We start from the raw sequence: 70165 nt of genomic DNA on the forward strand, positions 1-70165 counted from the left end.
CTATTGAGTTAGGGGATAATGATAAGATTGTTGAGATTCATTCGAGAGAGGTTTATACCATGCTTGAATCTTTTCAAACACCAGAAGTCATAGTAGAGACGAGATATAAAACGGCAGATAAGAAGGTAAAGCCTGTTGCCGGACCATTACCAGAGGATTCTAAAGAACAAATGGGAGAAGCATCAAAAGAAGCAAGTTTAAGAGATCCAATGAGTATTGGACATCAATTTACTGAAGAGACTTTTGAAGAATTGAAGATTGGTTCTGATGGTTCTTTATTGCCGGAGGAAATTACTTGCTTCAAAAAGATGTTGGCTAAACAAGGTAGATCGTTTGCCTTCGAATCTCATGAAATTGGGTGTGTGGATCCAAATATTATAACACCTATGGTTATCTTCACTGTACCGCATGTACCTTGGAATCTAAGACCGATTCCAATACCGAGGGCACATTTACCTAAATTGGTGGAACTATTGAAAGAAAAGATAAAGATGAAAATATTAGAACCTTCATTTGCGCCGTATTCTAGTCGATGGTTTACGGTACCTAAGAAGAATGGGTCACTACGGTTTATTCAAGATATGCAGCCGGTGAATGCTGTAACTGTCAGGAATGCAGGAACTGGACCTATTGTGGATGAATTTGCTGAAGCGTTTGCTGGAAGGGCGATCTATTCAATGGGTGATTTGTATTCAGGTTATGATCAATTTCAACTTGCCGAAGGAAGTAGAGATATGACAACGATGAGGACACCGCTTGGATTGGTTAGAATGTGTACTCTTCCTCAAGGCGCGACCAACTCAGTTGCGCATATGATGAATGGGATGAATAAGGTATTGAGGGATTTTATTCCGGAAAAGACTATGCCTTTTCTGGATGATGTTCCTATAAAAGGATGCAGAGAAGGAGACAAGGATGAAACTTTAGATACGAGGGGGTGTCGCAGATATGTTGTTGATCATATACAAGATTGTGAAAAGATTTTAAATCGGCTTGGAGAAGTTCATCTTACATTATCGGGTATGAAGTCCGTATTTGGAGTGCGAGAGGTTGTAATTGTTGGACATTTATGCGGATCTTACGGAAGAAAACCAGATCCGACTAAAGTTGATGCAATTGGAAGGATGAAAGAGGATTGTGGTTCTTTAACAGAGGTTCGCAGGTTTTTGGATGCATGTGTATTTTATCGAATCTGGATCCCTCATTTTGCTCACATAGCGGATCCATTATATGAACTGTTACGCAAGGGTTACCGATTTGAATGGGAAGAAAGGCATATTCAAGCAATGCAAAGATTGAAGAAATTATTGATGTCACCTCCAATATTGAGGAAGGTTGATTATAAGTGCAATAGACCAGTGATTCTTACTGTAGACGCTAGTCCAATTGCCGTTGGATGGGCTGTGGGTCAAGATGATTCGAATGGGAGTAGATTTGCAGTTCAATTTGGGGCTAAAGTTTTAAGTATTCGTCAGCGTGCATATTCGCAAGTCAAAAGAGAACTTTGGGGAGTCGTTTCGGCTATGAAAGCTGAAAAGGACTATTTGATTGGGACAGTAGTAGTAATTGAAACAGATTGCTTGCCATTGCTTGAAATGATTATTAACTGTTCAACGCCAGATATTGCAATGTTGAGATGGATTGCTTATATTAAGTCACTAAATCCAGAATTTAAGCATATCACTAGAAAGGGCAATTTAGTAGCAGACATGCTATCTTGAGCAAGATACGAGAGGGAGGACGAAATGGTTGAAGACACTGATGATGTCGGATTGAAATTCTATTCAATATCAAATCTCAACAGAGAAGACAAGCTATTTCTTGAAGAATCTTATGAAGGAAAATTATTGGATATTGGTCATTATTTGAATACCTTGTCTAAGCAGGGGAATTGGTCTACAGAAAAATTCAAACAAATAAGAAAAAAAGCATATGGATTTTTACTTCGAGATGGATTCTTATGGAAGAGACCGAAGAAAGGAATTGGGATGCCACAACGAGTGATAGGAAAAAGGGAAGAAAAACTAAAATTATTAAAGGAGTTTCATGATAGTTTATGGGCAGGGCATAGAGGAATCTGGGCTACTTTTGCTAAACTCAAGGAACGATATTGGTAGAAAAATATGTATCGAGATGTGCTCTCATTTGTAGAGTCATGTGAAATCTGTCAATCGTATTCTAATATCCGACATCGAGATGGTCTTCATCCTACGTATCCTCTGGCTATTCATTTTAAATGGGTTGTTGATTTGGTTATTATGCCGGTTGGGTTATGGCAGATGAGATATTTGGTTTTAGCTCGTGAAGATTTATCAAATCAAGTAGAAGGAAGAGCATTGAGGACAAAATCTACAGAGGGGATTTGTAGGTTTTTGCTTGAAGATGTCATTTGCCGTTACGGGTGCGTAGGAAAAATCACTGCAGATCGTGGAGAATTAAATGCATAAGAAGCTTGTAAGTTCTTTGAAAAATGTGGAGTTAAACTATCACTGACTACTGCTTATAATCCGGAAGGGAATGCGAAAAGCGAACGCGGTCACCCGCCGATTGTGAAAGCATTGGTTAAAGCTTGTAATGGAAAGGTTAGAGAGTGGCCACGGCTTTTGTCATTTGCATTATGGGCTGATCGAACAACACATAGTTTGGTGACAGGATATATGCCAGTAGAACTTATGACAGGTCAATAATCAATTATGCCGATTGAAGAAAAGGTACTTACTTGGAGTATGCTACTATGGGAAGATGGATTGACAAGAGAAGAACTTCTGGCTATTAGGATTCGACAATTGGAGCAAAGAACGGAAGATGTCCAGATAGCATTGGAAAGGTTAAAAAGAGCAAGGTTACAAAATAAGGCGCGATTCGATAAGCAACATCGATTGAGACCAAAAGCAATCGAGGAAGGTGAATGGGTACTTATTTATGACAATAGTCTGGATAATCAACATAGTACTTTGCGAAAATTTTCAAAACGTTGGTTTGGACCATATGTTGTAACAACTGTTCATGATAATGCGACTTACTCATTACGGGAGTTAGATGGTACAAAATTGAAAATACCAATTGCAGGGAAGCGAGTAAAAATATTTAAATGAAGACACGCAGAGATGAATATGGAAGACCTTAATGAAGGTACAGAGATTCCGCAGCAAGAAGATGAAAGTGATATGGATAATGAAGGTGACGAAGACGAACTGGACAAAGACGTAGGGGATATATTCTGAATCAAACAGCGATTGGGTAAATTGGTGCATATCGAAGGATGCACAGGTTCAGAGGGGGTGGATGTCATGTTGTAACACGAGTATACAGTGAAAATAAAAAGAAAGAGGAATTTTATTAATATTCAGTTACCTCGAATATTGGGAGCATCAAACAACTCCAGTACAAATACTGAGTGGTCAGGTTCAGTCACTCCGTTACAGTCAGCCGAGGCATACTGAAATGCTCCGTTCGATTCCAATAACGAGAGTGAGCAAGAAGAGAAGGACCAATTCACACGACGGGTTCGAGGAACCAATTGGATCCAATTTCGATAATCCAATCCGGGTCCTCTTATCCAATATGAGACCTGAATTGGTTGGTCAATCCAATGCAGTCTAATTACGGGAAATCCAGGTCTTACTACGGGTCTTAGCCAATCTGACGCGAGGACCAATTTGACCCAATTACGGGAACATCCAGGTTACTACGGGCATCTTTCCCAATATAGGACCTGAATTGGTCGGGCGACTCAATGTGGTCCCGATTACGGGGTTCGATTCTGTTTCAGGCTATCCTGTTCTCTGTGCCGTTTCAGGGAACGTTGTTTTCGGTAAATGGATTTCTTAAAGGTAAAAACGGAGGAGAAAGCTTGACGGCGAGAGCCAATTTCGGATCCAAGCTTGAGGTGGGAGCCAATTCCGGATCTAAGACGGAAGATTGAAGAAATTCAGAGGATAAGGTTAGGGGGAGATTGGGGGGGGAGTTTTTTTTTCAAGCTTTTGCAAGGTTACCAGTTCGGTTTCATGGGAGTTTTTTGAAGACCAAGGGAATTAGAGAGAGGAGCTTCATGCTTCGGGTCGGAGAAGGAAAGACATAGAATTTGGATTTTTCTTCTTCGTAGAGTTTTGGGAAGACTGAGGCAATCGCTGCTGAAGTCAGTGTTGTAATGGTGAATCGGGATTTTTAAATGAAGTGGGTTTGAATACTCTTGACTGTTTTGTAAAATCGAGTTACGTCTATGATTGAAGGATTAAAGGGGTGTCTATAGGATTGAGTATGCGGAGTGAATGAAATTTATTGGGTTAATCTAACAGGACAGTCAGTGGATACAAGATCGTAAGTACAAAGGAGTATTGAAGATTAACAGTTTGGGTTGTTCGGGGTTTTCTGTAACGTCTAGAGATCTATCGGCTGGGGCAAAAAAAAAGACTTCGACAAGCAGTCGAAGAGCATCTGTATAGATTTACGGTACATTGTTGCAGTCGTTTATATTCTAGCAGTCAAAAACTGATAGACTGCTTGACTATCGGCGAATCTCCATACTACCTTCTACAGCCAGACGCCCGGCGCGTTCTCGAGCAGGAAAGCACGTAATACGATACCGGAACACCGACCATATGATTGTGCCATAGACTTGCAAGAAGGAGCACAACCACCTTTTGGCCCAATCTATAATCTATCGCAAACGGAGTTGGCAGAGTTACGAAAGTACATCGACGAGAATCTATTCAAGAACTTCATTCGTCATTCAAAATCATCAGCTGGAGTACCCATCTTATTTGTGAAGAAGAAAGATGGATCATTACGGATGTGTGTGGACTATCGAGGCCTCAACAAGGTAACAAAGAAAAATCGTTACCCATTACCCTTGATTTCTAGTCTCTTAGAACAACTTGGACGTGCGAAGATCTTTACAAAAATTGATCTAAGGGGAGCTTATAATCTCGTACGAATCAAGTAAGGAGATGAGTGGAAGACAGCATTCCGTACAAGGTATGGTCATTTTGAATATAATGTCATGCCTTTTGGTCTTACCAATGCTCCAGCGATTTTCCAACATATGATGAATGACATCTTTCGAGAACACCTCGATGATTTTGTTGTCATCTACTTGGACGATATTCTAATATCCTCTAAAAACGTGGAAGAGCATGAGGAGCATGTTTGTTTGGTCTTGGAGAAACTACGCAAGCGAGGACTATATGCCAAATTAGAAAAGTGTTTATTTCACCAGACGGAGATGGAATTTTTGGGGTTCATTGCGACTACAGAAGGTTTGAAGATGGACCCCAAGAAAATAGAAGCAATCATTTCTTGGGAGGTTCCGAAGACGATTAGAGACGTACAATGCTTTCTTGGTTTTGCTAACTTCTATCGGATCTTCATCAAGAATTATTCTCAAATTGCTGCTCCTCTCACTCGATTAACATGCAAAGATAAGTTGGAATGGGGACCTTTGGCGGAGAAGGCGTTTCAAGATTTGAAGACAACATTTACTACAGCTCCAATTTTGGTACATCCAGACTTTACAAAGGCCTTCTGTTTAGAAACTGATGCTTCAGATTTTGCTTTGAAGCTGTGCTTTCACAAATGAGTGAAGATAAAAAGCTCCATCCAGTTGCATTCTATTTTTGGAAGTTCTCTGCTGCTGAAATCAATTATGAGATCCACGATAAGGAACTTCTTGCTATAGTGGATTCTTTCGAAGAATGGCGTCACTTTCTTGAAGGAGCTGTACATCCAGTAACCGTATATACGGATCACAAGAATTTGGAGTATTTCATGACGGCTCAAGTTTTAAATCGGCGTCAAGCTCGATGGAATATGTCGCTATCTAGATTCGATTTTGTTATCACTTATCGATCTGGAAGGCAGCAAGGACTATCTGATGCTTTATCAAGGAGATCGTATCTTGCACCAAAGGCTGGAGAAGTAGCGTTTGATCAACAATGTACAACGTTATTGAAGCCAAAGAGATTTCAACTTTGTGCTACTATTGTATCATTTGATGCTGACTTCCTAAACCAGATACGTGCTATGACCATTAAAGATTCAGTAGCCATTGATATCAAGCAACGTACCAATGACGACAAGTTCAAGGTGGAGGGAGATCTTTTATACTTTGAAGAGTGATTGTACATTCCAAAAGGACTAGCACGACTCCGAGTTCTTCAATCTCGCCATGATTTTCCAGCTGCGGGATATTTTGGATTCAATAAGACCTTGGAGCTTATTTCCCGAGATTTTTGGTGGCCCCAAATGTGGAAGGATGTGAAAGATTTTGTCCTCTCATGTGACATCTGTTCAAGATCTAAGAATCCTCGGCATCGCCCTTTTGGACTTCTACAGCTATTGCCAATTCCACGTCGACCATGGTCTTCAATTTCTATGGACTTCATCACGGACTTGCCATCATCAAACTCATTTCACAGCATCTTTGTCGTGGTAGATCGGCTTACGAAGATGGCATACTTTGTTCCTTGTAAGAAGACATCGTCTAGTGAAGTCACAGCAAGACTCTTTCTCGATAATGTGTATCGATATCATGGACTACCAGATGATATCATATCAGATCGAGGTACCCAATTCGTGTCAAAGTTTTGGAGATCTCTCTTTGGAATATTGAAGGTGGATATCAAGCTTTCTTCAGCTTTTCATCCTCAAATTGATGGCCAAACGGAACGGGTGAACCAAGTCTTGGAGCAGTACTTACGATGCAGCATCAACTATCAGCAAGACGATTGGACTGCATATCTATCACTAGCCGAGTTTGCATATAACAACACCCTCCATGCGTCGATTCAACAAACACCATTCTTTTCCAACTATGGGTATCATCAGAAGCTTGATTTATTGAGTCCGTCAACAAATTTCAATCCAGCAGCTGAAGGATTTGTGAAGCAACTATCAGAGCTTCAAACTATGTTGAAGCTTCAATTACAATCCGCTCAAGAATCCTATAAGATGTCTGCAGATAGATTTCTGAATCCAGCACCTACTTTCAAAGTTGGAGACAAAGCCTGGCTTCTTCGATGAAATATCAAGACCAAGCGACCATATGATAAGTTGGACTATCGAAGATTGGGACCATTTATCATCCAGAAGCAAATTAATCCAGTGGCATACCGGCTGGAGTTACCGGCTTCTATGAAGGTACATCCAGTCTTTCATGTTTCTCTGTTGGAACCTTATCGAGAGTCATCTTTTCCTGGAAGAGTGCAATGTCCGCCACCTAGTATTGAAATCGAGAACCACGAAGAATACGAGGTTGAAAAGGTATTGGATTCACGGCGAAGGTAGGGAAAGTTAGAATATCTTGTTCATTGGTGCGGCTATGACATTAATGAGCGAACGTGGGAGCCAGCTGAAAATCTTACGAATGCGCCACAAAAGATACAGGAGTTTCATCAACGACATCCCGATAAACCTAAATCAATTTGATGATAGCTTCTTTCTGAAGCTTGTTCTCCCAACAATATAAGAAAAGGGGAGAGCACCAGCAAAATTCATAGTTGATGTAGTTATTTTCTCCAAGATAGATCGTAGTTTGGTCTTTTGATATGGATAGCCAAGAGATAGATACTATACCAGTCAGAGTATCGCAACCGAGTAGCTCACAAAGGTGACCCCGAGATGAAGAACTACATGTACCACGACGACGACGGAGGATACCGAGTAACCGATCACTGGTGATCATATTTGAGATCGAGCCTGCTTACGATGGTCAACCAGAAGGCGTGTTTGCAGGACAATTTCACAATGAGGACACGAAAGTTCATGCTTGGTCAGAAGTCGAAGGCGTGGGCCACTACCGTTGGCTTCAAGGGTCGATGAACCACTTGCCTCGTGAACAACAGTTGGAGTTCATAGCAGAAGTTATGCGACAGATCTTCATTTTCTTGCGTTGGTACAGATCAACAACATTGCTTCTCAGAGACCTCGAAGCTAAAGGAGGGGATGATGTTAGGGACATATTCCTTAGAACTTTCTAGAGAGAGGTTTCTAGAACCTTCTAGAAAACAAGCCTCTGGAACCTTCTAGAAGAGAAGCCTCTGGAACCTTTTAGAGAGAAGTTTCTAGAAGCTTCTAGAAAGGAAGTCTCTAGAACCTTCTAGAAGAGAAGTTTCTAGAAGCTTCTAGAAAGGAATCTCCTGGAACTTTCTAGAAGCTTCCTAGTTAATAAAAGTAGCTCGAGAAGTTTCTAGAAGCTTCTAGAAAGGAAGCCTCTAGAACCTTCTAGAAGCTTCCTAGTTAATAGAAGTAGCTCGAGAAGCTTCCTAAGTAGGAGTATATATAGGGATCGAGGCTGAAGAGTTCTTCAATCTCGACAACACATCTCTTGGAGTTCTAGCTCACCTTTCTGGTGTTGTTCTTGTACTCATCTGTTTAATCTAGTTCTGCCACTTCTTCTTGAACTTCTTGTTAGATTTCAAGTCTGTATTTTGTGTCCGTGACAACAGTGCATCTCCACAAGTAGACAATAGAGTGGCAACTCTTGCAGATCTTCATGCTTTTATGAATAGTGTACAAAAGGAGATTGCATTTCTTCGCAATCCAAGTAAAGAACCTCAAATTCATCTAGTGACCGAAGAAGCTAGACGCAAAATTCATAGCCTACAACAAGAGATTATTCGACTGAGAGAAGCAAGACATGTGTCACATACGACCCCTATGGATACTTCAAGGATTAGTACGAAAGAACCAAAAGCGAGTATGCCAGACAAGTTTGACGGAACAAGAGTCAACTTCCGAGGTTTTGTGCAACAAGTACGGCTTTACCTACGCCTATACCCTTCTCGTTATCCGAATGGATTTACCCAGGTTGCTTTCATAGGTACTCTTCTATCAAGAAATGCTCGCTCTTGGTTTGCTCCACTATTGGAGAAGGATTCTCCAATAATCTACGACCTAGACGCTTTCATAGAGAGACTTACTGCTGCGTTTGGAGATAGCGATCGAGAAAGAGTGGCTGAAAGAAAGATACAAAATCTGCGACAAGGATCACGTTCTGCTGCAATCTATGCTACAAAATTTCAACAGCTTACATGTGATCTTGATTGGAATGATAAGGCGTTCATGACACGATTTTGATATGGACTGAGAGATGATGTCAAGAACATATTGATCACCATGCCTAAGGCGGATACTTTAGAAGAACTTATATCTTACGCAATTATTTGTGACAACCGCCTCTTTGAATTACGACAAGAAAGACGATCAGGCTGGAGAAATGATGGAGCATTTGCTACATTTTCAAAAGGTCTAGAGAATCACTCCACAGATCCTGAACCCATGCAAATTGATGCGGTACGTTTCAAACCCCTCACAGTTGAGGAAAGGAAGCGACGGTTTGAAGAAAACTTGTGTTTATATTGTGGAGAAGCGGGCCATAAAGCTGTAGATTATCGGAAGAAATAGAAGCCTCAAACAATAAGACTCAGGAGTACAAGCATGCAGGAAAACAAGGACGCCCAGCCACAATAGGGACCGTGCGGCTGGACATCTCAACATCCAAAATTAATCAAGGTCCCTTTCTCTCAGCTCAACCTTCAGATTGTTTTATGGTACCTTTACATCTGGGTATTCAAGAACTACAAGTCGATGCTTTATTAGACTCGGGTGCATCCGATTGCTTTATAGATGAAGAGTTTGCCAAGCTTCACAATATTTCTCTTGTAAAGAAACTTAAGCCTGTCCATGTAGAAGTCATAGATGGACGACCATTGTCTTCGGGCAATGTTATCCATGAAACTAAACCATTGAAGGTACGTCTTGAAAACCATGAGAGCAATATTGTGTTTAATGTTATCAAGACCCTTTCATGTCCTATCATTTTGGGACTATCTTGGCTTGATAGATATAATCCATTGATAGATTGGAAGTTGCGAAAAGTGACATTTCCAACAAAATCCTTGAAGGTGGAATCTGCCAAGACAATGTCTAGAAACAAATTCTTGTTTATAGGTGCAAGGGTGTCACGGACACAAAATACAGACTTGAAATCTAACAAGAAGTTCAAGAAGAAGTGGCAAAACTAGATTAAACAGATGAGTACAAGAACAACACCAGAAAGGTGAGCTAGAACTCCAAGAGATGTGTTGTCGAGACTGAAGAACCCTTCAGCCTCGACTCCTATATATACTACTGAATAGGAAGCTTCTCGAGCTACTTCCGCTAACTAGGACGCTTCTCCAACAACTTCTACTAATTAAGAAACTTCTCGAGCAACTTCCTAGAATCTATCAGAATATTCTAGAACCTTCTAAGAGAATCTTTAGGGAATATTCTAAGAATCTTCTAGAACCTTCTAAAGGAATCTTTAGGGAATATTCTAGAAGAATATTCGAAGAATCTTCCAATGTATGTCCATGACATCACCTCCTCTTCTAACTTCGAGGTCTCCGAGAAGCAATGTTGTTATCAGTCAATACCAACGCAAGAAAATGAAAATCTGTCGCATCACATCCGCTATGAATTCCAATTGTTGTTCACGAGGCAAATGATTCATCGGCCCTTGGAGCCAACGGTAGTGACCAACACCTTCAACCTCTGACCAAGCATGGACTTCTGTGTCTTCATTGTGAAACTGTCGTCCAAACACACCTTCTGGCTGACCGTCGTAGGCAGGCTCGACCTCAAATACAATTACTAGCGATCTGTTGCTCGGTATCCTCCGACGTCGTCGTGGTGCAGGCGGTTCTTCATCTCGCGGTCGTCTTCGTGAGCTAGTCGCTTGAGATGACATAACAAGTGTAGTATCTTGACTATCCATGTCCAAAGGCTAAAATGATGAGAGCAAACTATAGTTGCTAACAAAGTTCTACACTATCGAACTATGGGTTTTGGAGGTGCCCTCCCCCCTTTTTATGTTACTTGATGAGCAAGCTTCAGCAAGAAGCTATCGTTGAATCGGCTTAGGTTTATGAGGATATCGTTGATGAAATTCTTGTACCTTTTTTGGTGCATTGGCAAGATTTTCGACACGCTCCCACGTTCGTTCATTGATGTCGTATCCACTCCAATGCACTAAATACTCCAATTTTCTCCTATTACGCCGTGAATCTAGTACCTTTTCCACCTCGTATTCCTCATGGTTTTCAATTTCGATACTTGGTGGCGGACTTTGTACTCTTTGGGGAAAAACTGACTCTCGATAAGGTTCCAACAAAGACACATGAAAGACTGGATGTACCTTCATAGTAGCTGGTAACTCCAGACGATATGCCACCGGATTGATCTGCTTCCCGATAACAAATGGCCCTAATCTCCGATAGTCCAATTTGTCACATGGCCGTTTGGTCTTGATATTCCGTCGAAGAAGCCATACTTTACTTCCAACTTTAAAAGTAAGCGCCTCATTTCGATATTTATCTGCAGATGCCTTGTAACTCTCTTGGGCAGATTGCAATTGAAGCTTCAACGTCGCTTGAAGCTCCGATAGTTGCTTCACAAATCCTTCAGCTGCTGGGTTGTTATTTGCTGAAGAACTCAATAAATCGAGCTTGGGGTGGTATCCGTAGTTGGAGAAGAATGGTGTTTGTTGAGTTGACGCATGAAGAGTGTTGTTGTATGCGAACTCAGCAAGCGGTAGATATGCAGTCCAATCATCTTGTTGATAGTTGATGGTGCATCGTAAATATTGCTCCAAAACTTGATTCACCCGCTCCGTTTGACCGTCAGTTTGAGGATGAAAAGCCGAAGAGAGCTTAATATCCACCTTCAATATCTCAAAGAGAGACCTCCAAAACTTGGATACAAACTGAGTACCTCGATCCGACACGATATCATCTGGTAGGCCATGATAACGATATATGTTATGAAGAAAGAGTCTTGCGGTGTCTTCACTTGACGATGTTTTCTTGCAAGGCACGAAATGCGCCATCTTTGTAAATCGATCCACCACAACAAAGATGCTGTCAAATGAATTCGATGGCGGTAGGTCCGTAATGAAGTCCATAGAAACTAAAGACCATGGTCGGTGCGGAATAGGCAATGGCTGGAGAAGTCCATATGGACGATGTCGAGGGATCTTGGATCTTGAACAAACATCACAAGAAAGGAAAAATTCCTTCACATCCTTCCACATTTGGGGCCACCAAAAATCTCGTGAAATGAGCTCCAAAGTCTTGTTGAATCCAAAATGTCCCGCAGCTGGAAAGTCGTGGCGAGATTGAAGTACTCGGAGTCGAGTTGGTCCTTTTGGGATATACAACCGCTCCTCAAAATACAGAAGATCTCCCTCCACCTTAAACTTGTCATTATCGACACGTTATTTGATGTCAAGAGCTATAGAATCCTCAATGGTCGCAGTACGTACCTCGCTGAGGAAGCCGTCATCGATAGTTGCAACAGTAGCAAAAATCCTGAATTTTTCTGGTTTCAACAATGTTGTACATTGTTGATCAAACGCTGCTTCTCCAGCCTTTGGCGCAAGATACGATCTCCTCGATAATGCGTCAGATAATCCTTGCTGTTTTCCAGGGCGGTAGGTGATAATAAAGTCAAATCGTGATAGAGACATATTCCATCGAGCTTGACGACGATTCAAAATTCGAGCTGTCATGAAGTACTCCAAATTCTTGTGGTCCGTATAAACAGTCACTGGATGTGCAGCTCCTTCGAGGAAGTGACGCCACTCTTGGAAGGCATCCACTATAGCAAGCAGCTCTTTGTCGTGGATCTTGTAGTTGATCTCAGCAGCAGAGAACTTTCGTGAATAGAACGCAACTGGGTGAAGCTTCTTGTCTATGCCCATCTGTGAAAGCACAGCTCCCAAAGCAAAATCTGAAGCATCGGTCTCTAAATAGAAAGCCTTTGCAAAGTCAGGGTGTACCAAGATTGGAGCCGTAGTGAATGCCGTCTTGAGATCTTGAAATACTTTTGCTGCTTGTGATCCCCATTCGAGCTTGTCTTTGCTTGTTAGACGCGTGAGTGGTGCAGCAACTTGAGAATAATTCTTGATGAAGATCCGATAGAAGTTAGCAAATCCAAGAAAACACTGAACATCTCTAACCGTCTTCGGAACTTCCCAAGATATAATTGCTTCTACTTTTTTTGGATCCATCTTCAAGCCCTCTGTAGTCGCAATGAAGCCCAAAAATTCCATCTCATTCTGGTGAAATTGACACTTCTCCAACTTGGCGTAGAGTCCTCGTTCGCATAGTTTTTCAAGAACCAAACAAACGTGCTTCTTATGTTCTTCTCTCTTGGAAAATATCAAAATATCATCCAGATAGATGACAACAAAGTCATCGAGGTACTCCCGAAAGATGTCGTTCATCATATGCTGAAAGACCGCTGGAGCATTGGTAAGACCAAAAGGCATGACATTATACTCAAAATGGCCATACCTTGTACGAAAGGCTGTCTTCCATTCATCTCCTTCTTTAATTCGCACAAGGTTGTAGGCTCCTCTTAAATCAATCTTTGTAAAAATTCTTGCACGTCCAAGTTGATCTAAGAGGCCGGAGATCAAAGGTAAGGGATAGCGATTTTTCTTGGTCACCTTGTTGAGTCCTCGGTAGTCCACGCACATCCGCAGTGAGCCATCATTTTTCTTCACGAATAGGATTGGTGCTCCAGCTGGCGACTTTGAATGTCGAATAAAATTCTTGGCTAGATTCTCATCGATGTACTTCCGCAATTCTGCCAACTCCGTCTGCGATAGGTTGTATATTGGACCAAAAGGTGGTTGCGCTCCTTCCTCTAAGTCTATGGCGCAATCATATGGTCGATGTTCCGGCAGTATATCGGCGTTCTTCTTCTGAAACACGTCTTCAAAATCCCTATATTGCTTTGGTATATTCGATGTTGAGATATTCTCGCCGCTAGTTGGAGCTGCATAAATGACAAATGGTGCGCCTTCCTTGGACGATCTTAGGAACGCTCTCGCTCCAATAAACATGGATTTCTTCATGTAGGTTCTACCAACAGGTTTATTATTATTTTTTTCAGGAAATGTTATCCTTCGTAGCCTCCAATCAATGGACGGATTATGATCTTCTAACCAAGAAAGACCAAGGATAACAGGGCTTGATGGGGTTCTAATAATATTAAAAATAACGTGACTACTATGGTCCTTAAACACCACTTCTATAGGTTCTGATTCGTGGGTAACGTTGCCTGACAATAAGGGTCGTCCATCTATCACCTCTACGTGAACAGGTTTGGACTTCTGTACTAAACGGATCTTGTGGCGTTTAGCAAACTCTTCATCTAAAAAACAAGTAGATGCCCCCGAATCCAATAAAGCTAAAGTTTTTTGTTTTTGAGGGCCTAAAAACAAAGGAATTGTAAAACAACGGGCAGGTTGGACAGAGAAGGAGGAACCTGATTGTTGTCGTGATATTAGATTGTCCAGCCGCACGGTTCCTACTGTGGCTGGGCATCGTCGTTTTCCGGAATCATCACACTTCTAGTCTTGATAGGGTGCCAATTTTGCTTCTTTGGGCAATTTCCAACCTTGTGACCTTCTTCTCCACAGTACAAACATAACCCTTCCTCCATATGCCGTTTCTTCTCTGTTGGAGTAAGAGATCGGACACGCGCCGTGTCGATTTGCATGTCTGTTGCCTTCGAATGTGAGTTTAAGCTATTTGCAGACATAGTCACGTCGTAACGAGTCATTTGGTGTCTTGGACGTTGGTCTTGGCGACGCTGGAATAGGCGGTTGTCACACTTTACAGCTTGGCTAATAGCTTCGTTGAGCGTTTGAGGATCAGGAAGAGATAACAGTAAGTCCTTCACATCATCCTTCAAGCCCCAATAAAACTGATTCACCAACGCCTCTTCACCCCAATTAATGTCACTTGCCAATTGTCTGAAATCCGAGGCATAGACTGATGCAGAGCGTGTTCCTTGTCGTAGCGATCGGATCTTTGTTGTAGCCCATCGAACTTTATCATGCTCGCCAAATGCTTCTGCAAACGCCTCCAAGAACGTTTCAAAGTTGCTCAGGATTGGCGATCGCTTCTCAAACAAGGGAGTAAACCAAGACAAAGCTTGTGCTGTAAGCAAGGTTCCAACAAGCCCAACACGCGCTTCCTCCGTCGGATAACGTTCGGGCTGTAAAATTGTTATCAACCTGATTTGGTTGACAAAACCTCGAAACTTGGAACGAGTTCCATCAAACTTATCCGGAAGACTAACTCGAGGCTCCTTTCGTTGTAGGACTACTCGATCTTGTTGAAATGGAGGTAGAACTGCTTCTTCTGGCGCAGAAGTTTGAGGCTGATATGCTTTAGATGGCGCTATCTCAGATGCTCCATTGTTATGGAGTCCTACCATGACTCCTTCGATCTCTGTTGTCCTATGTGACAACGAGGCAAGAGCATTTATGATGGCGTCTAGTTTGGATTCCAAACTTTCAGCCATTTTAACGTCTTAACCTTCGGCTAATCTTCAGAAAGAAGAAAAAAGAGTTTTGATAAGAGGACAATATTGGTTCAGAGGAGAATACTCCGCAACCTCTAAAATGCCTTAAGACTCCAAGATGAGGGGTAATCCACTCTCTCCAAGAAGAATAAGGCTCCAATATTGAGAAAGAAGAGATATCAGTTTAGAGGAGGGTAATCCGCAACCTCTAAAACACTAGCACACCTTCAAGAAGAGGGGTAATCCACTCTCTAACAAGAAGGAACTAGCTCTGATACCAGTGAAAATGCAGTCTCGACAAACTGTCACGGACACAAAATACAGACTTGAAATCTAACAAGAAGTTCAAGAAGAAGTGGCAAAACTAGATTAAACAGATGAGTACAAGAACAACACCAGAAAGGTGAGCTAGAACTCCAAGAGATGTGTTGTCGAGACTGAAGAACCCTTCAGCCTTGACTCCTATATATACTACTGAATAGGAAGCTTCTCGAGCTACTTCCGCTAACTAGGACGCTTCTCCAACAACTTCTACTAATTAAGAAACTTCTCGAGCAACTTCCTAAAATCTATCAGAATATTCTAGAACCTTCTAAGAGAATCTTTAGGGAATATTCTAAGAATCTTCTAGAACCTTCTAAAGGAATCTTTAGAGAATCTTTAGAGAATATTCTAGAAGAATATTCGAAGAATCTTCCAATGTATGTCCATGACAAAGGGCTTTCATGAAGGAAGCCAAGCAAAATACACCTCTTGTCATCTTCGCAACTCCGACTCGAGAAGATGCAACTCCCACTTTGGTTATTCCAAAGCAGTATGAAGAATTCAAAGATGTCTTTGAAAAGAAGAATGCTGATATGCTGCCAGAGCATCGACCCTATGACTGTGCCATTGAATTGCAAGAAGGAGCACAACCACCTTTTGGACCAATCTACAATTTGTCGCAGACGGAGTTGACTGAGTTGCGGAAGTACATTGACGAGAATCTAGCCAAGAACTTCATCCGTCATTCGAAGTCGCCAGCTGGGGCACCAATCTTATTTGTGAAGAAGAAGGATGGCTCACTACGGATGTGCGTGGACTATCGAGGTCTCAACAAGGTGACAAAAAAGAATCGCTACCCACTGCCTTTGATCTCTGGTCTTCTAGAACAACTTGGGCGTGCAAGGATCTTTACAAAGATTGATCTAAGGAGAGCTTACAACCTTGTGCGAATCATGGAAGGAGATGAATGGAAGACAGCTTTCCGAACAAGGTATGGCCATTTTGAATACAATGTCATGCCATTTGGTCTTACTAATGCTCCAGCGGTCTTTCAACACATGATGAATGACATCTTTCGAGAGCATCTAGATGATTTTGTTGTCATCTATTTAGATGATATTTTGATATTTTCTAAGAACGAGGAAGAACATGAGAAGCACGTTCGTATGGTACTCAAAAAACTACGGGAGCGAGGACTCTATGCCAAATTGGAGAAGTGCTTATTTCACCAAACTGAGATGGAGTTTTTGGGATTCATCGCGACTACGGAAGGCTTGAAGATGGATCCAAAGAAGGTGGAAGCAATCATTTCTTGGGAAGTTCTGAAGACGGTTAGGGACGTACAATGTTTTCTTGGATTTACTAACTACTATCGGATCTTCATCAAGAATTATTCTCAAGTTGCTGCCCCCCTCACTCGGTTAATGTGCAAGGACAAGCTCGAATGGGGACCTATCGCAGAAAAAGCATTTCAAGATTTGAAGATGGTATTTACTACAGCTCCAATCTTGGTACATCCGGACTTTACAAAGGCCTTTTATTTGGAGACAGATGCTTCGGATTTTGCTTTAGGAGCTGTACTTTCACAGATGGGCGTAGATGAGAAGCTCCATCCAGTTGCGTTCTATTCTCGAAAATTCTCTACTGCTGAGATCAACTATGAGATCCACGATAAGGAACTCCTTGCTATAGTAGATTCTTTCCAAGAGTGGCGCCACTTTCTCGAAGGAACTGCACATCCAGTGACTGTATATACGGATCACAAGAATTTGGAGTATTTTATGTCGGCTCGGGTTTTGAATCGGCGTCAAGCTCGGTGGAGTATGTCGCTATCTAGGTTCGACTTTGTTATTACTTATAGGCCTGGGAAGCAACAAGGGTTGTCCGATGCATTATCAAGGAGATCATATCTCGCGCCAAAGGCTGGAGATGCAGCATTTGATCAACAGTGCACGACATTGTTGAAGCCAGAGAAATTTCGGCTCAACGCAGCTATTGTACCAATTGATGCTGACTTCCTCGACCAGGTACGGGCCGCAACCATTGAAGATTCTCTAGCCCTTGATATCAAGCAACATGCTAGTGATGATAAATTCAAGATGGAAGGAGATCTAGTATATTTCGAAGAGTGGTTGTATATCCCAAAAGGGCCAACACGACTCTGAGTTCTTCAATCTCGTCATGACTTTCCAGCTGCGGGACATTTTGGATTCAATAAGACCTTGGAACTTATTTCCCACGATTTTTGGTGGCCTCAAATGTGGAAGGATGTGAAAGATTTTATTGTATCTTGTGACATTTGTTCAAGATCCAAAAACCCTCGACATCGGCCTTATGGACTTCTACAGCCATTGCCTATTCCGCACCGACCATGGTCTTCGGTTTCCATGGACTTTATTACGGATCTACCACCATCGAATTCATTTGACAGCATTTTTGTTGTCGTAGACCGGCTTACAAAGATGGCACATTTTGTCCCTTGCAAGAAGACATCGTGAAGCGAAGACACAGCAAGACTCTTTCTTGATAATGTGTATCGATATCATGGTCTACCAGATGATATCGTATCGGATCGAGGAACCCAGTTTGTGTCAAAGTTTTGGAAATCTCTTTTTGAGATATTGAAGGTGGATATCAAGCTTTCTTCGGCATTTCATCCTCAAACGGACGGCCAAACAGAACGGGTGAATCAAGTTTTAGAGCAATATTTACGTTGTACCATCAATTATCAACAAGATGATTGGGCCACATATCTACCGCTAGCCGAGTTCGCATATAACAACATCCTTCATGCGTCAACTCAACAAACGCCATTCTTTTCTAATTATGGATACCATCCGAAGCTTGACTTATGGAGTTCGTCAACGATTAACAATCCGGTAGCTGAAGGATTGGTGAAGGAGCTTTTGCAGCTTCAAACTACATTGAAGCTTCAATTGCAAACTGCCCAAGAATCTTACAAGGCGTCCGCGGACAAATTTCGGAATCAGGCACTTAAGTTCACGATTGGAGACAAAGTTTGGCTGCTTCGACGAAATATTAAGACTAAGCGGTCATGTGACAAATTGGACTATCGGAGATTGGGACCATTTGTTATCGAGAAGCAGATCAATCCTGTAGCGTATCGTCTGGAGTTACCAGCTACTATGAAGGTACATCCTGTCTTTCATGTTTCTTTGTTGGAGCCTTATCGAGAATCGTCTTTTCCTGGAAGAGTACAATGTCCACCACCTAGCATAGAAATAGAGAACCACGAAGAATACGAGGTGGAAAAGGTCCTGGATTCACGGCAAAGACGGGGTAAATTAGAATACTTTGTGCATTGGAGCGGTTACGATATTAATGAACGAACATGAGAGCCGGCCGAAAATCTCGCGAATGCGTCGTAAAAGGTACAGGAGTTTCATCGACGATATCCTAAGAAACCCAAGCCGGTTCGACGATAGCTTCTTACTGAAGCTTGCTCATCCAGAAAACAGAAAAGAGGAGAGAGCACCACCAAAATCCATAGTTGATGTAGTCATTCTCTCCAAGATAGCGTAGAACTTTGTTAGTAGCCCAAGTTTGTTCTTATTGTTTTAGCCTTTGAATATGGATAGCCAAGATACTACACTTGTCATGTCATCTCAAGCAACTAGTTCATGAAGACGACCGCAAGATGAAGAACCGCCTATACCACGACGACGTCGAAGGATTCCGAGCAACAGATCGCTGGTGATTGTATTTGAGGTCGAGCCTGCCTACAATGGTCAGCCAGAAGGAGTGTTTGCAGGACAATTTCACAATGAAGACACGGAGGTTCATGCTTGGTCAGAAGTTGAAGGCGTGGGCCACTACCGTTGGCTTCAAGGACCATTGAATCACTTGCCTCGTGAACAACAATTGGAGTTCATAGCAGAGGTTATGCGACAGATCTTCATTTTCTTGCGTTGGTATTGACTGACGATAACATTGCTTCTCGGAGACCTCGAAGCTAAAGGAGGAGGTGATGTTAGGGACATAGTCCTTAGACCTTTCTAGAGACAAGTTTCTAGAACCTTCTAGAAAGAAGTCTCTAGAAACTTCCAGAAGATTTCTTAAATATTCTCTTAGAATATTCTTCAAAGATTCTCTAAAGATTCTTTGAAGATTCCCTAAAGATTCTCTTAGAAGACTCTAGAAGATTCTTAGAATATTCTAGTAGATTCTAGGAAGTTACTTGAGAAGCTTCCTAGCTCTTGGGTAGTTGCTCGAGAAGCTTCATAGTTCTTGGGAAGCTTCTTGATGCGCTTCCTTAGAACCATAGGCCAGTAGTATATATAGGAGTCGAGGCTGAAGAGTTCTTCAGTCTCGACAACACATCTCTTGAAGCTCTAGCTCAATTCTCTTGGCGTTGCTCTTGTACTCATCTGATAATCTAGTTCTTGTCATTTCTTCTTGAACTTCTTGTTTAGATTTCTTGTTTGTATTTTTGGTCCGTGACAAACATAGATGCCTATCACAAAGAGCAACCATAATTCAACGTAGGTGATAAGGTATGATTATTTCGTCACAATATCAAGACTACTCTTCCTTGTGACAAGTTGGACTATTGTAGGCTTAGACCTTTCCCTATTAGTGAATAAGTCAATCATGTTGCTTATCGATTATATCTACCAAAGTCTATGAAGATCCACCCTCTATTTTACGTATCTCTTTGTGAGCCATATAAGACAATGAATATCTCGGGAAGAAGACAAATGCCACCTCTTCCTATAGAAATGGATAATAATCAAGAATTCGAGGTAGAAGAAGTCTTAGATTCAAGACAGTACCAAAATAGGTTGAAATATCTTATTTATTAGCATGGATATGATATTAGCAAATGCACATGGAAGCGAGCAAAGAATCTTATAAATACAACAAAGAAGGTTGAGGCCTTTCATCCACGACATTCATCAAAATTAAAATGAAGAATTCTAAAGACCCATGAAAGATGATAACCGCTCTTTATGGAACTTGTTCCTAGAAAGGAGGATAATATCATGGACATAAATATTTATCCCAATATATACTTATATGATTAGGTAGAAGTAGGTAAATATAGATTAATTTTATAAAGTCTTCTAGAAAAGCTTCTTAGAAGCTTCATAGATACCGTTTTGACTTTAGATGTGTTTGTAGGTTAAAAAATTGGCCAATAAGTTAACCACATATTGGTAGCTTATAGAACAAGTTAATTCCGTATAATAGCTTGTGAAACAAGCTAACTATGTAGCGCAGATATAGATAACTTGCCTTGTAATTTAAGACGTGTAGCTAGCAAAGTCAACACATGTTGGAGGTCCTAAGAATATTGCCACATAACTCTTAATTAGAGAGTATATATTGAGGTAAGAACAAAGCTTTCTTTACTCTTTTCAATGCCTTTCTAGACCTTAGTCTTATTTCAAGACTTTCTATTCTTCTTATTTTTAGCAATAGTCATTCTAATTCAATATTATATCATTTTTGAGTGACTTTCTAGTTCTTTTTAGTAATACAAGACTAAGTTGAGGATTCTCTTTCTTTGAGATTCATATTGTTCATAACAGGATGTCATCTTGATAGTTTTAATTCTATGATTTAAGATATATAGGATTAGTTACTACAAAAAATAAGCTGCTGATTTTAAGCAAAGACTTTTAAGGCAACAATGATAATGACGTAAATAAGTCCAAGGAATAAAAAGCAATAGACAAAGTAATATTTGCTCATTTTTAAAATAATCTAGACATTGATTTTTTATATGAAGATGTAAATGCAAAGATAGAGTATCTAAAATGTAATTAAGTAATGGAAGAATTGATTTTTGATGTTTATACATATGCATCAAAAACCAAGGATAATTTTTTTGCTTATACCACACCATAGCCAAAGCTATTTTTATACTATATAAAGAAAAATCTCCTCCTTGTTGGATAAAAAATCATTTGATCAAGTTCTAAAAATTTCACTCATAGACTAGAGGATGTCCTTGAAAGTAAGACAAAATAACACCGTAATGCATTTAAGAAGAAAATGTGAGCTTGATAATTTAGTAAGAAGATAGAATAGAAATCCAATTTATTGTAGCACCATTGAACGTTAGAATTGAAACAATAATTAGAAAATATTTTATACATTATAAAAACCACTAAAAGGATACTTTTGGCTTTTTTTTTTATTTCTTCAAGAATTGGACATTCAATTGTGAATAAAAATAAGATTATTTGTCACATTTTTGAAAGTTGTAGCTAAGTAGAACATTGTAATGTGTTATACTTCGGTAAATAAAAAAAAAGCATGGATTCACTATCTTTGAGGTATTTATAATTTGATCATGTAGCAAAAAAAATTATGTCAAAAGAAGTGCTTATATCTTGGATACATCATTATAATGCAATTATTATTCTACAATGTGCCATTGACTAATAAAACCTCGAGCTAACGATATAAATTGTAATTTTTTTTTTGTTGAGGTAATAGTGGCAATATAGTGGTTGGTTTTGTATTAATAGTTAAAGTTGATACATTAGCTTCCAAAAGTACAGCAAGAAATTTCAATGTATGCAAATTATTCATTAGTGCAAAATTACAAAAAATGCTAGAAGCTCAAAACTGATGGATTAATTTGGCTAATTGTGAGAGATTATGAGAATCTAATTTTGCTAAAAAAAATATCCTTGGAGATAGGGCATATTAAGTGATTGTATCATCTAAAAGCTTCCAAATGTAGATTTGAGCTCAAAGATATATATATATATATATATATATATATATTTAATCATGGATTGAATTTATCAATGGATAAAGTTATATCATCAATAAGAACAAAAATACTAAAGACTCTAAGTTTAAAGATATTTGATTTTATTTCTATAAATATCTTATAAGATATCTTATTTAATTATTATTTTAAAGATTTGAAGTTGAAGAAAAGACAAGCTACTTGAATTGCTTCTACTTTTAAGAAGCTTAGAAAGGCTTGATTAAAAGTAGGCAACAAGTAATTGTTTGGAGGTTGCAATTCTATTATTCTACAACACTATTTTGATATAATGTGAAAGGTTTGAAAAACCCTTTGTGAATGTTATAAGTTGCACAATATTTCTTGAATTCTATTGAGGGAAATTCACCTCTATTGTCAAATATTAATATTTGTAATTTCTTTCCAATCTTGTTTTTGATTGTTTGGTGGAAGATACAAAATTTTGGAAAAAATTTACTTATCTTGAAGAAAAAATATACAAATGTTTGTTTCAAAAAATTATCCACTACACAATAAAAGTAGCATACTTTGCTCGGTGATTTTACTCAAAAGGACCATGTAATATTTGTATGAACCAATTCTAAAATGTTGGATGTTTATTGAATTTGCGACTTTGGAGTCTTTGCCCAAGTTTGCTTTCTTTTGATATAAATTTCACATGATGTGTTGCTTACTACAAGATTTCAAAGGCTTGTAAAAATTCCTTGTTCTATAATTCTATACATGTTGTGATAATGAATGTGGCCCAATTGTCCCTGTTAAAGAGTTGATGTGTTGTTGTGATCAATAAAACAAGAAAGAATTTTTAAACACCCTATAAAAATGTGATGCCATGTAGTTTATAGAAATTGTCATGATTTTGTTATTATACTTATCTAATTATATTGCTTGATATTGCTTAGATTAAAGATACATAATACATAAACTTTAATACAAAATTGATAGAAAGTAGATTTTTTTGAATGCTTGGTGAATAAAAAATATGGCTGATTGTTTGTATTTCTTTAGAAGAAAGTTAAATAGATATTTTTCCAATACTAAGTATATTGTGGCTATATCTTCATGTTGATGTGATTTTATTGTTGTTACTTACTTATAGTGATGAAAAAATTGATTTCTATCTTATAATATGATATAAAGTACCTAAATCTAGATACTAAAGGGCCGCAATTTAATTAGATTCTATTAAGTTAATCTTAGTAAAGCAAGTTTCTATTACCTAAGACATTCATAGTTCTTTTTTAGTAGTATTTTTTTTTATTATATTTAAGAGGGTTGGTTGATTCATCATTATCAATATATTCTTCAATATTGTTGATATGGCTTCCAAATGATTTGTTTTGGCACTTAGATTAGAGTTGGAATTCCATGGCTTCTAATTTTATCATCATAGCTTTAATGTTATCTTCATGGGTACTCACCTTTTGCATCTTACTAAATGTTTCCAAATTCAACAAAGTTTTGAATTTTAATAATGATATGACATACACTTAATATTTTGTATATTAGAATGTGTATCCATAAGTGTATGAGTATTTTTAGTTCTTTGTTCATTTACAATTTAACCACTCCAAATCCTCTTCTTTTTGTTTTTGTTTTGTTTTTATGTTTGTTGTTGTTAAAATTCAACTTTACAGTTGTAAATATGTACATTATCCTCAATGAACTCTGATTTTGACACAAGTATGTTTGTATGTTTGTTTATATATATATATATATATATATTTATACATAAAAATATACTCATGTCAAAAGAAAACTAGGTAATCAATAATCTTGAGCAAGAAAATTTTATAAGCCAGAAATATATGCTTTTTCTTTTCTTTTTTTAAGTATATTTTGCAGATATTTAGAGTGAAAGCACGTGTATCATGGAACAATTTCAGCATACATGTCATTGTTTTGAAAACACTCTTAAACTAACAACCCACATGTCAATCCACACATAAATTTACTAAACCCGTAGCTTAGAAAATAATTTCCCTTAAAAAGAAAATTGCCGTCTGATCTTGTGATTAATCCATTTCCTATGAGAGAAAACTGAGAATACACAGCAAGCCGAGAAGTGTCAGGGGCAAACCCTACTTTTATATCCGGTATGACGAGGGCAAATCGACAGCGAAGGGTAACTCACAGACCTCAATCCGGGTATGTGAGAATTCCACTCTGGCAACGCCGCGTGACCAGAGTCCTGACATGCGGAGAGGAAGGCAAGATCGATTGCTTTGTTTCCACTTTTGGATTTGCTCTACTGCACCGAAGTATTTCTATGGGATCATGCCATTGTCCCGATTGGTTTCCTCGTGCTGACCCTTGTTGGACGCACATGCCCAGCTTGCCTGTTTCGGGATAGATAGGACGAACTGTGCTCATTGGGTGGAAGGTTCGGTGCTGCTCAGGGTTCGCTGGGATTTTTGATTCTGAGCGTTGGATTGGATTGGATTGGTTTGTTTTGGTTCCGAGTGCATGGAGAAGCGGTCGCTTGTGTTGGGATTCGAATTGGGTTTTTTTAGTTTAAGTCAGGGAAATTGGTCGCTGTGATGGTGGTGCTGTAACGGGTTGTGGGGTCTTTTTTTGTTTTTTATTTGTGTTGTTGTTGTTGTTGTTGTTGTTCTTGTGTGCGTTGGGGATCATCCTGCAATGCGAGGAGCACAGTTTTGTAGTGGGGTCGTGTCTCTGGGATGTGAGAGATTGTGCTTGGGTGCGAATCAGTTTCGGTCTCCTAGTGGTTTGAATTGGAGGTCTTGTGTGTAAGTGGCGTTGAAATCCACTACAGGAGGTGATTCAAAGTTTGTTATGACTTTGCTTTTGTTCTTGTCGTGAGGTTTTCTGAAGGGTACAATTTAGGGAAAGGTTCCTTTTTCGCTTTCTTGTTTTGCACTTGATCCACCATGACCAGTGGATTACAATCCGGTGATCGAACTTCACACTCGCTCTCAAAGTCTACGTATGAAAGTAGTCCGCAGGGGGTGGTATCGGATTTAGAGAGGACGCCCCTACTTTCTCATATTTCCAAGGCTTCGGAACAGTCTGCACAGAGTCGGGATTATGGCGCAATGCAGACCGGGCTGAAGACCAAGCTTTCCGAATGTGAAATTCCTATCTGGCAGGTAATTCCTCATACCCCCAGTTTTCTTCTTTTCGATCTAAATTATATGTTGTAAAATGTGAATCTTCAATGCAGACGGCCACAAGTAGTAATATGTGAATTGCTCTAAAGGCATACTTAGTTAGGTCTCAACAGCCACCTGGCTGCCAACGTATAAATATTTGCGTTATTTCCTCAAGTGTTGATTCTATTATGTTTTTTAGGATAAGAAAGATTTAAACAGCATTCTATGATTATTTTTTAGTTAACGAAGTTGTTAACTGATTGTTTCCGTTGATTCTTGTTGTCCAGAACCAACCAATGTGGAGTACTGGGCTGTTTGATTGCTGCGCAGATGTGCCTATGTGTTGCGTCACCATGTTCCTCCCATGCTTCGCGTTTGGATGGAACGTCGAGGCTTTAGACGAGAGCAAAGATTCTTGCTGGACTGCAGCAGCAATGTGGTGGGTGCTCCAGCACACGATTGCGCTGGGTTGCTTGTATTCCTCGTCATATCGTGGAAAGCTACGCTCCAAGTATAATATTCCGGAAGAGCCAGTGTCGGATTGTGTCATCCACTGCCTGTGCTGGCCATGTGCATTTTGCCAGGAACATCGAGAGATTCATTACAGGAGCTTTGGTCCTGAGTCCTGGGGCCAAACTCTTACAGTTGCCCCAGCTCAGCAACAGTTCCATCCTCCTGAAAGGAAGAATCCGGAAAAGCTTAGTAAGAAATCTCGGAAGTCCAAGAAACCTCTCAATAAATGAATCTCCAATGTTCTACTTCAATGCTCCTCGCATGTTGCAAAATTTGCAGGATGGCTGTAATGAGTCTCAGGAAGTTTTGTTCAGCAGGATCAAAGCGCCCCTTGGGACAATGAACATTATGTAGAAAGAGGTGCTGTGTATGGTCTAGACTAATTTAGCAGTAGATATGTCCGTGTAATGGGCAGAATTCTTCATCCTCTGTTTTGTAATAACTAGCACACATGCACGAGCCGAGGAGATATTAGCATCTTTGAAATTTTGTGCCATACTTGGCATCTAATTGACTGTGATATTTAATAGAATACCGCACATTGTAATTTAAACACACCTTACAAACTTTGAGCAATTTGGTAACCTGAGCATCATTCAAGGTGAAGCTCATGTATTTTAGAAGCATCTTTTAAAACGACAAATTTGTTTCATATTCGTGTACATGACAGAGCCCTAAGTTCAACAATTTACTATGAATTGTCTAACAGGATGGTCAGGCAAAATGGAATCACCAAAACCGACGCAGTTTTAAAAATCTAGCAGTAGTTGTGGCAGGATCCTTTCGAAGTGAGTTCCCTCGATTGTTGTGCATCCTTCAGCTTCAGCAACCAATGCTGCTCTTTCCACTGCCTCTGTTGCATGCAAAAGTAGTCCTCTCAGCAGGTATCTTCATGGTGTTGCCAGCACACGACAACTTCAACTATTTTTTGCACACATCCTCACCAATGAAGATTAAGAAAGAGTTGCACGCAACGTACCAGTAACGAAAAGGCGGAGGTATTCACAACTCAGTTTCAAGGCATCTGAATTGACTGTGTTCATGGCATTAAACATAACATCAGACATCCTTTTTCAACATCGGAAAACCCCTTAAGGAATTAAATTTGGAGGCTTATCCTCACACAAAACCCTAACCTCTTAGCCTGGAACACTGCATCAATTCTAAAACAGCATTACATTATTCAGGTAAAAACATGGCATGCAGGTTTGGCGAAAATGCTCACTATTTGTTCCCCGAGATTTTTTAGAAGGACCTGCACCTGCTGCGGCAACCTGCAGAAACAGCAGCGGACGAAGTTAAAACAATCCTCTTAAAAGTCACGAACAAAAATCGTGATACGAGCGTCAGTACACATAATGAGACTTCTTACTCTGGTAATTGCTATTGCTTAAGTGAAGCCAGAAATATACATTCTTTTAGCAAAGAGGAAGTAGTGATATAGCCTTCCCACCTCAGGGTCTGCTTCATCTGAGTCCTCCTTCGACCGTTCTGGATCACAACGTGATAAAATTAATTGAGAACGTGCAAACTTCTTGCAACAAGCATTGAATGAAGAAAATACTAGGGGAAGATGTATCAGATAAGTAATGGGTTCTCACTTTTTGCAGTTTGAGCCCACACGAACTTAAAGATTTCCTGGAGAGTTTCCTTCACATTTACAACACGACATTACATATCAAGAAAATTGATTCAGTGCTCAAGCAGAGATGCTTATCATAACACAGTTACGCACATTGTTCTCAATCCTCTCAACCCACATCAACACTTCACTAAAATCTGCAAACGAAATATAAACTAGCGGGCTACTCGATCAGCGTCACAAAAAAAAAGTATCCACATGCACTTAAGGCAAAATCTTGAAGGCTCGAGAACTTCCGAGGGCTGGCCTTCACATACATCGAGCAAGAAAGAAAACGAGATGCGCTGAGAAGAACGATGTCTACGGTGAGGATGCACGAATTTACCGGTTGAAATGTGCTGGTAAGGTGCTCCATAGAATACAAATGTATGGCTAAGTTGAGGTTCCAGTAGAGGATTGCACCGATACACGAAGCGTTGTAGAATGATCAAAACATGACCAAAACTCGAGTCAGGAATATCTCACTACTCTGGACGCATGCCATTGACTTCAAAATGACACGTCACCTATACCCATACCTTCTCATACTAAAACCCTGTATTCTGCATTGCACCCAGAGTTGTGCCAGAAGTTTGCGTTTTGTTTCTTCGGGGTTTAGAGTTCGGGGGACTTGGTCTGGTGGTCTTCTTTTGACTATCTTGGTTGTTAGTTGACTCAAGCGTCCTTCGCGAGGTATCATATGGCAACTCGTATGGCATTGCTTCCGCAGTGCCTTTCCAATGATGCTTTCAGTGGCATTCACCAGCCGGCGCGATCACATTCTCTGGAATTTAAGCGAACACCCTCTACAAACCTGAGGTTTAGTAATTTGAAGGGACATGTTGTTTTTGGGTGCGGCGCGAGGTTTGAAAGAATGGAGGCCAGATTTCCGGTTTGCGCGCGAGCTGCGGCGGGGGACAGCACTAGGGGTTTTGGGGATTTGGCGGTTATGGTGAATGACTGCTCGGGGAAGATGGGTGGAGCTGTTGCAGAGGCGGCTGTTAGGGCTGGCCTACAATTAGTGCCTGTTTGTCTTACGGGGCCTGGTCTTGGACGTTCATTCTCCATTCAGGGGGTTAATGTCGAGTCTGTGGATTCTCAAGAGCGTGAGCGAGTGATGGATCAAGTATTGCAAGATTATCCTAATGTCATTGTCGTGGACTACACATTACCAGCAGCTGTGAATGGTGAAGCATAACTCTTGCCCTAACTTTGATGTAGAAGTCCGGTTTGGCTAGGGATGAGGCTCCATCAGCGCGAGTGTTATGTCTCTTGGATGCTATCGGTTTTTGGTTTTTGTTGTGGTGGTGCCGACTTCGTTCAGGAGTTTAAAGCGGTGTTCATACAGGTAATGCTGAATTTTACTGTAGTCGGGGCCTACCATTCGTGATGGGTACCACGGGTGGTGATCGTGATAAGCTTATGGAGGATGTATTGAAATCCGGGGTATACTCAGTTATCGCTCCTCAAATGGGAAAGCAGGTAATGTGTCTTATGACGCATTTCCTATCCATAAACCCCCTAGACACGTACTCACAGCCGGTAGATCATCATTTTCTACAGTTAGAAATCCTTTGTATCTGTGCATCAATGAAATGGAGTGTCGAAGTCTTGACAGCCATGAACCTAAAAATAAATTGTGTTCCAGGTTGTAGCATTTCAAGCAGCTATGGCGATCATGGCTGAGCAGTTCCCAGGCGCCTTTTCAGGCTACAAACTCAAGGTTTCTAGAATTTCAAACTTTTCACGTCTTCAACTTCAGCGAGTAGCATTGCATGCTGAAGTTATTCAACAAATGCTTGATGTTTGTTTCAGCAAATGCCCTTTTATAAGGATACTCGATGAAGCCTGTGGTTGTGCGTGGTTTTGTGTAAAATAGATGATAATGCTTGTTGTTCACGAGTTTTAGACAGCTTTCCTGTCGTTGAATACTTCAGAATTGTGTTGTGTATGCTTGCAGGTTCTAGAATCCCATCAGTCCACCAAAGTGGATACGTCTGGAACTGCGAAAGCTATTATTGGCAGCTTTCAGAAACTAGGCCTTGCCTTTGACATGGAAGAGGTGTTTGTTTTCAGTCCCTTACGCATCCCTTTAAATTACTCAATTTCAGCTGTAACCTGTAATATTTTCTTAAATTAATATCCTCTATCTTGTTTTTCTCACTAGTGCGTGCGATTTTTCATCTCTGCTGGATGCTTGTGGATTGTGGCAGATCGAGATGGTAAGAGATCCCAAGAGGCAAATTGAGGAGATGAAAGTGCCTGAAGCACACCTTAATGGTCATGCTTATCATACATACCAAGTTGTTTCGCCAGACGGCATGTACGAAAACTCCTGCCCATGGACTAGCAATGCACTGTTATTGTTATTCTCAAGTTTTCTGACGCATATTGAAGCAGCATTTAACATCAACTCTTCGAAGATGTCCTAGTCATACTTTGAATCGTTTTGAAGGTATTCGTATCTGAAAGGGTCTCCTTGTACCTGTAGGGTTATCTTTGAATTTCAGCACAATGTGTGCGGGAGATCTATATATGCAGAGGGTACTGTCGATGCAGTCTTATTTTTAGCCAAGAAGGTAAGCATCTGACTGAGGAAATTATTCTGTTCCATTTAAGTTGGATTTTTTTACTTTCTTGACCACCAGTTTGGAGTGATGCCTTGCCTTTGAGGATGCTTCAGGAGGCACTCATCACTGTACATATTGCTATCGGTTTTTCGTATTTGGTGTCCGAATATAATTTTAGACAGGCAGTTCTGAAGTCTCTGGATGCTCGCTGTAATGTGCAGATCCGAGAGAGATCAGATAAGAAGTTGTACAATATGATTGATGTGTTGCGCGAAGGGAGCATGCGGTAAGATGCAGATATCATATTTTGTAGTCGAACCTTAAGGAATGAAAGAGAATGCAATTTTGCCTTTTATTTCCAAATTTTCCTCTTCTGAGTTGTCACCCAGGTTTCAATTGTTTTTGACTGGAGTTCACAGTGGGCAATTTGCTCACAATGTGTTGTTCTGAGGACTGGAAGCATTTAGTAAGGTACCAAGCTGGGTTCTCACTTGCATTTGTTTCTTGCTGCTCATGATCTCTCTTCTAAGGTATATACGAGTACTTTCTGAGCGACCTAGTGTGTGTTTTACGCTTGTTCGACGTTTTATTTATTATTCATTCCGCAATGTAAGATCTGAAGGTGCTGAAAGGTGCTGTTTAGTGTCTGTTATATCTTAGATGAGTCTGTCGTGGGTTATGCATACATGAGAGGCTGCATTCTTAACTGCAATTTTTAGTGTCAAGTGATAATTCTACTCGTTCGATATTCTCATTGAAGCAGTCCTTGCGAATTACTGTTGATGGATGCCAAGTAGGAACGAGTTCATTGAGGTGTCGCTTTTGTCTTATATGCAATGTATTGAAACAGAATATTGAAAATAGAGAGAGATATGTGTGTGCATAGATAGATATATATATATATATATATATATAGTACAACAAAAGATGTGAGAATGGACGTGTTTACAAATGCCTTTGTGATTTATATTTATATACACATGAAATTTTAACGATGGTTTCACAATCAAAAAACATTGTGTGTATGTGAAACGATAGATCTAAAAAAACTAGTTTTAACAAGGTGCGTGATTAATTTAGATAAATAATGAAAAATTGTGTACAGCCAACAAGAAATAATAAGAAAGGTATTTATATTGTTTATCTTAATTTACTTCGATATATATGTATATATATAATCCATGGATAAGAAAATTACAAAATCAAATACAAACTTTAGCACAAGTCCTTTTTGTCAAGAAGACTTGGCAACTCTATCATTATAAGTGTTTTAATAATTTGGTAACAATGCTTAGTTTCGACAAATATTAAATAGAATTTGCTAGAAAATTGTTAAAGAACATATGAAGATAATCTTCAAATACTTTGGAGCATTTTAAGTGTATCTTAAAAAAATAGATATTTAAAGTAAATTGGGTAAAATATTAATTTAGCAATAGTGGTTTTATTGTGATTCTCTTTAGTACAAACATTACTAAAAGCAACAAGACTTATAAGGAGGTGGTGCCATCATATAATCATGGAACCAAGTGAGTGTCATATATTTAGTTTTGAAGTAGAAATTAAATCATCTCAGTAAGTTATGTATTCAAAGAAAAAATATATTAAAAAATGTGGTTCAACATATTATAAATATTACATATACAGTGACAAACAAAACCGAGTACAAAATCTGAACACTCATAGTTCATTGATCCTTCCAACTGACACATAAGTCAATTGATAGAATTACTTTTTTATTGTGTGTATTCATCCAGTCTTCTACATGGATGAAAAATCTCATTATTATTTGATGTAGGGTTTATGAGAAAAGTGTTGTAGAAGCACACAGACATGCGTACTCAGTTTTGGTTGCTTCTTCTTGCTGAATTTCGAAATTTCAATATACACTCCTTGTTGCAAGATTTGAGGGCATTTTTTGTTTGTTGTGTTGTTCTTGTTGTATACTATCTATAGTAAAAGTTGATTTTTCAATTGTATCTCTATGCCTCGGTTGTGTGAATCATTGAAGCACCAAGCATTGGTGCAGCTTAGGAGTGGTGTTTCTACAAGAAAAGTTGCAGACTCACTTGGAATGAGTCAGTCTTCAGTAGCTCATCTGAGGAGGGAGATTAGTGGTGAAATAGAAAAGCAAAGAGGAGGACGTCCAAAGGTTTTAGGAGAGCAAGAGAAGCGACTTGGTGTGCACCTTGTCACTACTGGTTGTCTCAAAACGGCAAGTGCAGCTGCAAAACAACTTCGAGAAAAAACAGATAAACACTTCTCAGACATCACCTTGAGGCGTGGTTTGAGAGAAGCTGGTTTGGGTGCTTGTGTGCAACAAAAGAAGCCTCTACTTGCCAAAAGACATGTTCTTGCAAGGTTGAGTTTTGTTCATAAATACAAAAATTGGACCGTTGATGATTGGAGACGGGTTATTTTCAGTGATGAGACAAAGATTAACCTAATCAACTCAGATGGTAGGTCTTGGTGTTGGTTGAGAGAAGGAGAACGACCTGGACCTAAACATGTTAGTCAAACTGTCAAACATGGTGGTGGTTCAATTATGATTTGAGGTTGTATGACTGCTTTTGGGCCAGGTGCTTGGTATCAAATTGAAGGTAGAATGGAGCAACACTTGTACAAAAAAAATTTAGAAACCTACTTGCAAAGTATCACACAGAATTACAACTTAGATCCTACTAAGGTGGTTTTTCAACATGATAATGATCCCAAACATATGACAAAAAGTGTTCAATTTTGGCTCTCTTCACAACCATTTCAGCTCCTTCGATGGCTAGCTCAATCTCCAAATTTGAATCCAATGGAACATTTTTGGGCCCTTCTCAAACAGCGTTTAAGCCAAGTCACTCCAAGGCCAAGAGGTGTTGAAGAATTGTGGGAGAATGTTTGTAGTATTTACCCTAGTTTTGATGCAAAAGATTGTGAGAAACTATACAAAAGTATGCCAAGAAGGATTTCAGCTGTTTTGGAAGCAAAAGGTTATTGGACTAAATATTGAAGTTTGAAGATTTTCTTTGAACAATACTGAGTACAAGACATAGTTGTTGATTTGACTTTGTAGAAGGATGTTTAGTTATCAATTTGATGTGCAACTTTGTACATGTATACAAGACTGTGTGTATTATTCCATGTAACTTTCAGATTTATAAAGCAATCATTGAAATTTCTGTAATTGCTCTTGAAAGTTGGCACTTCAGATTTTGTACTCGGTTTTGTTTGTCACTGTACAAGTTGCTTTAACATTATTGTTAGCAAGAATTAAGCAATGCCAAAGCAAAGGTAGCAGCATATGCTAAGAGAATAAGCTTCTAAATATTTAATGTTAATTGCAAGATGACATATTCTTCCAAAAAATTTAAATATGTATACATATAATTATGTTAAAAATATATATATACACACACATATATATATTATTGTAGTATCAAGAATGGTCAATTTTTTAAGTGGTATGTGATGTTAAAAGTATATATATTTTTGAATTCTTATCTCTTTGCATGTAAAATTTTAGTTTAAATTAAAAATTACAAGCTATTTTGTATATTTTAATATTTTAGAATACAACTAAGTGTGAAATTTTAATCTGAATCTTGATCATATTAATACTTTATTTCGAAAATCTTGTTAATCTATAAAATTAAAACTATTTGATAATATCAAATTTAAAAATCAATTTAGTTGAAGATAATTAATTTAAAATATATTATGAAAAAATATGCCTTTAACTCATATTCGTTTAGAATTTTAAACTTATAGCAACTATGTTTTTTTTTTAATCTCATAGAAGATATTTATATTTATAAGGTATTCTTAATGTCATCAAAGTTATTGCTACCACAACTTATTTTTATTAATTTAATAATTATATTTAAATTTAAAATTTAAAATTGTATATGGTTTGAAATTATTTAAACATATCAAAAATATTTCAAATATTGTGGTTGGAATTAAAATATATATATATATATATATATATGCCAAGTAGGTGAGAGATTGTGATGATGGTGACAATAGAACATGGAACAAGAATGTCTGGGTAGTGATTGATTTTAAATCTTAAGTGTGAAATGTATTGATTACCTTAACTAGCCTTTATAATATTCATCTCATCCCTAATATTTGGAAGAAAAAGACTCATGTTGCATTCATTAAGTTAATGTGACCACAAGATTTATGTGACCACATGTGGATGAATACAGCAGAACATCTCTCCTAGTGTACATCAGAAACATTTAATACTTATCACTTAAAGTAATTTAAGAATCAACTCATATTTACTTAAATAATAGCACTGATGCCTTAAAAACTGATTCACAAACACATGCTTCTAAGAAAACTTATATATATATATATATATATATATAAATGCATTAAGAAGTGCAGAGGAATTTCCTCAGGCAACAGACTCTGGCATTTCTAGATGCCAGATTCTTCTATAGAACAACCCTGTCTATCAAAATCGAAGCTGCACAGTCGCAGCATCTGGCTTCACCGAAGAAACACAAAAGAGAAAAATTTAAAAGATTAAGAAACCACAAAAACTAAAACACCAATCACGAATGCAATGAATGGTGTCCAAGCACTGAGAACACATTGGGTCCGAAAGCTACAACCCTAAAAGTGGCTCCTTAGTGCCGTGGAATCTTTACCGACACCCACCCAATGGATCGCAGTGAATGAATGGCAAGACGACAAACCTGCAACGTTGTCATCACATCACTTGGAGAGAACGGAAAGAAGTGTGATGGCTTGGAGCAGCACAGAGCAGCCCAACTGTGCACGCCGCAAAGCCCCGGCAGCATTCTGCACACATCCGACATCCGACATCAAGCAGTCAGTGAGTAAGTGAATCACTTGCAATGGGAAGAATGGACATGGAAATGACAGTTCACGGTGGAATCAGCAACTACAACTTAAGCGTTGGAGTTCAACCTGATCGATAATAGTGCTTTGCATCCCTTACAAAACACCTGCACCTACAAAAAAACAAGACTAGGAAAGAGCCATGGGTGGGGAGCGATGACCTACCTGGGGAGGAGTGACAAGAGCTGTTGGTTCACCGCCTGGCACCTCGGGCAGTCCAGGATCTGGAGTTGATGAATCCGAGGGTGTCGAAGCTTGTGGAGTCGAAATCGGAGATGTAGATGGAGGTATAGACGGGGATGGAGCTGGAGTGGTTGTCGACGCAGGAGGTGGTGTCGACATTGGGACTGGGACTGGGACTGGAGCTGGGACCGGGACCGGCGCCGCGTGATGCCATGGAGTTGGAGCTTTAGAAGGTGGGGAGGAGTACGATGGGGTAGGAGATGGGGTTGGGATTACAGAATTCGGGGGAGTGGCAGGAGCTGGAGTCGTGAAACTGTGAGGTTCAGGGCTCACCGAAGGTGGACGTGAAGAAGGTGGCGGCGGTTGTGATGGCGATGATGCAGTGATGTTTGGATGTGGTGGCGGTGCTATGGAAGGAGGCGGCGATGTGGATGGCAATGGTGAAGGTGGAGGCAAGGGAGTCGGAGCGCTTGCAGATTTGGATACCATTATAGCGAGCTTCTGGTTGAAGTTGCAGTGTGTGCCCACGCCTTCGGCTCCTTTGTCACATGAGAAATAGTACACGCCTGGCTGCGTCGCTTTCCACTGCATTTGCTTTGCCAAAGACAGATTCATAAACATCGAGCATAACCTAGAATCCTATGCATGGTCTGTGCATATGAAAGTTACTGAATCAAGGTGGGGTAATAATTCGCAAATGCACCATGGGTTGCACACTTGGGAGAATCAAAACCTACTTACCGAATAGTAGCCTGAGTTCCCCTCGTCAAGCAGAGTAGCGCCGTCGAAGTCACAATTTTGGTACGTGGCTTGGGATTTCATTTGCCACACATTGTGTACTCCTGCTGCAAATTTGAAAACTGCAACAGGACAGCTAACAACAAGCTAGTGAGTAAGTTGAAGCTTAGAAGGCATGATGAAGGCTCAGAGAATGTAGGAAAGAAGTTCTCCTAGCGTCTCTAGCATGTATGGCTTCGATCCACACCTAAACTGTCGCCGACGTAAAACTTTTGGGAAGACGCCCACGCTTCGTAATTGGGAGCAGTAGTTTGGCTGGAATCGTAGCTTGCCCATCCTGCCGTTCCTCCAACATCCACAGACTTGGCGTGGCAGGTGCAAACCATGAACACAATCACTGCTGCAATGGCGAAGTCAACTTCAAAGCCCTTCGTGAGCGCCATACTAGGCATGTCAAGCAGCTATCCCTCTGTTACAGCATCCCATGGATATCAGCAATGGATGCTTGTTCAACTTCTAAGACTTGAGCTTCCTTGACCTCAAATTGATAATCTGTTCTAGTGTTATGGCCTCCGTTTCAAGCTTCAGTAGTCTTCGGCAGGAATATGCACTTGAAATACCTGCACTAACCAGGAATCGATACTTGATCATAAATCTGAAGCTCAGAGCTAGTTGCCACTCCTGTCACATTCGACGAGAACAAAACATTGATGCAGCTAATCCCCAAGAAGCAAGGAAAAGAAGTTCCAAGAACAGGAAAAGCAAATGCAGCTGAAAACCCCCACAACTTGTGCAAATCGTATCACTTAGGTGTGTCAGTGGACTCATTACTCGTACCTGGGGGCTCTGAACAGTCACGAGTTTCACAGTACCTGCCAGATGCTTCCATATGATACTTCCCCCACCTTACACATTTGCACTGATTCCACTGGTTACGTTACACCAACTTCAGCACATGTCTAAATTCCAGCAACAAGCAGAACCTGGCAGCGAGGATCGCACACCATCATACATTCCAAAGCGATCACAGATGTGTCACCTCCACTACAGAAATAAAGTACCCTCAACAAACCGACGCTTGCCAGTGCACCCAACAAAACAGGCTTACCCTGGGCAACTTAACAGCGCCTTAGCGATGAACCCTCATCAACGGAGAGTCACACATACCGGCACTGAACTAGAGCTGATTCAGGCGGCACGGAGGTGACATGAACGTCGATTTCACAGCAGCATGGTCAGCAATGAATGAGGGGGGATGGAGGTGCACGCATGAAAGATCATGGTGGAGTGGGAGGGGGGGGGGGGGGGGGGGGGGGGAGGTGGCGTCACGGGAACGGGGCCAGGGGCGATGGCGACGCTGCCTGGCGATTGATGCCTCCGTGTTGGGGGCAGGAGGCGAGGTACTGACACACTCACGCATTCACAAGGAATGGGGTCTGACCGTGCTGAGGGGATCGGCACCGACCTGCAGAGTAGTCAGGGAGGCAGCGCGGTGCGGAACGAACTTCGAGGCAGCAGCAGCAACTAGCTGCGGTGCTGCATTCAACAGCCCTGCAACAAGTCTGCTGCTAGTCTGGTTGCAATGGTGGTTGTTGTGGTGGTAGATTTGTAAGGGATGTGGAATGTGGGGCATCATCAGTTGCGGCGTTGGGCAGTCCGCCCATTGCTCCGGGGACACCTTCATGGCACCCCATGTGAGATCAGGGTGCATGGCACGCATTGTGAATACTGTATCTCCATCTCCACTTCTGCTTCATTCTGCTCAGCGTTGTATTGCATTGTATTGTCTTGTAGTAGAAAACTGTGTCTGTGTGTGGGTGTGTTTTGTTTTGATTTATTTTCCTTTCGTTGTTATTTATTGTTTCTTGATTCGTAAAGTAGCAATTGCCTTCCATCACAGTAAACATCTGATTGGGCAGGTTTTGACTGTATCTTTCCATTCGTTTTGCAGGAGGATCAAAGTTCGCTCGAGTTCAATTGGATTCTTGAGGTAACGAGGTAATACAGTAACATTAAGTCTAAGTGATTGTAATTTGTTTTTGTTTAATTAATCAAGGAAATGGTGTTGTTTTTTCATGTGGCATACTTTGTTTGATAAGCAATACGAGAGTATTTGGGAAACAAGCGTATTTTTTTATGCAGGTTGCAACTCTTCTTCTTTTGTGAACTGTTGTAGAATTTTCTTTTTATCCAATTCTAAATATTGTAGCATATTAGGATTTTTGAAGGGCTTGTATCTATAAAGTATTCATTAAAAAACACATTGCTCCATTTTAAAGTAAACGTACAAAATATGTAACTACCAACCTTCTCCTAAATTAAGAGGGTGAAACACTTTACCTTATTATTTTACCCATGATAAATTTTGATGCACTTAGGAACTTATATATATCTTGCAAAGGTTTATTTTCTTTAACTTTCTGGAACATTTATCAGCGAAAAGTATCATTTTTTGGCATTATTTTGCAACACTCTGAAAATTATGACAGAGTTCTATACAATAATGTTGATTTTTCCATTATAAACATACTTACATATATTAACTACAAAATTAATTGGAATAAAAATATATTAAGATAAAATACACATGTATCAATTACAAAGTTTATATATATCTTGCAAAGTATATATATATATATATATATATATATATATGTATAGTTTACAAAGAAAATAAACTTTGCAACATACATACATATATATATATATATATATATATATATTGAAAACTTCTAAAATAAAGAAAGTTCTTGAGACCATGTGAATTTTTTTGGTGTTGAAATCTAAGAAAAGAGTTTGTCAAAATTTCAATGTGTTTTGAATATTAAACTAATTTTGAACATTTACAGTGATCATGGCAAGATGGAAGTAATTGATCAGATCTAATCAACCTTGCTCGCAAGTGTATTGTGTCCAAGAAGTTGTTTATATGTTCTAGCTGTTTCTGCAGAGCTTATAAGGCACACAACATGGCTTCTCTAGATGGCACTATTACCTCTGTGTGTAGACAGTAACGGTTAAAGATGTGGCAGTGAGTTGCTTATTTCCAATTTGAAAAAAAATAAATTGCCAACACAATCTGCGCAGGGGAATACATTACGTATCGTAGAAAAACAGGTGGAACTTCTAACCTCCTGACCATGACGATAAATTCACCAACAGACAATTCTATAAGATGAAAGATCAATGCGCCCCTGCAAGAGGCATTTACTGTGCTTCTTTTGATTCATCTTCAAAACCCAAATGGCCTAAGCGCACATTGATGCTATCAGTTATTTGAAATCCCTTAGCATCTTCATTGTCTTGCCCTGCAACACTATCTGTAATGGTTGGTCGTTTCCTATGCTCCATCGCCTCGTAAGTGTGACCACTTACAACCCCAATTGTCATACCCATGAACACCAGAGTCTCTAGGCTTCTCTTACTATTTGCCAGCAGGTCTTCATCCAGATCAATGCGCCCCTGCAGGAATAAGTCAAAAAGTGGATCAGTTAGCAGGGAATGGGTACAACATTAGATTACGGCATTCATGTCCAAATGAAGAAATGGTCCTCTGTGTTGCGAAGTCAAGCATCCCTGAAAGACATGCTGTAAACATGAGACGATGGAAACCTTTGATCAATGTACAAACCTTTTGAAAGACACAAATTACTGTGCTGCCTCCAAATGAGAAGTAGCCCATCTGCGACACATCATATGGGTTTGTAAGGAATCTAGGCACCAAAATAGTCCGAAATGAAAGATGTGCAAGGGCGATGGCAATACTACAAGAGAAAGCCCTACAATCCCAAAGCCAAACAAAACTCAAGGGAGCGACTGTTTTCAAGTCATTCTTGGGAAAATTTGCTTTCGTTGTTCAACCTCTTCTCCCTTCTTGACATGATCCCCTTCTTTCTTAGACCACGTGATTGTGCCCACCATAGTAGCACCAATTGCGACAAATGCCACCTGTATTCAACTCCCATACAATCAGTATAAATTAACTACAAGAAACAAAGGACTGGGTAATCAAGATTATTTTCCTAGTTTGCTTCACCAAGGGCTTGTCAAATAGTAGACTTGAAGATCAAGTAAACAGTAACACATCAATGAGCGTATGAAGACGGTGAACTTGACCCCGATTAACTATACCTTGCCGAATTCCTCCGTTTGGATGAGGCAGATTGCTCGCTTGTTCTCAGTAAACACATTGCAATATTTGCTGGTAACAGCTATGGGGTTCACCTATGATTCACGACATTATATTACAGCCATCTCTCAATCCCACTGAAAAGATCAAAAACATAAATGAACCAATATATAATAATGTTTACATCAGCGGAGTAATCAAAATATAAATTTGTTTTCACGATATTATATGCTCAACTCCTGCACCATATTCATATATCACAATGCTCAGTAACAGCATAGGTTGGAAAGAATGGCATTCTCAAGCCAACGTATATGTGATGGATTACCGTGTACAGCATTCCGGGTACATCATCCACTCTCAAAATCCTACCAGTAACTGGAGAATGAAAACGATGGTAATCCTGCAGGAAAATATTTCAGTTATATCAAAAACTGGCTTCAAAAACCATTGGCTTCAAAAAGACTTGCCTGTATTTCAATGTCCCAATGTTACGAAGGGTCAGATGTGGACCTGAGGTGCTAGACGAAAGATAACCATAGGACCACCCTCAAAGTCCTGATAGGTGTTCTCAGTTAGAAGGCCTTTCACTGAAAACTTGCGACCCTGCCACAGCGCGTTAGGGTCAGATCGGTAAAATCAATGTAAAGTTGACTGAGAATGTTATCAGATAAAACATCATTATATTCAGAGCAGGATAAAAGAAAATGCACTACTGGGTGATACCCACATAAGTATAACACATTATTCTACGTTATTTTTTTCACTTGATAATAAATGGAGTTAACAGCCTCAGATGGATTAATACTGAGACCGGTAGCTAGTATAGCAATTTTTTGTACCGGTTGTTATTTTTGAAAAAATTAACAGACTACCCCTAATAAAAAATAACATAAAAATAAAAATAAAAAAACGATATAGATCTAAAGGATACGTTATATCCCCAAACAACTATCCAAGAAAATATGGCTATCAGCTGAAAGCAAAATGGATGAAGTGAACCTTAATCCAGAATCGAGTGGCATCATCGGGACTGCTAAAGGCCATCAAACGAGAGTCAGCAGCAGATACCGCAACTAAAGCATTGTCTTCATACGCAATAGATCGCACTCCTGGCTTTAACTCCCTGATAAAAAATTGGTTGAAGGTCTGCAAAGCGAAACCGGCTGAAACGAGTTATGAAAATCCTTTACTTTCAAGTTAAATCTAGAGACAAAAGATGTTTCAGATACTGCTATTGGTAAATGAGAAATTTATAAAACAATAACCCACTTTAATCATGTCCTCTTGAGCAACTTTATGACTCCAATAGGATACACGATGATAAAGCTGAAAATTTCACCTGGAAATACTCCATAGGTTCTTTGATTTCATCAACAATTATACGATCCTGCACAGCAGAATTATGACATGAGAACAGTTCAATAAAACATGCTTGCACGAGTTTATAAACTGGTATTCTTCCTCAATGTGTCGAAAGGACCTTATCAAAACTCGGCCACCGATGCTATATGATTTTCAAATTATCAGCAGAAAATCATGAGTTGCAGATTAGTAATGACTAGCCTTCAAAACGATGAAACATAATGCCAAAGAAAACCACAAAACTTCCACGTATTAGATAACAGAATACAGTAGTTGGTCGTTTTGTCTAAATGCTTACTTTGAAATACTCGATGAACGCGGGGATATCTTCCTTGGATTCAGCTGTACTCATGCGTATGCCCTGTTTCTCTGAGATACTTTGAAGCATGTTCTTGGTGCCTGAAAGCAAATATATGACAATCATATTAACAACCGGAATTTATAAAACTAGAAACTCTACACACTGGACACATATAGTCAGGTTGTTAAATCGTTAATTCTCATCGTTAGTTGCAGGTGAAAGGTAGACCCGACTTAGATAGCATCTGGGAGTCCTAAATGATACATTATTTTAATCATCTCAAATATGTGTTGGTTGATTTCAGCCCAATTCGCTCATCGTCGAATATGCTTCTACTCATCACAGGCTTTCAAGACTCCAGAGGTAGCTCGAATCAGCCACCGAAGAGGTTAGCAGGAATGAGGAACTAACCAATATCAATCAAGGCCAAACCCAATTTGGACTGATAAAGTGACCGCATAGCAAGGACGATCTTATTGTCAATCCACTCTTCTACTAGTCGTTTTGACTTGCGATCGAAAACCTGAAACATCCAAACACAGATTTTTCTTCAGGACATGTTCGACATCTGAAATTACAAATCATTACTACAACGAAAGGAGAGCGTAAAGATAAAAAGATTAGCAGTCGACATACGTCCGACACTGTTATTGTTGCGCGCTAAAAGTGATGCTAATGAATACCACATGACAATGACTCTGACGGTGCAATTCAGAGCACGTACGCTACATATTACAGAATAGCATAAGGATAGATGTATCATTGCACAAAAGTCCCAATAACTTATCGACAACCAGTTGAAAATGACACACCAGAATGTGTCCGGCGTTTGCACGGCCAACGTCGTAGGATTGGAAGCTAGCCCATTCACTCAATTTGAACATCCATCTACAATCAAAATACAAGTCAGGATTTGGAGAAATCATTTAACTACAAGATCGAGCTAAAACTAATGACACCAAACTTTGAAAAGCATCTTTCTCTTGCTACCCAGAAAAATGGGACCACTGAATACAGTTCAATAATCCATGCAAAACATTCCTGCTACGAAATAAGTAGTACGTAATTGCACGAAAGACATGATTATCTACCCATGAGCAGCCTGCTTTTCTGTCAAAAAGCCACCAGTCATAATTTGCTTGCCAGTGCCTTCGTCGAAGCACAGACTCATGTGGATCATATCATTGAGCAAATCAGCGCTACCAAGTTTTTCTCCACAAACAGGACAGGCTTTCACACGGAATGTCCTGCAGTGTAATTCAGTTACAAGTTTCGCAGCAGTAAATAATTAGATGACAAAGCTGAATTTTATATCAGTCCCATCAACCTGAATCCTAAACCAAATTTGTTAGCAAGCGATGCACTGCAAACTTGCAGTGGCAGGAGCATGGCTTACCTCTAATTCACCCTCTGTCTACTAACCATGAAGAAACACAATCAAATCAAAAGAATAAAAAGGTTTCGCAAAAATCACCCCACATCACTCTTGACCAAAAGAGCAGCCAGTTCATCAGCATTCACTTTCCCGTCTTTATCTACATCGGCATGATTGAAGAGTTCATTAAGCTGCAAAGATCCAAACACAACACTTAAAAGCAAACTGTGTAATGTTCCAACTTGGGAGATCCTCTATTTCATCCAAGGCCGATAAAAATTGAAAACTAAACATCACATTATATGAAATATCCACATCCGTTTAAGTTCCAAAATTACATACGATATAGATCAAGCTGAATTTTTAGTTGACATTCTCTGAAAGCTTAGCGAACATACCTGGGCATCTGACAAAGAATTTCCGAAAGCTTTAATTAGCGCTCGAAACTCTTTGAATGACAACTCTCCGCTGTCATCATAGTCCTGTTGATGAATGAACAAAGCACAGGAATTATCGGCAAGAGGGTTCGTCAATGTCTCAAAGACAGCAATATGGACAAAAGAACATGTGGGACGAAACCATAAATGAATACCAACTCATTTCCAACGAAGGAAGAGACTTCAAGAGGTAAGGGTCAACATCTTGTACTTCCAAATACGGTACTAATTAATAGCAAATCGCACCACACAGTTTTGCCAGCTGCAACAATGAGCTGCAGGAAAGAGGGAGGATGTTAATACCACTATGGCAAGTAGCCGTCGCGCAAAGTGCATTTCCGTTTCTTCTCTAGACTGCAGCATCAGAACGAATTGTCCACATTATAATGATTTCTCAAATTTGAAAAGATGGTAAAATCAACACCATGGGATTTCAATTTGTTGGACTCGCTTAAGCTGAAGCAAAATAGTGACTACTTGATAGCCCAACTAAATTCACACAACGTAAGAGGAGAGTTTCATGAAATTATAGTACCTCTGCACTATAACTCAATGTGATTTTTCCAACAGTTTTTGAGGTGTAATTTGGATCGTACAAATCATGGACCTCATTTATATGCTCTTTGTCCTGTGAAAATTCAGAGTCTTGGGCATCAATACACTCAAGAAAGCACATCAAACTCATCCTCCCCTCGCCTTACCCTATTCATTGCTGTGATATTTGAGAAAATAATTTCAATTATAATGTACGAGGGTTCTGAGCTCTGAAGGAAATAGAGTGAATCGAGCAGGGTAGCCTATTTTCGCTGGCTCAAGCAACATTAGGACTTGCACCACTCTTCCCGGAAGCCAGAAACAAAGAATTTTCAGGAACTTGCAAATAAATAACTTCAGTGTAGTTGAGAAGCCTCAAAGCAGTCAAATTCATTACAAGACGTGCAACTTACAGATGTAAAAATATCTGAAAGGTCGAACTCGCAGTAACCAACGAGGGTGTTCTTGCTGGTTCTATTAGTCTGCATATCAGTCGACAAGTAGGTTTTATAAATCAAGTGGGTGGTAATTGATGAGTTGGCATACCTGAATTACACTTTCAAACTTCATAGTCATCCTTAAGAGTGGAAGAGCATTGTTGAAAGCAGTACCTCAAAAACAGATATCCTAACAATTCGAGGACCATTGTGTTCCAACACCACGCTTCTCTCCTGCAGATAACAAGTAACTTTCTCATGAAGCACATGCGACTGTTGAGAAAGTACACACGAGAACTTTAAAAATGAAGAAAAGCACATACTTTAAGGAATTGTGACACTCACTGATTTCCATTCAGGCTTGTCCGTGCTGTAAGTAAAGGACATATCAAAAGCAACAAAAGGAGACAATGTCAGTGATTAATATGATATTATCACAAAATAGATAAATAGGAACAAACGCATCATGACTATTTAATTAGGCATTTGATTGTAAGCACCATATTCTATCTCCTTCCTAGGAGATTTACATGAACCTAAAAACCTTCGTGACTCATCTCAGAATCTGAAGCACATCACGATGACATTCATAAAACTAAATCATCAATTGAGAAACCATAAAAGGATACTTGAGGAGGTGTACTCAACTTGACAGAGGTCGCTGTTCGGAACGTTTGTTCTCCGAGAGATACACACACAAGCCACCTGTCCTTGAAACCCATATGTGCCTGTATCATTTTCAAAGAGCCCGAGTAATAAGTTTACAATTAGCTGATGTAAATGACTCACTAACCGGAGGAGCCTCTGTGCAAATGCTCAATGAGAAAGACCAATCGGACCTTCGACAAATCTGTTAACACTGAGACAATTTGCTAGGTCTTAGAATAGAGCATCAAAGAGCTAAAGATGCAAAGGACTTACAGAAACTATCTGGATTTTTGCAATTCCGCTGAATTGGTCCTTCGTGAGCGGTCGATGATGAACGCTTCCACTTTTTCCGCCCCGTCTCCACCTGGAAGATCCACTCTTCTCTGTGAGAGCATTTTCGCCATCGCTCTTTCCCTGTCCTTGAAGCGGATCCGCGCATGTCGATGAATTTCCTCCCATTTCTAACCCCTAACTTGCAAGCGCTGCACCTTGCTTCGTCACTCTACTGCAGAATGTTCCTGCACAGACAATATAGAGGACTTGAGGGTGTCGACTAGAATTTCAACCTCGACACGAAGTCGTTGTAGAAGACCTTGCAGAACTTGGGGAGCGTTCATCATCGTGATGTGCTTCAATTTCGTGAGCGGTCGATGATGAAGCGATAGCAGTGAAGACGAAGTTCCAAAGCGAGGTCAGATAAAATTACTCTAGCATAGAGCAGAGTCATCACAATCAACATCAAATCACATAGTTTAAGTAAAACGCAAATGTCCCGATTTTTTCATCGCCAAGAATACATGCCGACATAAGGAAAAACAACACCAACCCAGTCTCTGGTGCCCCAACCTAAACCAAAACTCAACAATACATTCAAAGCTCAAATCCTGTAAGCTAATCTATACAGCACTATTCAAACGTCAATACTATACCGATCGTCAAATCATGTGCAGAGGCAATTGAAGTGGATCTGAGACCTCAGAGACGAAGGCGACCCTGGGCATTAGACACCTGGACTGAGTAAATTCCGCCCGCGAATCATACCGAATCTTAAGCAGGTGACGAGCCAGTGAGAAGCTGTTGCTATTGCGAAAACCCTAACAAAATGCACACAAGCTGAGCACCACAGGATTACACACTGCAGCGATACGGTTACGACTGTGCTTTCCCTGGTGATATTCCCAGCTCAAGGTGGTAGCAAAAATCGGAGTAGCCGAATCTTGGAGACTGAGGTACCGCGTCTGAAACTGCCAAATGGAATCGGATCTACCCTGCCCTATTGTCAAGGACGAGCGTACTGAACATGCGACATCATCGAAACGTTGACACGGACTTCATTTGTTCCACGTGGTTCGACATGTGCGGAAGAAGGATTTTGACCGTGCTCCGGAGGCAAGGAACGATATCCGAAGGAGTTTCCAGGAGTTACCCAAGCGGCATTCCAAGTCGAGTTACTCCTGTAATTTCGGCGAGGCATTGTACCCAACCGAAGTGGTTAAACGTAGCGGATATTCGCTGTTCCCTTTGGCGGGGGTGCGGGATTGCAGGAATATGTGGACAAGATCATGATATCCCAGCTGGGCGTGGATGGCACCCAGCATCAGGCTCTACGGATTCGATCTCCACGTCAGCATTGAATGAATCTATGCTTCTCACTGCAGTATTTGAGATCTATCTCATTCTCATCGTCGATAATCAGATACCGGAACATTACCACTAGCATTCAATACGACCTCGATACTTATTACTACTAGGGGCAGCCATTTGGACTGACTTTCCGCCACCCTTATTTCTACGTGACGATTTGATTCGACTTTACTACCCAATGGAAGTAATCGATTCGGGCTTTTATTTTCGTAATGCAGACTCCCTTTGCTGGTTGTGGACTTGAAGCTGCTCTCCATCTCGGGGCCTGGTTTTCGTGTGAAATGGTTGTTTGAGGCAACATCTGAAGATATTGCATTGAATTACTTATCTAAACTCTTGTGCAGCAAATTTACACAATATTTGTAGTTGGGGACTTGAGTGTGTCTTGATCTTACCACTTCCTTTGATCTAATTCAGGAGTTGCAGGTCTTTATGGTCGCCACTGATCGTGCATCACCGCTGTAGATGTGTGAACGAAGCCTCCTTCGCAACTTACACAAAAGCTCTATTTTTGCAGAACAGGTGCCATTCTCGCTCTCTGACCAGCTTAATGATGGACAAATATTGTTAGTAATGCATAAAATATTGGTAAAATGGGTACATGGTCAATAGAGGAAAACATAAGTTCTAAAAATACTTAAATGTCTCCTATTCAACTTTGAGAATTTTAATTCCTCAAATTCAATCCAAAACTTGGACAAATTTTAAAAAGTTATCCTAAAGTTATCTTTTTTCAAAGACCAAAAGTGGAATTAAAAAGAAATTGTTTCATGTATGTATTTATATATATATATATATATATATATATATACATATATACATACACACAATAAGTTGTTATCATTATAACAGCTTGTTTTTAACATACTAAGATCACTAAAAAGTACAATTTTATATTTACTTTATAATTGTCACTCTTGTTATTCTAACTAGATGCTAGTTGATAATATGATTAGATAAACTAGTGTTACATTAACACTCTCTCTTTAGCTAAATTGTCAATTGAAATAGAAATTTGATTTAATATTGACATTATTGACCTTTGATGTATTTGATAAATAGCTTATAATTCTTTTTTCATCACAACAAAGAAGTTTTTTCTTCAATTAAGCCTTGTGCTTCAAAAGACATAATGGCTTTGTAAATATATACTCTTTTGATAACTTGAGTATCAATATATTGTCATAAAAAATAATATTAAATGTCAATGTATTTTTAATGCTTGTAGAATTTTGGATTCTTGGCCAAAGATATATAAGATTAGAAATTTTAATAGAGTGTAATGAAAATTTTAACTTAAAATCCAAGCTTATTAATGAGTGATTGAAGACAAAAAAAAATACTTTTGTTGTAGTGGCAATTCCAGTATATTTGACTTCATTGTATAACAAGGTTACTATTGCTCACTAAGTTGTTATTAAATTGAAAAATTTAGCCATAGGTGGATTATCTTATGTGAAGGTGACCAACCTAATATGCATTATCCTAGCTAATAATTAAATATTTAATAATTATTAGAGATAGAAAATATTCGTTCTAAGACAAAGTGAGTATTTTTATCTTTTGATTATATTGTATTTAGATATCTAGTAAGTACTTTAGTTCATAATTGTTAGTCATCAAAAAATTTTGAAGAAAAATATCTTTATGAGTTAAAAGATGTTAGAAATCATCAAAGATTAGAAAAAAAAGGTTGCCAATATAGAGGCTAATAAGAATAAATTCTTATTGTGAATGCTTGAAGTAGACATTTGTATTATATTTTCATTTTATAAAGCTTTAGCTAATAAAACATTCATTAATTAATTTATATTAAATTCTTGATGTGTGCAAAAAGCTATACAAAACTTTGAGTAAGAGTCAAACTTTTTTTTCACTACTAGAGACAATAAAACCCTTTGGCTAAATAATATAAATTTATTTTTAAATTTATTTTTTTTAAATTCTTTATTTACATCCATTTAATCAATATAGAAGGCATTTTATCTATTTTTAAGTTTTCTTTGCAATAAGAGATGTATATATTTTTATCCACAGCACTACATTAGTATATTGATTTAAGACCAATAATTGCAAATTGAATTAAATTGAGCTCCAAAACTTGAGATATGAAGGCTTAAACATAAGCTACTCTACTATGGAATTAATAGATTCCTACTTAATAAACATATATGCATCTTTTAAAAACAAAAAAAACCATCAAAACTAAATAAGTATTTTTTACAAAACTTTTTGCTAGTTTCTTCCTAATAGTGATTATTTTTCTACACAAGAAAAAACTTTAAATCTCATTCATTTTTTAAAAACCCTCTCATAATTTGTTATCTCTCTAATATATTCCAATCTTTCTTTATTTTATTTAAGATGTCTCCTAATGTCTCTTTAAGTTTCATTTTTTGTTTTACTTGTTTTATGGCTTGACTCATTTCATCTAAGTCATCTTTGCTCTTGTTCTTCTATTTCTTTATTCAATACAACCTCTCTTTAATTTGCAAATATCATACTATTGTCTTTAAGATTTGGAGCTCTCATTCTTTTATATTGCTTTAGAGCTCCTTTGTTAAATTATAGCCAATTTTTTTGTGGTTTAATATATATATATATATATATATATATATATATAATCTAGAGAAAACATCGAACTTATGTTCTTTATTAATACTTTTAAAAAAAAACCAATTAGAATTATTAAGACTCCAAATATAAATTAAAAGTAGAATTTAGATTAAAGATCAAAAAATTAAAAAACAAAAAAACAAAAAAAAATATTAAAAAGTAAATAAAAAATAAATAAAAATCCATAATTCCATCTTGGATAGTTAGAATAGTGCTTCAAGAATTTGGAAAGGCTTTGAAGAACAAAATAACTTGTTTTCAATGATTCTTAGCTTCTTTATTAAATTAGATGATGGATTGCTAAGACCCTAAAAAAAATAACATTAGAATATGGCATAGTTGTTTGTGTAAGTATATTTGATTAATTTTGTTGTATTTTTTATATAGTTGTTTAATTTGATCCCACAAGAAATTTGATAAAACAAGTGGAAAAAAATAAATCAACTACTTCTCACCGTGATAAAGAAGTATGTCCAATTGAGCTTTCAAAGCTTTAAGCTTCTAAGCAATATAACCATCAATAACAAAATAAAAAAAGGCAGCTTTTGTACAATCCTATACACTCTATAATTTAAAACCAAATAATACACAGATTGATTCTTGGAAATTGTTGTCTTGTTAATGTAATATTAGTTTATCCAATTAGATTATCAACTAGCATCTAGTCAACTTAGCAAGAGTCACAACTATAGAATAAATATAAAGTTGCACCTTTTAGTGAACTTAATATATAAACAATGTATTATTCAAATGCATCTCCAATGAGAACCATAAATTAATATTTAGTACCCATATGAAACAAATGATAATAAAAACAACAACAATTTATATAACTAGAAAAGCCCTCCAATCAATTAATTACTCATGAATTAACTTTAAGCACGAACGATCACAGTTCGTTAGAAGGATCCACCCAGCACTTGGAATGTGCCGTTTGTGTTGCATAAGACTCTCTTGTTCAGAGTGTGGCTCATTACGCAACTTCCAACAAAAATATGCCAGACTAAATGCTATCCTGTGCTTCAGTAACACACGATTGATTCCTGGTGTCAACAAAATACGTAATATAAGTTAGTTGATTTTGACTTCTGCAAAACATATTGCTTCTCCCAGGTGATTCTGCGCGATGTGCTCTAAAAGTTACTTATCGAAGTATTCTGGATTATCACAACTGTCCCATTCATAACTTTACTCTCAAATTGACTACTATCTGATGCATCAAATAATAAAATGAGCAACGTATTACTGCTTCATACTGCAAATCATCTTGAACCTAGGTTATACCTTTGTGGAGGTTATTAGATTGGTCAATAAGATTCTGGTAAAAGTGATGGTTTTCTCTCGCTCGGATTGTCGTATGCTCCGAGAGGTTGCTGCCACTGGTAGTCAAGGTAAGTTGGTTGCACAGGTTCATGAGAAGCTTGCGGGCTCTTATGTGGAGAACAATGAACCTGCACAGCTAGACTTTTGGAAACACCAGGGCAAGGATCGATAGATCCAAAAAACTTCCTTTGGACAGGTATGTAACACTGTTGCTTGCCAATGCAAACCTACAAACACAACATTGCCCAGTGAGGACTCCACTACAAGTAAGATCATCAGACAAACAGCAGCAACCTACAGCAAAAACTTATAGGTCGTTAAGCAGTAATCAGTGAACCAACACCTTAGACATGCGAACGGTCTGCTGGTGACAGAATCTTTTACATTAAAATCTTACTTTTCTTTGGTGCTAGTAACAAAGAAGGTTTAACTCTGTCTTGTAAAACTCAAGATGGTGAATCAATAACCTTTGGTGCCACGAGGTGGGTTGCAGGATTTACCTTACGCACAGCCTCCATGCTTTTATTTGCGTGGCAGGTACCATGTTGGAAGTGACCACAAGAGCCTCTTGGATTGCCAAAGCTTGCAAATTTGATTTTAGTTATATGCTGGCCAGCTGCACACTCAAGTAGCATCTCCGCAGGATTATTGAATGCGTCTATCGAACGATGAGGGCGCCAAGTTCGAATAGGTGGAGGTTGAGACTCATTAATGTGAGCACATACTGCATGAGCTGATCGTGTGACAACAGAAACTTTCGAAATATCACCTCCAATCTCCTCGAAGAGCACTAACAGGTTCCCGGTAGCTTGCAGCCAAGCACGAGGAATATGATACCTGCATTTACCATAACTAAATGAAACAAAGTGTTTGCATGGGCAAGTGAGACCTGATAACATATCGGCATGAACATACAAATTCTAGATGCTAAAACATACATAGAGGAAGAAAATCTCACTCTTGTAAATGGATGTTGACAAGATGTGCTTAGTTGCAGAAAGCGAGCACTTGACACGACAAGAAGCGACTTAGCCAACATTTGAAAGTGTATCACTTGCCAGCGTTGCGAGGGCTCTCCACAATTGGTGCGGCATTTATTCGTGTTGTAGGCGCCTCGGTAGTCACACGTTTCGCAGCCAGATTGTGGGGCAACCATCAGAAAATAACGGCCCAGGTGGTGGCCATTTATCCAGGCTTGACCTTTCCCCATACTCCCCAAGTCCAGAGCAACAGGATCTGTACCTCCGGGTGCGTCAAAAGTGGTCTGTAAAAAAGGAGCTACTGTTTTAATGACACGAAAATTAGGCTTTCGTTCCAGAAACCCGCGTACGAAGTTGTTCTTACTTTGCACTGCTTTCAACTTTTATTCAACATGCTTACTCTTACATTCCTGATTACTCTGCTACTTAGCATAACACAATATGTACAGTATTTGTTGTTTGCTCCTCCAATACTAGTCAATTGCATCATCACCACGCTAACACGAGTCAACTCCTCAATAATGGACCTGCTCAACATACCTTGTACCAAGTAAGGTAAGAAGCATTTGTAAACGAAGATGAATCCCAAGAAAAACCGTCTGCTGTACCATTGTGAAAAAGTTTGAGCTCCTCTCCTCGAAGTCCAACCTGAACGGAGAAAGTTGCAGAGGAAAAAACCAGACTACAAGTCAGGTATGGCCTTCAGGAGCTGATGCAAGAAACTTAAAGAGTAATAAAAATTTTACACACATACGAGTTGTACACTTAGACATTCTTCGGTAAGCTACCATCTCAGAGAACAATAAGAACGAAAAGGTCACCTGATATGACCACTCAGCTGTCGATAAGCTTAAATTACCGTATGGCAATCCCGTTACTGACACGGATCCTCGAATTCCTGCACCCCAAGTCTCTAAATACGCACCGTAATTCTGCCATCATCAATGTGTTAATTACTGCCGATGCTTGTATTTCTATCGAAACTAAGAAATAACAGGAAAACATATATATATATATATATATATATATATACATAATAACGTTATGGCGACGGTAATATAAAGTCAGCAGGAAAGTTCTTTTACTTATCGGTTGAAAGACATGAACTCAGAATGGAAGGGTTGCATGAAGGACCTGCAATCCCAGAGTCATGCTTAGTAAGTCAATACTGTTCTTCCCGTCCTTCAATGTAATGGGTTGCACCACTTGAATATTCCATCCCATTGCACTACCTGCTCGTACAGCCAGGAAATCAGGCTCCGTTGGTATACAAAGAAGATGATACATGAAAATAAAAATGATTTCAGTAATAAGGATAACAAGGAAGCCCCAAGTATCAAGCCATGCTGCTGCATGGGATCACTAAATTTATCAATGAAATATTAGAGAGGGAAGACCGACAGATCGTTAAAGTTATACCTGCAAGTTTTCCGTTGACGAAGATATGTACTGCATCGCGCATTGTGCCGAGAACTAGATTTGCTTCCGTGCCAGACACATCTGAAGTCACACCTTCGCTGGTGATCGTGATACTTTATGTTGCACAAGAAACTCCATTAGACATGGCTCACGCAACCATCAAGAGATCAATGTATATCTCAAGGCAGTAAAGCAAGTACCTAAATTTTCAAATTAAAGCATGATGTAAACAAGGATCGCTAAGGAGGTTGATTATTTAAAAATTTCAATGAGTATGTTGCAGGAGCAAGTAAGAACTGGCAACAACTTAGAGACCTAGGAAGATATGATTAGAAAGCTACCTGGTTGAATACCAAAGGTAATCAGAGGTATCTTTGGTAATATTAAGTTGTTCAAGTAAGCTGTTTGAAACGGTTGTTCCAGAACCTCTAATGCCAAATGGCTCCGCAGATGCCTGCCATTTCAGATTTGCAAACACTCCGCCGTCGGAGATATGATCATGCACAAGCGTGTTGGACGGCAAGAAAATATCACCTCTTGAATTTGAGGGAGCTATTCTCATTCTTGTCACAGTCGTCTGAGCTCCTATCTGTATGAAAGTACTGGATAGTTAGGAATGTACGGTGATTCAGAATATATTTAGAGCTACATAGCCACCAAGTCAATAAGATGAGCCTTGCTTCGTTTTTGACAAACTACAGAGGGGCAATTTGACAGCTGTTGGTCTGGGGGTAGACTGGGTCTGGAGTGATCAATGATTGACCTTTAGCGGTGAAAGTAGACTGATATCTACATCAACGAGTTACAAATGTGTTAGAAGGAAGAAAAGAAATGCTCGAAGACGAAAATCACCTGGGCCGTGTTGAACGCGACATTCTTGCAATCAGGTAAGATGCTGACTGACCATGCTGGAAGCACGTACGACTCGCCTTGAAATTGTACAGTGACACTATTTTCACTATCGATATTCGCAAGAAAAGCAGCACAATGTCCATTTGCTGAGTACTCATGTGCCTGTTTCAAGTCCCAACGTTAGACATTTGAGTTCTACATTAATGACTCATGTGTTGAAGTTATTTATGTGACCAATATATCTCTAAACATAATTCCAACAACATTTTTATATTCAAGTGTACAATCGACGTCGAGTATCATTTTCAGAAGTGGAAGGTTGATGGCAATAAAATTCAATCTACTACAAAATTCCAAACTGAAATGAAAAAAGGCGTGATCATCAATAGTCGGAACCTCTTGATTCGAACCAATCCAAGTGGACTGAGGTACTGTGTCCACGGCAGTTAGTGCAGGCTCGCAGAGCTTGATAGCAGCGTGAAGATCTTTCAGGTGTCCCCACTTTGGTTGTCTTATTAGTCCTGCATTGAGGTGTCATACACATTCGTTAAAAATAAAATTCCAACCATCACGCTGTAGTTTGCCTCGTCATACTTGAACTTAAAGTAAAAATACAGAACCATGAATTATCCTTAGAAAGACGCACCATATTCATCAATGGGAGCATCATAATCGTATGTCGTCGTCATAAATGGTCCTCCAGCAGTGCGAGCAAAGTTGGTGCCTCCGAAGTACTATTAAGACAACTCAGACAAGCATAAATTGATTAGAAATTCTGTTGTAAAGCATCTAATTAAAGTTTCTTAATCTTTTGCTTAGAAATTTTTTATTGAATAATTATACTGAACTTCAATATTCCGAGAGCCTGGTTCAATTCCCACCATGTAATAGTTTTGAAAACTTCCTCCGCGCTGAAAAAATCGAGCAACAGCAAATGCATTGTCTTCTACTGGTCTGTGAGGAGCAGCCTGTCCCCAATTTTGAAACCTACATACACCCATTCTTCAAAAATATAAAAGAGAAGAATGAAAGAAAACGTTAAGAAAATCGAATCAAACCTAGGGGAAAAAATTGAGAATACCATAATCCATTTTGCAAACCACCATTGTGCAGCAAAGAGAAAACTAACGGAGAAATTACCAGCCATTCCAATCCTCCGTCCATAGAATTGGTTTTAAGGCGGTATTGGGCTTCCACCCGTCGCAATAAAACCCATTACAAGTGTTTATCTGAGCAAGGCCAAGTCATAGAAGCTGTCAATGTCATTACGACCAGCCATATGCCTAATTGGAAATCCACCAGCATAAGTCTTACTTTCACATGAAAACAGTTCGTAACATCGACAAAGACAAACTATCAGCTTCACATGCCATACTAACAGCATAACTAAGGGATCTCACGATGTTTGCAGGGGCATCCTCCTGTTTGCACATAATCCAAGGTACACGTGTATCAAGGCTGAGAGCCATGTCGGCTGCCCACTGAACATATCGCTTTCCTCCATCACCAAACTGCGATTCAATGTCCCCATATTCGTTCTCGATCTATAACCGGAACGCGTTAGCAGTGCTTGCCATCAAGGCGAAACAAAGTAGTGTTATTGAATAGCAAGATGATATTGATAACCTCGTGTACTACAATGCGATCATAACAATCAAACAACAACTAACGCTTTCTCCAACTACCTGAGCCATAATAATAGGTCCTCCTTGCCACGAAAAAAGTTCATTTTCCTTCATTAAGTTCACAATCTTGCTCGTAAACCCCTGCATCGCAACCTGGACTCAAAGCACCAACAGCAACAATTGAGCAAGTGCATGTCTAGTGCGCTCAGATATTTTGGATACAAAGTGCAGTCACCGGTGATGGAATTATTGCGTACATTACGACTGGCACCTATGAACATCAGCTTCATCATTAACTAGAAAAATACCATCTTGACATCCGCTGCTTTTGTTTGATATGATTAGAGTGAATTTCCAGGCCGTAAAAAATTATAATTTCTAGAGCTGGAGGTGTATTTTCCGCTAAGTGATGACGGTGATAGAGTAACTCTTTACCTTGAAGGGTTCGTTGTCGGTACGGAACACAATTCCAGGAATCTCTTTCAACCAATACGGGAATCCACTGCACCAAATCATACATGACACCGCTGTTGGGATGCAATACACATGCATGAAGACTATTCTAACTTCCAGTTATGGCGCCAGCTACTCAGCAACTGGTCACTTTGTTTCTGTACAAGTGAATTGCAGAGCTCTGATCATAAGTCATACCCGAAGTTCCATTCTGCGCAAACGTACGGGCCGATACGGAGGTGGAAGTAGAGTCCAGCTTGCTTCACTAGCTTTATAAACTTGACCAGATCATATCTGCCCTCGAAGTTATACTACAAGACAGAAATTCAGGTAACCACTAAGAAAATCTGATGTATAAACCTGGTGCACGATCAACTTGGAGTAATGCGATGACTCGTATTTGGTGCTATATCTATTTCCTACAAGTAAAAAAACCCTCCCTTGCACGAACATTTCATACATGTACAATAACAAATGGTATCCAACTCGGATTTTGAAATATCCTGAGTGTGTTTAGCTACATTCAAGAAACAGAAGGTCCATGGAATACCAACCTGGCCTTGCTCAGGCTCATGGCCATTCCAGAAGACATAAGTTTGCACCACATCTGCACCTCCGTCCTTGGCATGTTGTATTATGCTTGGCCACATCTTTTTAACAAAGCTTTTCGTTAGCATCTTAAGATAAGTTGTGTGTAACAAGTTCAAACATGTATCTTTCTGGTAGTGAGATGATGAAACCTTCAAAGACTAGTACATGAGAAAGCATAGAGTTCAAGGATCAAAATGCTGGAAGGCACCTGGCAAACAACCAGCATGTGAAATTACAGATACTGAAGCTTACATAACAGATTCCCAAAACCACACAAAAAGAATACACATGTTCGACGAGAAACTGTCTGCATAATAAGGGCATTAAAATGGCCAAAATACTATCGAGTTGTCCCACATACTAGATCTCAGAAAAGACAACTTCATGTGGAAACCAATTGAGCGGCTATCATGGAGGAGCGAGCACGAGACGCGTTAGACACAACGATCATATTTGACTCCAAAAGAAGTAAGGCACTCGTTCTGATAAGTTCAAGCTAGACCTATAAACTCCTATTACTTTCAATTGATTATCAAGATCAGAGATAATTGATGCAAGAAAATGAAGAATATCAACAGTGAATTATATGTAGAACATAGAAATGACCTCAGGCGTGGCACGAGGGTAGTGTATGCCCGCGGAGATGAGCATACGACGCTCGCCATCGATCAAGACTGCACGCTGATCGTAAGTCACATTGACAGGCTTCCGTACACACGCTCTTGTCGTAAACGCTGTTACGCTCAATAGTAAGAATAATAATTGCAAAGAATAGCCTAAGCTGGCCATTACATAACCCGATACCAAAATAATTTGAACGAATCTTGAAAAGTTTTTCAAGATTTGAATTACAGATTACAAAAGATAAATTTCCGAGTGTTTACAGCATCATTTTAAAGTCCTGCATACGCACACCAAGAAAATGTTAAGGATGGCCTTCAAATGAGTCAAAGCAAGAGCGAGTCGAAGAACCTTGATCTCTACAATCACAATTCAAACTAACAGAGCCCTGTGAAAGCCCAATTCAAGCACGTCAAGTCCATAAATCAAAGTTCACAAGAACTCTTCCTCACAACTTGACTCACTACACACTAACACCCAACCGAATCAAATTTCTTCCTATTTCCTTGAAGCCCGAATATAACATTCTATACACCGAAACTCACTTCAAAGAAATGGCTTATCTACCTGGATCCCACGACTTTGCGAGAGGTTTCTTCAAACCGAAAAAACAGCATTCAGCTGCAAGGCTCCACGAAAGTCCTTTAGGCTGCTGTGAGAGACTCATTCGCACCCCATTCGAATTTATACCCATCGAAAGCGGATAATTCGACCTTCTTCTCCTGCTATCACAATTCTTCTGGCAGTGTCCCACCGACTCACCTTTCACAGCAGATGACATGGCCCTACGCGCAGGGGCATTCAGTTATCCAGTATGGATGTGAAAATGCGCAATACTTTCTTCCGAAGTTACAGAGTCAGAATCGGCGTCCACATCGGCACCTAAACCTATCTCTCCCACTCTGCAAGCAAACAACAATGGAGAAAAAAGAAAAAAGAAAACAAAAAAAAGACAGTGCACAGTAGAGGTTCTTGTGTATCACATCTAACACACGCCATTCTCTTCGAATCAATTTGCAACGACTCAGCTCGGCTAGGTCCCATGAACACGAACTGAACTCTGACAACTTAGATTTCAGTGCTTTCTTCCAGTCCTGTGCCGAGATTCTACAAATAAAAAATGACTTATTATTTACAATATTCCGAGAATATCAGCGGGACCTAGCGATCACATCGGTTCCGCTTCACTACGGGAGCAATATTCACGACGCTGTGATCAGGGAATTTGTTGCCTCTAATCACCAACAAACACACCGAAGCTCTCACAAGCTTGCTGTCGTTCGAAGAGGCCTCGCAAAATGGCCTTCCGTGTGAACGGTTCGGTACATTGATACGTATTCGTATCGTATTTGTAGATGTTGTGCCCAAGGTAACTCAAACTCGAGTCGGGAATTTTTGGTTAACTAATAGTGTGGACCAAATTTATAGCTTTATACTATAAATAGTTCCATGTGTCTTTTTATGTCTTTTTCATTGTTTTGTCGATAAACCGAAATTAGGTGCTAAACTTGTGGTTTTCATTCTTGACTTCGATGTTTCGAACAGAAGAGGATCTTCAAGAATACTTAGTTATGGCATTGGTTTTCTTCAGTTTATAATATATGTATATAAAATATGCATATATATATAATTATTTATTTTCCTATATATTAAATTTATAAAATTAAAATTATAATTGATCAATTGATTTTTTAAACCAAAAATTATTTTGTAAACATCTAATTTCAAATAGTAGAAACCAAGAATCAAAGCTTTTGAATGGCACAATAAACATAGTAAAAAAATTAAACTGTCTTCTATATCAAGTAAAATACAAAAAATGTAAAAAAATAAAAATAAAAACTCGTAAAAATCATAAAAGTTATGATGTACGAAATCAAACCCTTTCCCACTATGGTTAAGATTTATAATAAGCGTAATAATCTTTTTATATAATGTTTGCTAAAATATTTTACACGAAATTTACACTATCTAACAATATAAATGTGAATTTTAACTAATAGTTTATGAGAAGATACGATATTATTTTGTAAAAACATGTGTAAATCATTATTCATTTTTTTTTTTATCAAATGTTGGTATTGTTGAGTTTCAATTCACTGATTGAAAATGAATTATCAATCAAATTCAAGTGTAAAATTATCAAGAAACAGAGTTCTTTTTTAGAGGGCTTATTGATAGGAGAAACTTTAGTAAATAATACACTGACCAAATTCAGAAATACATGCAAAACCATCCATCAAATAGAAACAAAATCTTATATGTTTGGATATTACTATCAAAATTAAAAATACTATCAAACCACCAATATTTGAAATATAAATATATGTGTTACATGTCACATTACAATTCTTCTTCCATTTCTTCATATTGTTTTTGATGAATAGGAAATAACTTCCAAATTTAGGCTCAAATAGCAAAATCCAAAGGATCACAATTACATAGCAAAGCTTGAAAGATGAATTTATATTTTAAAGTGGATTTTTATAGTATTTAAGGAAACCATAAAAAAAGAAGGAAAAAAGTAAAAAACAAAGCTTCAGATAGTGAAGAGGAAAAATGAAACAGCGTATATCCTCCAAAGTGGGCTCATGTTTCTTTCCACACTTTTTTTCTTTTTCTTTTTTGTGGTCTTTTTCACTTTTACTTTGAGTTTGCCTGAAGCATGAGATTCGAATGGATGGATGCATGCAGTTTCAGCCATAAAGGTGTTTTTGGATGCAAATCATCCATCCTTCACTATACATCCAAGCCACACAAGCCATGCCTCATTGTGTATGTATGTGTGTGTGACATTCATGAACTATTCAGCTATGTGCTGTACGAAGCTCTCTTGAGAAAGAATGACAGAATTTATATATATATATATATATATATGTATGTATATTTTAGTATGTTTCACTAACCATGGATTTTGTTTTAAGTCTTTGTGTCTGTAGTTATTTTGATGTATTGAGAGATTGATTTGTTAAAGTAAATGGAGGATAAGTTAGAAGGTAAAAGATATTATCTTAGATAAGTTGCTAATGGTCAAAGGGTAGCAAAAAGATGGAGAAAAGTTACCAAGGTGGCGGCTAGATTAAGAAGAATTTAGGGTTTAGTTAGATGAAAGTAAGATGAATACTAGCAAAAATGGATGTAACTTCTACATATAAGTAAAGGGTGTTGGAAGTGAGAGGGATTTCATTTCACACTTCTCTTATGTCTAACCTTGTTGATTTCTACTTACTTATGTTTTCTTTATTGTGTTTTTTCAATAGGTTATGGGTCCACACACACTTTGTTGTACTTTTCAAGTAAGTTGAAGTCATATGCTGGTTATTGTTCTTGTGTGGAATAGATCTTATGGTGTTTACTGATGTTAGAGATTGTATGATTTAATTTGGTATTTTGACTTGTGGAGGTTCTGATTTGGGCCTTATAGATCTCTTATATCAGTTTGAAGGTTCTTAACTCCTAGGATTGAGTGATTAAGACCTTACACAAAGACCTTGATAGTGTCTTTGATTTTGTAGTGAGAAAGTGAGTTTTATGAGTAGAAGAACTTGATAGTGAGGTTGATTGGAGTTCACATACTTATTAGAAGCTTCAAAAGTTGATTTGGGAGTGTTTAGAGTGAAGAAACATTCATTTGTTCACAAGATGGAATTTTGAGATTTTGCTAGTACAAAATTGTTTTAGTGATTTTAAGTACATAGAGACTCTATTTTTTTTATATTTTTTGATAGACCTCTTCTAAGACATGGCTTCAAGTGAGGGTGAAGGTTTGAGAGTGATTGAGAAGTTTAGAGGTGACAATTTCTACCATTGGAAGGTCAAAATGGAGCTTTTGTTAGCATCTTTGGACCTTTGGGACATTGTAGATGAAAGTGAAGAGCCTCCAAGCACGCATGCTGATGCTAAAGAGAGGAAGGACTTTACAAGACGTGAAAAGAAGGCTTTCTGCATGATTGCCATTAATTTCGATGGAGCCAACTTTTCTCACATCATCTCTTGCAAAGGACCAGCAGAAGCATGGAAGACTCTTTGGAACATATATGAGAGCAAGAACTTGTTTAATATCAACTTCACAAGGAGGAAATTCTTCACTTGTAAGATAGAAGAAGGTGAAGACCTCATGGCTCATATCAACAAGATAAAGGCCCTTGCTAATTAACTTGCTATTATTGACAAGCCTTTAGAAGAGAGTGATATTCTCATCACCTTGCTTATGAGCCTTCTCTAGTCCTACAACTACCTCATTGTGGCATTGGAATCCATCAAAGTAAAAGAACTCACAATAGATTATGTGACGGCAAGACTTGCCCATGAAGTGACCAAGAAAAAAGAAAAAAAGAGCCCTAAAGTGAGGATTCGGCTCTCTTTTCAAGGCAAGGCAAGGAAAGTCATCCCAACGAATGTGGCAATATGAGGACTTGCTTCATTTATAAAAAACCAGGTCACTTTGCTCGAAATTGCTACAAGATTAAGAAAAGACATAGAGAAAGTGCAAGCAATGTTCGTGATGAACATGGAGGTGATGATTATGCATTCATGGCAAATGAAGGCACCTCCATGGCTGCTATGTCTAAGTGGATCATTGATTCTGGTGCCACCAAGCACATGAATCCATACAAGTGTTCATTTGATACTTACGAAGAGATTTCAACAGTAAATATCTTCATGGGAGACAATGGCATAGTACAAGCTATTGGAATGGGTTCCATTGTTATAGAGATTGTTGTGAAAGGCCAAACCAAGAGAATCAGATTGAAGGACGTCTTACATGTGCCAAAGATGAAGAAAAACCTCCTTTCGGTGAGTAAACTCGTTTCACATGGTTATAAAGTATAATTTAATAAGAATGGATGTTTTGTGAAGACATTGAAAGGAGATCATATTGCAAAGGGCTTTAGAGATGGCAACCTCTACTTCATCAAGTGTAAGAAGGTGAATAGAGTTGAAGTGGTGGCATTTGCTGAATTTCTTCAAGATTAAGATAAGTTTGGCATTCGGCATGGATGCCTTGGTCATTTGAATGCCAAAAGCATGAAGGAGCTCCAATCCATGGTAAGTGGCTTAGATCTTGGTCATATAAGCCACAATACTATGACACTTGCTTGTGAAGGTTGTATTCAAGGCAAACAACAAAGGGTCTTATTTCCAAGTAGAGTTGCAATATGTGCAACTAAATTATTGGAGATTGTCCATTCTGATGTTTGTGGACCTATGAGGATGCCATCAATAGGAGGTGCAAGGTATTTTGTCACACTCATTGATGACTTTTCAAGGAAAGTATGGATTTTCATCCTCAAAGCAAAGAGTGAAGTTTCACAAGGTTTAAGGAATTTAAGGCACTTGTGGAGAAGCAACGTGAATGCAAAATCAAGGTATTGCGTATAGACAATGGAGGTGAGTATATGTCAAAGCAATTCAATGATTTCTTAAAGTTGCATGGTATTGCAAGACAAACCTCTACTCCTTACATTTCACAATAAAATAGAGTTGCTGAAAGAGCAAATCGGACCATTGTGGAGATGGCAAGGAATATGCTTTATACACAATACCTTGGACATGAGTTTTGGGCGGAAGCAATAGTGAATGCAGTATACAATAGAAAATAGATGTCTTACAAGTACACTTACATCAATGATGCCGGAAGAAGCTTGGAGTGGAAGAAAATCTTGTGTTTGTCACATGAGGACCTTTGGATGCATAGCATATGCAAAGATATCAGATTGTATGAGATCAAAATTTAATGCAAAAGATATAAAATGTGTATTTGTTGGATATTGTGAAGATACAAAGTCTTATAGGTTCATGTGTTTGGAGACTAAAAAGATCATCAAAAGTCATGATGTTGAGTTTTTGGAACATAAGAATGCTTGTGAGCACTTGGAGATGTGTCCAAGTGGGAGTGATGGTGTGTTTGTAGACACATCTTCAAATTCAGCAAAGAAAGAAGAAGACAAAGACAACGATGGTTGTAAAGGTGGAAATGAAGATGAAGAGGCAAAGAAGGTGGACAAGAAGGCCTCTACAATTGCTAAGACCAACAATGGAGAGCATGAAGATGTTGATGATGATGGTGATGAAGATTATGAACCTTTGAGTAAGAAAAGACTATCTTCAAAAGAAAAGAAGGTTGGAGGTGACCATGGAGTGCAACAAGTTGAGTCTTCTTCAAATGAAAAGAGATATCCTTTGAGAGATAGAAAACAACGTGGTGAATGGTGGAAGGACCATATTTTTCTTCAAATAAATAAAGAACATGCCAATGTTACTTTTCTTGCTGATCCGTTGAGTTTATGTGATACAATGAAGTCCACGGATGCTATGAAGTGGGAGAATGCTATGGAAGAAGAGTACAAATCACTCATGGACAATGGAACATGAGAATTGACTCAATTTCCATCAAATCGAGCTTCAATTGGTTGTAAGTGGGTGTTTAGAACCAAAAGGGATGCAATAGGCAATATTGTGAGGTATAAGACAAGATTGGTTGCCAAAGACTACTCACAAGTTATTGGTATTGATTTTAATGCGATATTTGCTCCCGTGGCCAAATTCACCACTATTAGAACTATTGTGGCAATTGGCGCAACAATAGACTTGGAGATGCACCAAATGGATGTGAAGACGGCTTTCTTGAATGGAGAATTGGAAGAAGACATCTACATGGATCAACTTCAAGGATTTGTTGAAGAAAGCAAACAACACCTTGTGTGTAAGTTGAAGAAATCCTTGTATGGGCTTAAGCAATCATCAAGGACATGGTACCAACATATTGACATCTTTTTTGTGAATGAAGGATTTGTGAGGAGTGAGACTAATGATTCCATATATGTGATGCAATCAAAAGCCTTCTTGCTGATTGTTATTCTTTATGTTGATGATTTGATCATTTTGACCAATACTTTGAAAAAGATGGATTGGTTGAAGGCAAAGTTAGCAAAAGAATTTGAAATGAGTGATTTGGAAGAGCTTCACTATTGCTTAAGAGTAGAATTTGTGAGATATCGAGCTAAGAAGATTATTATATTGAGCCAAAAGAAGTACATTGAAGAAGTGTTAAAACGGTTCAATATGGAGGAGTGCAAGTCCATTGGAACACCTTTGGAGGCAAATTTGAAGTTGATGAAGCTCATGGATGAGGAATTTGCTGAAGTTGAAGAAGAAATGAAAGATGTTCCATACAAGACAACAATAGGCTCACTTATATATGCAATGGTTAGTACAAGGGTAGATCTTACATATACGGTGAGTATTGTGAGTCAACACATGTCAAAAGTTGGACCAATTCATTGGACAACCATGAAGATAAACTTGAGATACTTAAAAGGCACTTTGAACTTCAAATTATGTCTTGGAGGTGATAGTATTACATTGCATGGATATTGTGATGCGGATTGGGCTAGAGATGCAAATGATAGAAGTTCAACAATGGGATATGTATTCTTTATTAGAGTGGGAGCAATTTCATGGAATTGTAAGAGACAACCAACAATTGCAAGGTCTACAATGGAGGCGGAATACATGGCAGTAAGTCATGGTGCAATGGAAGCAATATAGCTAAGACAAGTTTTAGAAGACATTGGACTTCTGCAATTGGAAGCAACTCCAATGAAGTGTGACAATCAAAGATGCCTTGCTTTTGCCAAGAATCCAAAGCATCATTTAAAGACAAAACACATTGACATTCAACATCACTTCATATGAGAGAAAATTGAGATGGGAGTAATTGACATGAAATATTGTGCAACGGAAGACATACTTGCTGATTTACTCACAAAAGCATTGGTGAAGGATAGACATTACAAATTGATAAAGGGATTAGGTTTATTAGCCTTTGACCAATAGCAAAGTGAGAGTGTTAAAGTAAATTGAGGATAACTTAGAAGGTAAAAGATATTATCTTAGATAAATTGCTAATGGTCAAAGGGCAGCAAAAGGATGAAGGAAAGTTACCAAAGTCACGACAAGGGTTTTAAGTGGTGGCTACGGTTATAGGTGGTGGCTAGGGTTTAAAGTGGAGGCTAGATTAAGAAGAATCTAGGGTTTAGTTGGATGAAAGTAAGATGAATACTAGCCAAAATGGATGTAACCTCTACCTATAAGTAAAGGGTGTTGGAAGTGAGAGGGATCTCATTCCACACTTCTTTTGTGTCTTCCTTATTGTGTTTCTTCAATATGATTGCTTGACTAACTTACAACGATGTGAATGAGGTCGAAGCTTTGCACAGTTTGCAGCCCTTTTCTAAGGGCAGTTTTCCGATGCAGATTCTTTTATTTTATTTCATGTTTTTGACTCTTGCGAGGAGATAAGCCACCATGACTGTAGCTGGATTCTCACGAACCAGCTGCAGTCATGCTCTTTGTCATCCTGATAATCACGTGCTGTTGCAACGCAGCTTTCAGTGTTTTTATTTTTATTTTTATTTATTTTTATTGTTTTTTTGAGGGGGCCGTGAGGCGGACACAGGAAGGTAATCGAACGGTGTCAGTTCCGCACAAGGTTTAGAAGCATGCCAGTCATGGCTTTTGAGCATGTTGGCACTATGTGTGGTGGTGATAGCAGCGGTCGTGGTGTTAGTACTCGAGAGCTTCGTTCCAACGAAGTTGTGTGATGGCCTCGTCTGTCGCTTCAGCACCGTATATCAAAGACCAGCTTGCAAAGCTGCTCCCGCTACTACACAAGAGCATTGGCCCACGCATCAACTTCATGTAGGAGAATCCCTGGTACGCCTCGGCGTGAGTAAGTACTCAGCCCCGCAGGCGTTTCTGAACGTGAACCTACTATGTTAGTGGGCAAAAAGTTTGTTGAAAGTGTGTGATGGCGGCCACAGGCTATTAGAGTGAAGTCGAAGCCACACTCTTGACTGTCAGTCTGTCTCTCTCTCTTTCTGCCTGTCTATCTGACTCTGGTGTAAAAAAAAGAAAAGATAAGAAAAGAGAAGCAGATAATAAATTCTATATGATTAATTCATAATGCATGAAATCCTCTTTTAACTAGCAGTGCAAGACCTTGCTCCCATAGCTTCCTGAGCTTCCCGACTATGCAACCGAACCTTAGAACAGCCTGCGGATTGCATTCGTAGTAGAATTAAGTTCACTCAAGGTGCGTCAGTAAAGAGAATGCACCAGAATTAAGTGAGAGCGAAAATCACGTGAAGGTGTCCTTCATGTAGAATGCTAAGCCACTGCACAACTATTGTGCAGCCTCAATGCACCCACACGAGGACCGCTCTAAGCTTCTGGAGCGGCGCCAACTTGCAAAGCCCTTCGGTATGGTTGTGGTTCACTGCTGAAGGACCAAGTCAAAAGGTAGAATTTGAGTAAAGAAAAAGGAAAAAAAAATGTGCACAGTTTCTTCTTTGTGTATACAAAGTATCTATGGATATTGCTGTCTTATGGTATGAGCTTGCTAAACATCGCTTCATCCTAGTGAAATGTTGGCATGTAATTTTTTATTTTTTTAAAAAAATATTTTTTATTAAATTCCTTTCATACATATTTTTAATGAATTAAGTGTTCATTTTTTTAACTATATTTTCATCTTAATTTTAAAATTAGATAAATAAATAATTTGTAATATGAAGAGGAGTGACCAAAAACTTAAATAGAACATACATAAACAAAAGAGAATAGAACCATTTTTACTTGAATCAATATAAGTACAAAGCATGAAATATATATATTAAAAAAATAGAGATTATTTGTAGTTCCAAATTCTTTATGTATGTATATACATACACATTACATTATTTTATATAAAAAAAAACAATAAAAATTAAAAATTTAGTCAAATATTATATATCAAGAAAATATTAAAAAATCAATAAATTATTTATTATTTATAAAAAAAAGTACTTAGAAAAACATAATGTATATATCTTTTAATTAATACCATACTTATAGGATATTACTAATGCCACTATAGTTTCAGTTGTCACAATCTTCCATATACCACATGCCATTTCATTGAAAAGAATTTATGGAATAACAAGAATTAAAAAGACATGTGATATATGTAGTAATTTGTGGTGGCACTAAATAAAACTATAGTGGCATTAGCAAGAGACATAGTATTATTATCTTTTTCTTAATAATCTTATAATAGCTAAAATGAAAAATAGAAAAATTTATTCATAAAAATTTAACTTTAATATATGTGATTTATAATAAAAAATTAAAAATTTAAGAGAAAAAATATCATAAATTAATTAAAACAACACCATTTATATTTTTAACTTTTTTAAAATATGTAGAAGATTTTTTAAATTTAAATTTATTAAAACTATTTTTTGATTATTAAAATAACTTTTAAGATAATTCATTATTTTAAAATATCATAAATTAATTAAAATTTAAATTTTAAAATTATTCATTATTATATATCCTAAATATATTAAATTCATGTATTTAAATACAAAATATAAAAATATACTATATAAAATCTTATAGTTTTTTGAATAAAATATTAAGTTTAAAAATTAATTTTAATTATTTAAATAATTTTTTAAGAATTATATTTATATATATAATTATATATTTAATAAAATAACCAAATATATCTCGATTATTTTTAAAATTTTATTTTTTTCATATGAATTTATACATTGCAATTCAAATTTTCAAAATCCATACTTTAAAATCAATGTTTTAAATGCAATTCCTACTTCCACTAGTATTTATCAATTAAACAAGCTCTTATTACGTGCTTTCCTGCTGGAGAACGCGCCGGGCGTCTGGCTGTAGAAGGTAGTATAGAGATTCGCCAATATTCAAGCAGTTTATCGGGTTTTGACTGTTGGAATACAAACAACTGCAAGAATACACCGTAAATCTATATGGATGCCCTTCGACTGCTTGTCGAAGTCCTTTTTGCCCTAGCCGGTAGGTCTCTAGATGTTACAGAGAATCCCGAATAACCCAAACTGCTAATCTTCGATACCGCTTTATACTCACGATCTTGTATCCATTGACTGTCTTGTTAGATTAACCCAATAAATTTCATTCACTCCGCATACTCAATCCTATAGACACCCTTTTAACTCTTCATCACAGACGTAACTCGATTTCACAAAACAGTCAAGAGTAATCAAACTCACTTCATTAAAAATCCCGATTCACCATTACAACACTGACTTCAGCAACGATTGCCTCAGTCTTCCCAAAATCCTATGAAGAAAAAAAATCCAATTCTTTGTCTTCTTTCTCCGCCCGAAGCATGAAGCTAGCTTTCCCCGATCCTTCACAAAACCCCCCCCCCCCTAACCTTATCCTCTAAATTTCTTCAATCTTCCGTCTTGGATCCGGAATTAGCTCCCACCGTCAAAGCTGGGATCCGAAATTGGCTCTCGCCATCAGAGCTTGGATCCAAAATTGGCTCTCGCCGTCAGAGCTTTCTTCCCCATTTTTACCTTTAAGGATCCTTTTACCAAAAACAACGTTTCCTGAAATGGTACAGAGAACAGGACAACCTGAAACAGAATCGAAACCCCGTAATCGGGACTACATTGAGTCGCCCGACCAATTCAGGTCTCATATTGGCTAAGAGTCCAGTAGTAAGACCTGGATGTCCCTCTAATTGGATCAAATTGGTCCTTCACGTCAGATTGGCTGAAGCCCGTAGTAAGACCTAGATTTTCCCGTAATTAGACTGCATTGGGTTGCCCGGCCAATTCAGGTTTATATTGGGTAAGAGGACCCGGATTGGATTCTTGAAATTGGATCCAATTGGCTCTTCGAACCAGGCTCACCAGTCAAGTGAATTGGTCCTTTCTCTTCCTGCTAACTCCCATTATTGGAATCGAACGGAGCATTTCAGTATGCCCTGGCTGACTGTAATGGGGTGACTGAACCTGGCCACTCAGTATTTGCACTGGAGTTGGTCGTTGCTCCCAATATTCGAGGTAACTGAACATTAATAAAAGTCCCTTCTCTTTATATTTTCACGGTATACTCGTGTTACAACACGACATCCACCCCCTCTGAACCTGTGCATCCTCCGATATGTACCAATTTACCGAATTGTTGTTTGATTCAGAATATATCCTCTACGTCTTTGTCCAGTTCGTCTTCGTCACCTTCATTATCCAAATCACTTTCATCTTCTTGTTGCAGAATCTCTATACCTTCATTAAGGTCTTCCATATTCATCTCTGCGTGTCTTCGTTTAAATATTTTTACTCGCTTCTCTATAATTGGTATTTTCAATTTTGTACCATCTAACTCTCGTAATGAGTAAGTCGCATTATCATGAACAGTTGTTACAACATATGGTCCAAACCAACATTTTAAAAATTTCAGCAAAGTACTATGTTGATTATCCAGACTATTGTCATAAATAAGTACCCAGTCACCTTCCTCGATTGCTTTTGGTCTCAATCGATGTTGCTTATCAAATCGTGCCTTGTTTTGTAACCTTACTCTTTTTAACCTTCCCAATGCTATCTGGACATCTTCCGTTCTTTGCTCCAATTGTCGAATCTTAATAGCCAGAAGTTCTTCTCTTGTCAATCCATCTTCCCATGGTAGCATACTCCAAGTAAGTACCTTTTCTTCAATCGACATAATTGGTTTTCGACCTGTCATAAGTTCTACTGGCATATATCTTGTCACCGAACTATGTGTTGTTCGATCAGCCCATAATGCAAATGACAAAAGCCGTGGCCACTCTCTAATTTTCCCATTACAAGCTTTAACTAATGCTTTCACAATCGGTGGGTGACCGCGTTCGCTTTTTGCATTCCCTTCCGGATTATAAGCAGTAGTCAGTGATAGTTTAACTCCACATCTTTCATAGAACTTACAAGCTTCTTGTGCATTTAATTCTCCACGATCTGTAATGATTTTTCCTA

General features: G+C 38.6%; 6 protein-coding genes and 1 long non-coding RNA gene across 19 annotated transcripts; 3 read left to right on the forward strand and 4 right to left on the reverse strand.

Annotated features, from left to right (window-relative positions):
* Positions 1–24598: 24598 nt before the first annotated feature.
* LOC112292674 (protein PLANT CADMIUM RESISTANCE 7) lies at positions 24599–26548 on the forward strand. The gene is made up of 2 exons (XM_024541406.3): positions 24599–25479; positions 25770–26548. The coding sequence occupies exons 1-2, from the start codon at positions 25261–25263 to the stop codon at positions 26223–26225; spliced, it is 675 nt and encodes a 224-aa protein (XP_024397174.1). The 5' UTR covers positions 24599–25260; the 3' UTR covers positions 26226–26548.
* A 23-nt stretch (positions 26549–26571) lies between these two features.
* On the reverse strand, positions 26572–28174 carry LOC112292675 (protein MHF2 homolog). 2 transcript variants are annotated; one of them, XM_024541408.3, is made up of 6 exons: positions 27963–28174; positions 27597–27645; positions 27449–27486; positions 27221–27269; positions 26975–27028; positions 26572–26848 (listed from the first exon to the last, which is right to left on the reverse strand). In XM_024541408.3, the coding sequence occupies exons 1-6, from the start codon at positions 27990–27992 to the stop codon at positions 26745–26747; spliced, it is 324 nt and encodes a 107-aa protein (XP_024397176.1). In that variant the 5' UTR covers positions 27993–28174; the 3' UTR covers positions 26572–26744. The 2 variants fall into 2 exon arrangements, with proteins under 2 accessions (XP_024397176.1, XP_024397177.1); XM_024541409.3 differs by having other exon boundaries at positions 27597–27633; positions 27963–28126.
* A 31-nt stretch (positions 28175–28205) lies between these two features.
* Positions 28206–30682, forward strand: LOC112292673 (4-hydroxy-tetrahydrodipicolinate reductase 1, chloroplastic). The gene is made up of 7 exons (XM_024541405.3): positions 28206–28803; positions 28965–29098; positions 29265–29339; positions 29577–29678; positions 29830–29939; positions 30108–30195; positions 30408–30682. The coding sequence occupies exons 1-7, from the start codon at positions 28317–28319 to the stop codon at positions 30474–30476; spliced, it is 1065 nt and encodes a 354-aa protein (XP_024397173.1). The 5' UTR covers positions 28206–28316; the 3' UTR covers positions 30477–30682.
* A 3753-nt stretch (positions 30683–34435) lies between these two features.
* LOC112292154 (uncharacterized) lies at positions 34436–37242 on the reverse strand. Of its 8 annotated transcripts, none has more exons than XM_090256282.1 (6): positions 37082–37242; positions 36811–36892; positions 36221–36593; positions 35977–36095; positions 35218–35820; positions 34436–34992 (listed from the first exon to the last, which is right to left on the reverse strand). In XM_090256282.1, the coding sequence occupies exons 3-6, from the start codon at positions 36423–36425 to the stop codon at positions 34906–34908; spliced, it is 1014 nt and encodes a 337-aa protein (XP_090112408.1). In that variant the 5' UTR covers positions 36426–36593; positions 36811–36892; positions 37082–37242; the 3' UTR covers positions 34436–34905. The 8 variants fall into 8 exon arrangements, with proteins under 8 accessions (XP_090112408.1, XP_024396116.1, XP_024396103.1 ...); XM_024540348.3 differs by having other exon boundaries at positions 36811–36878; positions 37082–37223; XM_024540335.3 differs by having other exon boundaries at positions 35218–35829; positions 36811–36878; positions 37082–37223.
* Positions 37243–37564: 322 nt separating this feature from the next.
* LOC149987716 (uncharacterized) lies at positions 37565–38047 on the forward strand. Its single transcript, XR_016506595.1, has 2 exons — positions 37565–37703; positions 37925–38047. It is a non-coding gene; the product is annotated as an uncharacterized LOC149987716 (long non-coding RNA).
* A 937-nt stretch (positions 38048–38984) lies between these two features.
* Positions 38985–46540, reverse strand: LOC112292553 (phosphatidylserine decarboxylase proenzyme 3). Of its 4 annotated transcripts, none has more exons than XM_024541149.3 (22): positions 46241–46540; positions 45473–45717; positions 45200–45279; positions 44897–44921; positions 44726–44785; positions 44528–44596; positions 44116–44208; positions 43884–43934; positions 43542–43625; positions 43243–43334; positions 42860–43015; positions 42581–42656; positions 42180–42291; positions 41766–41866; positions 41445–41492; positions 41105–41251; positions 40616–40708; positions 40431–40505; positions 40105–40197; positions 39835–39921; positions 39605–39655; positions 38985–39435 (listed from the first exon to the last, which is right to left on the reverse strand). In XM_024541149.3, the coding sequence occupies exons 2-22, from the start codon at positions 45656–45658 to the stop codon at positions 39181–39183; spliced, it is 2034 nt and encodes a 677-aa protein (XP_024396917.1). In that variant the 5' UTR covers positions 45659–45717; positions 46241–46540; the 3' UTR covers positions 38985–39180. The 4 variants fall into 4 exon arrangements, with proteins under 4 accessions (XP_024396917.1, XP_024396915.1, XP_024396916.1 ...); XM_024541147.3 differs by having other exon boundaries at positions 46174–46515; XM_024541148.3 differs by having other exon boundaries at positions 46129–46331.
* A 3661-nt stretch (positions 46541–50201) lies between these two features.
* On the reverse strand, positions 50202–58536 carry LOC112292726 (beta-galactosidase 9). 2 transcript variants are annotated; one of them, XR_016506594.1, is made up of 21 exons: positions 57891–58536; positions 57309–57603; positions 56666–56761; positions 56310–56422; positions 56094–56160; positions 55719–55811; positions 55434–55577; positions 55174–55262; positions 54915–55020; positions 54680–54767; positions 54430–54554; positions 54034–54195; positions 53523–53770; positions 53182–53294; positions 52897–52994; positions 52584–52694; positions 52303–52410; positions 51741–52046; positions 51283–51619; positions 50744–51009; positions 50202–50502 (listed from the first exon to the last, which is right to left on the reverse strand). XR_016506594.1 is itself a non-coding variant. In XM_024541501.3 (21 exons), the coding sequence occupies exons 2-20, from the start codon at positions 57489–57491 to the stop codon at positions 50767–50769; spliced, it is 2730 nt and encodes a 909-aa protein (XP_024397269.1). In that variant the 5' UTR covers positions 57492–57603; positions 57891–58536; the 3' UTR covers positions 50202–50502; positions 50744–50766. The 2 variants fall into 2 exon arrangements, 1 of the variants encoding a protein (XP_024397269.1); XM_024541501.3 differs by having other exon boundaries at positions 51841–52046.
* Between the last annotated feature and the right edge of the window lie 11629 nt (positions 58537–70165).

Source organism: Physcomitrium patens, chromosome 15 (genome assembly GCF_059467195.1).
Source record: "Physcomitrium patens ecotype Gransden chromosome 15, ASM5946719v1, whole genome shotgun sequence".
In the NCBI taxonomy this organism is placed as follows: Eukaryota; Viridiplantae; Streptophyta; class Bryopsida; order Funariales; family Funariaceae; genus Physcomitrium; species Physcomitrium patens.

Bases quoted from the DNA above. Each gene is read 5' to 3' on its own strand.
- LOC112292675 (XM_024541408.3), bottom strand. From the start codon at position 27,992: ATGGAGCACCTTACCAGCACATTTCAACCG. The intron at 27,646-27,962 runs GTAAATTCGTGC...GTAAATGTGAAG, and splicing joins TTACCAGCACATTTCAACCG to GAAACTCTCCAGGAAATCTT. The intron at 27,487-27,596 runs GTGAGAACCCAT...GTTGTGATCCAG, and splicing joins GTGGGCTCAAACTGCAAAAA to AACGGTCGAAGGAGGACTCA.
- LOC112292154 (XM_024540335.3), bottom strand. From the start codon at position 36,425: ATGCCTAGTATGGCGCTCACGAAGGGCTTTGAAGTTGACTTCGCCATT. The intron at 35,830-35,976 runs GTAAGTAGGTTT...TCTTTGGCAAAG, and splicing joins GGAACTCAGGCTACTATTCG to CAAATGCAGTGGAAAGCGAC. The intron at 34,993-35,217 runs GTAGGTCATCGC...GGATGTGTGCAG, and splicing joins CTCTTGTCACTCCTCCCCAG to AATGCTGCCGGGGCTTTGCG.
- LOC112292673 (XM_024541405.3), top strand. From the start codon at position 28,317: ATGGCAACTCGTATGGCATTGCTTCCGCAGTGCCTTTCCAATGATGCT. The intron at 29,679-29,829 runs GTGTTTGTTTTC...GGATTGTGGCAG, and splicing joins TTGCCTTTGACATGGAAGAG to ATCGAGATGGTAAGAGATCC. The intron at 29,940-30,107 runs GTACGAAAACTC...TTGTACCTGTAG, and splicing joins GTTGTTTCGCCAGACGGCAT to GGTTATCTTTGAATTTCAGC.
- LOC112292553 (XM_024541149.3), bottom strand. From the start codon at position 45,658: ATGGGAGGAAATTCATCGACATGCGCGGATCCGCTTCAAGGACAGGGA. The intron at 43,335-43,541 runs GTATGTTCGCTA...GGATCTTTGCAG, and splicing joins ATTCTTTGTCAGATGCCCAG to CTTAATGAACTCTTCAATCA. The intron at 41,867-42,179 runs GTTAGTTCCTCA...ATTTGCTTTCAG, and splicing joins TTTGGCCTTGATTGATATTG to GCACCAAGAACATGCTTCAA.
- LOC112292726 (XM_024541501.3), bottom strand. From the start codon at position 57,491: ATGGCCAGCTTAGGCTATTCTTTGCAATTATTATTCTTACTATTGAGC. The intron at 56,762-57,308 runs GTCATTTCTATG...TTTGTTAAAAAG, and splicing joins ACCCTCGTGCCACGCCTGAG to ATGTGGCCAAGCATAATACA. The intron at 55,021-55,173 runs GTAATTTCTCCG...GGGTGTATGTAG, and splicing joins ACGGAGGATTGGAATGGCTG to GTTTCAAAATTGGGGACAGG.
- LOC112292674 (XM_024541406.3), top strand. From the start codon at position 25,261: ATGACCAGTGGATTACAATCCGGTGATCGAACTTCACACTCGCTCTCA. The intron at 25,480-25,769 runs GTAATTCCTCAT...CTTGTTGTCCAG, and splicing joins GTGAAATTCCTATCTGGCAG to AACCAACCAATGTGGAGTAC.